This window comes from Limanda limanda, chromosome 10, assembly GCF_963576545.1.
Source record: "Limanda limanda chromosome 10, fLimLim1.1, whole genome shotgun sequence".
In the NCBI taxonomy this organism is placed as follows: domain Eukaryota; kingdom Metazoa; phylum Chordata; class Actinopteri; order Pleuronectiformes; family Pleuronectidae; genus Limanda; species Limanda limanda.
This window is the reverse complement of record NC_083645.1, coordinates 9,917,886-9,989,125: the sequence shown is the minus strand read 5'-3', so window position 1 is coordinate 9,989,125 and position 71,240 is coordinate 9,917,886. Positions and strand designations below refer to the sequence as shown.

Here is a 71,240-nt window from a genome sequence, read left to right as displayed (position 1 = left end):
GGTGGAAGTGGTTCTCTCTTTTAGCTCTGTTGGTTAATAACTACAGTGTCTGTTTGATGCTGTAGGGTCTGATGGGCTGTATAGGTTTCTTTTGCTAAAGGCAGCTGCTTCATACTGCTGAAAACCTCAAGAGCAGTGAGAGTGAACAGTAAAGTCAAGGACCAGGCAGCTAATTAATGAGCTGATTGTCACTACAAGGCCCAGGAGCTACCGACTCAGATGCTTCTTCTTCTTTTTTCAATAATATTATAGCAGGTGATTATCAGTTATCTGCTTTAGGTTTGATTGGGAAACCCCAGTTAGAAAATCAATACTTAAAGTATTTAGTATTGATGGAGCTTTAATACAACCTAGTAGTTAAGGCCAATTTATGCCTCTCCGTTATTTCTATTACGGACAGATAAGACCGCCCTATCCGTCGTGAAACGTCCTCTCCGAGCGCCTCCGACAGCTTTTCGTTCTAAGAAACGATTACATCAGCATCTTGACACGCTGGGTGTCACTTTATTTAGATCTGTTAGTTGCCATGGTTCAGTGTGTGGGACGCAAGCTAACATGTCAACAGAGACACGTGGACTTCTTCTTCCCAAATGGGGTAGGCTTCTCTGAGCTCGTCTTCCGTTGCGCCACCTATGGGTTTGGCGGGGAATTGTTTTTAGACGGATAGTCATCGGAGAAGTAAAAATCAAAAAGACACTTTGTCTCCCGCTGAGACCTCTCCGAGAAATGGATACGTAGAAGTATATAAGAGCCTTTAGAATCCTCATTACACGTCTGCATTGAATGCTGGTTTCTTAAGGTATGAACAAATTTTTTTAGTGCTGTAAGAGCCTTCACGTCACTCATCTCATCTCTTCAACCTTACATCTATCAGCCTCTAGCCTCCTCTCTCATCCATCCAAGAATTCCACGTTCCTTCCCACATCCTCCCCTATCATTTTATGGCCACCACCCGATGCTCTATGTTTGTTTCTTTCCTATTTTTCCCCTTCTTCTCTAAATCTCTTCGCCTCTGTCTTGAACTCAATTTCTCCTTATCTCCCTCTCTCCATCAACAAGAATAAGCATTTTCAATGTTCTCAGTGTTCATCTCCATGGGAGGGACTGGAAAATGGAAATGTCATGTGCCTGCGGTGATTTCCTGTCATGTAGGAAATGGATTTGCCGCAGGACTGCCCCTGAGAGAGACGGAGATAAATCTCTCCTAAATGACAGTGACGTCTGCCTTGTCCAGAAGGAGCGAGTATGAATCAACGTGGCCTAGAATCTAAGCCCCCTGCACTAGACCATGCTCTAAGCCAGCTGTCGTATCTCTGAGTGATTGCTGGGTCTACTTGTGGAGTGTCTTTCTGAAGAGGCAGTCGACATAAACGTGTAATTTATCAAACCTTTGTTTCAAGCCAACAGAGCCTGTGAGTAGATCCACTCACAGGCTCTGTTGGCTTGATCCTGAGGCTTTTCCTGCGGTAAATCCTAAGTCAGTTATTCTTTTTTTTTTTACTCTCTTATCTTTGAGCAGACTTTTGGATAAAGCAGTTTAAATCCCTCCTCGCCTCTGAACTTGCTGATCTCAAAGCAGTCGACTGTCTTATCACCATCCTCTACGTTTCAACATCCTCCTACACTTTCTCTGATAGTCAAGTTTTGTTTAAGCGTGTTTATCTGTTTTCTAAATAATTAAAAATATCTCTAATGGGATATTAGGTGTCTGGTCTCTCAAGAACTATGTATCCACTAAAGTATAATTAAAATGCTTTAAAGGTAGTGTTCGTATAGCATGACACAGCATTCTGTGTGGGACTGGGAGCATAAACCTTTAGGAATACAAACAACTGCACGCGGTACATTAGGAAAGTACCTTATTAAAAGTACAGACCCTAGGGGGATTAGAAACAACACAACAAAATAAAAGCTGAAGGGAACGTCTGGCTCATACGCCCCCAGGCTATTTGTATTGGATCAGTGCTCTGTGCTCGAACCAATGAGCATTCACACTAGGTCTTATATTGCTAGAAGTCTTCAGTTTTGAACTTCACTTCTGAACTAATACAGGCACAAAGATCTATAGTGAATACTCAAGAGGTTCAAATATCATTACCAGCATCGGAAATTCTCCTAATACTGCAGAAAATGCCAGGTCGGGCATTGTTGAGTGTAATGTACCGATCTGGTGCCACATCTTTAAGTCTTCAAAGAGCAGAGTGCTGGTCGCCTATTTATTCAATGTTTATAAATGTTGAATGCATCACGTGTCCAAATCCCACACCGCACTTCCCTGTGCCATTTACGATGCAAACGCCTAGCGTGAAGCTTATAAGATGAACAGGTCACATTTCCGCATACATTCAGACAGTTGTGGAATGAGTAGGTAAATCATGTGTCATCAATCTATCAGCAACAGCAAAATATTTAAATAGAAAATATGTATTCTTCACATAATCAAGTTTTATCCATTGCACACACACACTAAAGATAATAACAAAGCTGAACTCCCAACGATGATTTGATTCTGAATATTGAGTATTAAACAGGAAAATCGGCCCAGCAACACCACAGTTGAGGAAAATTGAGAATAAATTAAAGAAAGGTCACTGCATGTTTTGACCCTAAATCCCTGTGTGCACTATGAATTCTATTCTTCTTCAGTGATAAGACATACATGTACATTAGTCTGTCTAAGATGATTTTTTCCTTTTAGTCCTATTAGGGCAACTCTTAGCAGTCAGAGCCACACCACTAATATTTTGGAGTCATTAGAAGAGCAGCTGCTTTGCCACTTCCCCATGAGGACCTGGGGATTTGGAACGGAGCCCAGAGAGGGTGAAAATTAAATGATCCAGTGTGAAATAATCTGTTTACTCCCTCGATGTTAACATCTAATTTTCCTTCTTCACACAGCTGCTTCTTGAAATGGTTGGGAGGCTCAAACTTTTGTATCCCCACAAATTGGAAAACCTCATGTGTGGCGGGGCATACCGTCTGCAAGTAGCTACAGTTAAGTTGTTTTTTTTCCAGCTTTGTGGCCAAAGGTGTGAGATCATTTTCCTGAGCAAACTGACACTGGAAATTGCTGTATAATTCCACCTGAAACAGTCATTAACTCTTTGATCTAAAATATAGCTGGCAGGGCAGAGGAAATTTGCATGACTTTAACAGACTGTTACAGTTACTCTCGAGATAATAACACCCACGAACATATCTGCCTCAAATCCCGTCTTTATCAAAGCAACAACGATCTTTTTATCCTCAGGGATAAACTCTTACATTCTGAAGTAGGCAAATATTGTGTTGATACAATAATAATATGGATTTAACGCTGTATTACATTAATCCACATCGGATTTAGGTTTTCTGTCTGCACGCTTGGGGGAAGAAAAACCGTAAGAGCCACTCTCTCCTGGCCACGGAGCTCCTGACTGCTCTTCCTTCAGGTCCAGCCAGAATGTTATTAGGGCTGTCAGTGGCTGGCAGAGAAGACTGAAAGCTACTTGTCATTTTTTTTTACCTTCCACTAGCTGTGGGACTTCGCTACCCCCTTAGCTATCACACTTGCTATTCACCTGGGAATGTGAGGCACTGCTGCACCAATTAGAGCTCGCGATTTTTCATTTCAATCAGACAATCTCAATTTCCGTCAAGAGTTAAAGGTGGAAGAAGGGATTTTACGTTTGCAAGGAAATGCTTTTTAAATGCATTTGTACCTTTTTTAAATTACACGGCACTAGTGGGACGTGGGCAGGAGAAAACATCGGGGCTGTGATATAATGTGGAGGATAATCTCTAGAGGTGCTGTGCTATGCTGGAGCACACCCACGATGCCGTGTGCTGGTAAATTGTGGTTCGCTTCGATGGTTGTGAGACAAATGCTTCTGCTTAAGCAAGTTTACATACATCAGTAAACTTTAATTAAACGCACAATGACAAGAGTGACCTTATGAATAGTTTCATCATGTAGAGAAAATTACATAGCAGTCAGCTGAATATCTAGCTTAGACGTAGGCTAGATGATACCATGTAGAAGTCTGCATACCAGCATCAACAATACAGGTCAATGAACAAAACTGCTGACGTCCGTTCCTCAAGTAAAGTTATGTTTTTGTTTCCGTTTTGGCCCACTTCCAGCTCACTTCCTGTTTTATTTTGTAACTTACCCTGTTCATCTCGACTAGATAAAAAAAAGTGATTTTATTCTCTGTGCAGCTCAAGGGCTACTGGCAGCTAACAGCTGTTTTTAACATGGAGTGTTTCCTTGTGTGTTACAATCGTTGTGAATCCTCACACACTCTGAAAGTCAATATGACAACTATGTCTTGAATGATGAATATTCAGTTTTATCACATTGGAAAAAAAGGGCCACACAGGACACAGGTTTTCTGTCTTGTCTCTTTTTCCTCTTGGTTCCAGTTGTGATTATGACCATCTTTTCTCATGACCTCTTCCAGTTGAAGATACAACCCATTGTAAAAGGAGTTTGACCGTCGACATTCTGGGAAAATGCTTTTTTCTAGTCTCGTGATTCTCAACCTGGCGGTCTTAACCCCCACAGGGGTCACAAGATAGTTTCTGGGGGTTGCCAGATTGTCGTGGAGATGAGAAACACTGGTCTAGTGAAGAGCTGGAGAAGATCTGACCCACTCTTACTTCTGCAAGGTTAAAATAAAGCTACCATGAGATAACAGTGTGGTATTTAACTTCTCATGTAATTCTTATTAAAAAAGAAAATCATTGTTTTTCCTGAAATGGCACACCTCTGCTTGAAAGGCAAAAACAACCTTACTGTAGTTTACTGCTGAACATTTCCAAAGCTTCATGCCTCCTCTGAACCTCTTTTCTTAAACCCTCCTGTCTGACACCTTCTCTCTGTGTCCCTTTTTCCTTCTCTCAGTGTATCCATCTTTATCGGTCAGTCGTTCTTCAATAAGTGCTCCACTCTATCTAGCAGCTGAGGTGTGAATCCATTAAGCAGGCTTGCAGTTCCCTAAGATCTCCTGGTAAGGTGGTAAAAGACGGGTCAAGGGGATAAGTCCACGTTAACACTCCCAGTTTGTGCAGCAAAGCAGTGCAACTGAATTCCCTGTGATTCTCATGGTCATTACATTATGTTTCAATCGCTATTCAAAGCATTTGCATCGGCAACGACCTCTCACTCCTGTGCAATTTTTGGGCTGTATTCTGTTTTTCATGGCACCTCCTGCCTTCGTCACATCAGTGTGCTGACCCATGGTCCCTCCCTCCAGAATTACCCTGTCTCCCTGGAGCAAGTCCTGTCCCCTTCGCCTCCCCTGCTTGAAATTCAGAGGAGTGAAGTGTCAGGAGTGGTTATCGTCTGGCTCAGGGTGACATCTCATTTAATTCCACAGGAGGGAGGAGACGGACAGGGAATACGTTCCATGTTTTACCAGAATTGTTTTTTTTTAACCATTTTCTTTATTTTAGAGAAAACCTTGATTGTCTTACACTGTTTTCAGACATGAGTTTGCCTTTCACATATGAGAACAAAAGCTGGGGATTGTCTGGGTTTGACGCGTTAAAAAAAACAGAAACATATTTGGAACACTAAAACGAGGGGTGGCCGCCAGGTCGAGCATACAGGAGGCAGTAGAGGATGTATAAATTCTGCTGCTGAAATCACAGAGTTTAAAGAATATGGGAGAAGAAGCTACTGATCAGCAGCAATGTTTATCTTCCTTCAGAATAAAAGAAACAAAAATGAAACACAATTTTGCGTCTGCTGCATGTTAGAAACGTCATCATCACTCCCACTTGCTCGCTGGTAACTTTTTCCAGAAATGCTGCTGTGTTTTCAAATGGGATATTTTCCGACATATCTCACAGTCTGGAAGCTGCTTCAAAGATGAATGTGTGGCAACTGTGTTCAACAGATATTTATGGGTCAGTTGTGCATCCTTTTTTATTTCTTTACTGAGTGTAAATAAAAAGGATTATTTTGTGCAGATATTCCTATTCACTTTCTTGAAGAGAGCAGATGAATAGCACATTCTGACGGACAGGGAACAGAAGGAGACAGCCTGCACGGCTCAGATAAGTGGAGGTGACCAAAATCCTCATATGATTACTGAAAAGTTTGTGTGGCTTTAAGGCCTGAGCTGCATTAGGAATAATTATAAGAAGAAGAAAAATAATACATCTAAAATACATACACATATATACTGTATATACACACACATATATATACATATACACATAAACATCTCAAATAAAAAAAAAGTAATAGTAATAAAATTAATAAAATAAAAATAAAATACCTTTTTAGAACATAGTATTTACCTCTGTGAAGAGTGTGTGCATGTGTGTGCTCGGAAGTGGAAGGTGTCTAAACAGAACCACTGTACTGTCAAATTAAGGATTTTTCCTGCAGCAGTTCTAAGACCCAACTAATTTTCATGGTCCAGTGGAGACTTCTGCACCCACATACATACGCACACACATGTGCATACATGCTTGCATGCACACACATACTATTCCTCCTATTGCCACAGGGCTAAAGACACACCAATTACTTCGCGCCAGTTGATTTAACAAGGAACTGGAGAAAAGCCCAGTGGGAAGATGAAGGATCTGAGCCTGCAGAAGGAATAATTAGGCGCACAGTTGTTTCTTGGATGTGTGATGACTTCTGAGGCAATTTCAGCTAAATATCCAATTATTGTATAATGGGATTTAAAACTCACATAATAAACGTTGTGGCTTAAATGCTCGTTATTGCCACAATTAGTTTTCCATTATGATTAATCAATGCACACGTGAAGCCACGAACAAATTAGTTTTCTCTTAATAGTCCTTCCCTGCCAGCTTGCTGAATAGGTACATTCGAGGTCATACCGATGGTGTAATCTTCTCGCTATTGAACAAAATGCTAGCCTTTGAGGGAAAAACCTAGAAAACCCTATTTTCTAATTGAAAGCTATTCATAATGTATTCCAAAGCTCCATATCTTTTTTCAGCAAATGGAACCCTGTTTAAATTTTCAGTGAATTTTTATAAAATGTTTCTGACACCAATTGTCACCCTGCAAATGAGAAATGATGAGGGAGGATTTTGTACAGTTTTGACAAATATCATATTAATAAACAACATGCAGGACATTCTGTATGCAGATGATACAGTACCACAGAATGATAGCTAATTATACAATATACTGTAATACCTAAAAGAGCAGTGGAGTCCTGGAGGAGGATTTGCATCTTGGGATAATATTTTCTGTTTTAATGGTTATCAATTCGAAAGTAAATTAATTTATTCCTGCCCTGGGAACCACCAAGTAGTCACACTTCGATGGCTTTCTCAATACAAATGATCTTCTGTATCCCTTGTTTTCTTTTTCTTTTCCCCCCATCCATCTCTCTTACACCTTCTTGGACCCTCGTGAATAATTCTTTCTCCAACACCCACACTTGTTATTCCTCCAGCCTCCTCTGCCTCCCTCTGTTCTAATTTCCCTCATCGTTTGCTTCGTCCAAACCCTCAGAGCGGAAGACAGCCCACCTATGTTGTATTGTTCTCTCCGTGTTCTCTTGGGTCTCATGTATATGGAAATGAGTATGGGACCAGGTATGTGCATGTGGGGATGATAATTCAGGGTACACTTTACATGTGATGTGGACATGTAAAGTGTGTGCCTGCAATTTCTTCTGATGCAAGCTATTTCGGCCAAAGAGAGTCTCTGGATGTTGAGATAATTAAGCATAACATCAGTCGCTATACCTGCAGAGTCAAATCCTGCATCTCCATTTGACAAAGTTAGGTTCAATGAGTTATTCGTACATAAAGAAATTGCACCATAGCACCAAATAATAGCAACACAATATCCCTTGGAAATTGTGTTGTGTTCATAGACCCACTAAGTGACCATTGTCAAAGGAGTAGAGTCCTCCAGGGGATTGATTTTCTTTGGTGTTCAGTCATGCATAAAAAAAACTCACTTTACTCGGACAAAGCAGGTAATTAATTCACCATCGATTCTCCCTTTGACCTGCAAAGATCAGCTTAGTAATGAAAAATCTGATGGACATGCAATAAAAAAGCGGTTGGTGGCTTGTATCTCCATTAGCAGACCTACAGGATTTTATTGTGGTACCTTTCTGACGCAGTGCAACAGTTCATTAAGTCCATGATGTCAGAGGTCAACACTCACACAAATGCACCACTGCTCATGTGTGTGCTCCACCGGACGGCTGTGATAACTGTGACTGCTGTAAATGTAAAACTGAGATTTCTTTCAGTGACCACTAGATGGACTCTTTGCTTTTTGGATACTTGTTCCTGCTCATGTTTCACCTGGTCAGGTTGCTACTCCCCCAAGGAAAGGCAAGACGGATCTTCTGTACCCAAGTTGTCTTAAAAGATTTGGAGCATTTTGCGTCATTCTTTGTTGGGACTTTTATAACTTGGGGATTGGACATTCACTCTGAAAAAAACTCACATGCTGAAGGCGGTCACCCAGGCCGGTACGTTATTCCAAGGTTGAGGGTCTAGCACATTTCCCAAACCACACTACATTACAGTTGGGGCCATTAATACACTAAAAAGTTGGCTTTCCTGCTGCTATAAAAATCAAGGAATACAGGAAGTTCTCCAAGGCAGTTGTCCACAGCACAAGCAACATGGGCTCATGAGACACATAGGGGGGGCAAGAGGCAGTTGTAAGAGGAGATGAACTAAACTCATGAACCGCATCACCATCAAAACAAGAATCCAGTGCACGCCCAGCTGGTGTTCCTGATATTTGTGTACATTCGTTGAGGTCAAACATGCTGGGCTGCACGTGGAAATCCGCACAGGGGGCGTTTACATTTACATCTCACACACCACAGCAGATCAGCAGGGAGGACATTGAGTATTAACTTATGTTGTCAAGATGCTTTCTTAGTAACCTAGTACCAGGATCCCAGAGACTTTTTACAGCTGCCTTGACTGGATCTACCGAGCACCAGCATATTTCGTCTTCATGTTTTTTTTGAGTTGAGACATTTTTTAATTGTGATTGAAACAAAACTAAAATCCATATTGCTACTAATCTCAGGACTTTTTTAGTTATTAAAGTTTGCAGCTCATTTTTTGTATACATTATGTTTGTTCAGTGTCCGTTTTGACCTAATTGTCGGCAGGGGGAAATGTGACTTGCAGCCAGGTGAAACTCAGGAGACAGACTTGATTGATCATCCTACGCTTTTAACAGTTTGCCACCTGGTTGGTCCTCATACGGGTTCATAAAGTCCTGTCAATCTGTATCCACTGCATCAGACTCGGATCCCTATACAATGCTGCTGTTCTTTTGCCAGTTGAGCTGAACTGTGGGCAAATGTCTCATACCTGAAACAAGACCTGCACATATGAACCAAACTACTTAAAGGGTCAGTGCGTAGAATTTAGTGACATTTAGGGGTGAAGTTGCAAGTTGCAGCTGAATAGGGTTACCCTCCCCTTCCAAACATGCAAGGACTCATGGTAGCCTTGAGATGTAATACAAACTCAAAAGGTGTCAAAAACATGGCGGCCTCCGTGGAGAGGACCCACTCCAGGTATAAATATGAAGTACTCAAATATAAAGGGGCCCATTCTAAAGTAAAGAAAACAACAATTCCTACAATTTAGATAAAACACACAAGGGAAACCATCGCTAGGATTGTATTTCATATTCAATTTATGCCAATAGATCCCTTTCACCTAAATCTCACACACTGAACCTTTGAGCATCAAAGATGTATTTATCTTAATGACTCTTTGTGCAAGACTCCAAATAGCAACCGGAAAATCCCCAACAGCACCTATCTAACCAGTGGAGTGAGGACCCTTGTTTTTGTCCATGGAGTCAGAGCAGTGTGTCACAACACGCAGGTTATGCGGGTTTGGAAGACGTTTCTGTCTCTTACATTTTTTCTACTGTTATTCATGTAGAGTATAAGTGACATGTAATCCATCAGAGGTAAACAACAACAGATTAAAGGCACAAAGGCGCCGTGCACTTTAAGGGGAGATGCATTGTGTCTGGCGATGGTAAATTGTGTAAAACAATACATCGCTCCCTCTTTTCCAATGTAAAAGCATCTATATCTCACTCCAGATGAGTGTGTGTGAGTAAGTTGCTCCTCTGCTTCTTTACAACATAATGGCGTGTCAGTGCTTTCAAATGATCTCTTGCATCCTTCGATTTCTCGCCGAGGCTGATGCTTCTGCTGCCTCAGTCTGTGCCAATACATCTTCTGTGTGTGTGAGTGTGCAGCATTTACACCTAAAGCAAAGTACAACTACACTAATAAATCTGTTTTTATGAGGGTTTTGTGAGTCTATACATAAACATGTCTCGATGAGTAAGATGAGACTGAGTTCACTAAATATTAATAGACCATATGACCGCCCACTTTTAGAACGACTCTAGTTTTGCTCTAGTTCATTTTCCATTAATTTTCTTTCTTTCTTTCTGTTTTTTCCAAATAATCATTATAAATATTAAGTGCTATAAGTTTGAGTTCCAGGCTGACTAGCAATGAGATGAATAATGATCAAAACATATTTGATTCAGGGCAAATAAAAAAAATATTGGGAAACGGAAAAAGGGTAAAGTTATAAGAATGTGTGTACACAATTATTTCAAGTGTAAAAGAACTACACATCCCATAAACCATTGAGAATGATCCCTTTCCAACGACCTCATCTTTAATTCAACCTTGTTGTGGTGTTTTCACCCCCTTGGCATGGTAAAAAGGGAAATCATGGCTGCTCTGTGGTAAACGTAATGTAACGTTAAATGATCCATATTAGCTGACATGATATTCGAAGTTGTGGTAAACATTTCCATGGTAACAGACATTGCAAATGCACCTGAGGATTGTGGGTTGTTTTGTATTTATCTCCATGACATCATAAGTATAACATGTATTTCATGAAACGCAGTTGATATCATACAGACGTGTGGCTTCTACAGGAGCATATAACATCTTCTCACAATCTCCTAGCTTATGGTAAGTCTACCTTGGATGTTTACAATATTACGGCTGATAATCAAACTCTCGGTTCAGAAGATTTATAAGAATTTTAGTTATGGAACAACACTGTTGAGCTGTAAATGTCCTGGTTAGTTGTATCATAAACATAACTGCATTGTGCTGTGTCTGACTGCCTGACATTTTTATGTGCAACACAATCATGATCATTTACGCAAATACAATGACAAACGAACTGAATAGGCTTGTGTAAACAAAAAAAACATTGAAAACAGTGATTTTTGTGTAACAGGTCCAACTCCACCGCTTTGCATAATCATCCAGCGATGCGTGATCCGGTGTAACCATTCCATGAGAAACTTTCTTTCAGTTCCAAATCAGCTTCTATTAAAATATGCAAACAGCCATTTGTATGCTGCCTGAGGTAGAATTGAAGCAGCCTCGATGACTGAAGGTTAATCGTCGCATTTCCAGACAGAAACTTGAGCCGATTCTATTTTTCTTGCTTTCATTTTTGGGGCTTCAGTTTGCTGTTAAGTAATTTATCATCAAAGTGAACACCGTTCAGATTGTCAGTACTGCTGTCTGATCCACTTTCAGACCTGGTCAATGGAAATAAATGTGAGTCTCCTCCATACAGAGTGAGTTAGTGCACACACTGCCCTGCATGCAAAAATACAGCCTCATAAAGTCTGTGGGATTCAGCTGGCATCTGGAAGACGTTGATGTAATCCGGCAGGCTTCAATCTAATAAAATCATTTCATTCATGGGTTCATCCAGGAGGAATGATATTAGATAAAACTCCCTGGGAATAACATATATCTCCGCTTTTCTGTTACCAGGATTTCCATGAGAAAATCTGAGCCTGAGACTCCACCTTTGAGCGCTTCACTTCCACTCGAATAACTGACACCAAACTAGCTGAGGACATCAAAATGGATCACATAAAGACAAATACAGCCAGTGGCGAATTTGTTTTCAGCGGCTGCTTGTAAGAACTGCCAACATGTGTTAGCTTTTGGTCATCGCTGAGAAAGCAGGTGCTCTTATAATTCACAGAAACTGTTCCAAGAGCCTAAGTCAACCACCAAAATGGTAGGAAAAGGAGGACATAACTCATTTAAAGTGTACGTAGCATTTAATGATGGTTCATATGTTAACAGGTCTGGGCGGATTCGAATTTGAATTGGATAAAATAGTGGGTAATGGTCAGGTCTAGTACGGACCTTCGCAGGTGCAGGTTTGCAGAAATGGACCCGTGCAGGACTCTGACCAAGGTGATTTATAAGAAAAGAGTCGACAGCGAAATGTAGACAGAAGTCTTCAACAGAAATGTAAACCTACAGGTGGCGCTGGAGGAGAAGTCAGGGGTTCCATGATCCATCCTCTGGTGACTATGACATTTTTAAAAATAATTTTTATAAAGTAAAAGTTGATAGGATTCATCCTCTGGGGATCATGGCGATATAACCGACTGATATTAACATCGTCATGGCCACACTGCTACCAGTTCTAAAGAAATGACTTTATTCTCTCAATAACATCTTCACTGACACAGAGTAACACCTCTGACCTACTTCAGTGCTCCATATAAGCTGTTCTAAATAATCATTTGTCAGTAAACGGGAAAATGCAAAACATAAAACAAGTAAAGAGAGGGGTTTACAAAACAATTGGTTTCCGACGTAAAGACACGTTATACCCCCCTTCTTACTCTTCCTTCTTCTCCCTCCCTCACTGCAAAGCCCTCTTCATATCGCCATGTTTACTGCATGTTGACATGGAAATATTTTAGGGTGCAATAGCAATGATTCATATATACACACACTCTCGCTGTGCCTTGTGTTTGTCTTTAAACTTCACTTTTCTCCAAATCGTGTATATAAGCCATGTTGGGAAAGTGGGAGATCACTCACTGCCGTATTGTCTGGACTGTGGGACACTGGGATTCTCTGCATTGAACAAAGGACTGGAGACATTTGTACCTGTACCTGGAGAGATTTGATGAGATGTGGTGCTAAGTGGGACGTTTCTCTTTGGACAATGGCAGCTCGACATTCGTGATGGAAGCGTAGGGGAGCGTCTGAATATATGGGGATTGTGGAGAAGTATTTTGTTTAGCAGTTTTTATAGGATCAATAGCTTCTTGATTGGACAGCTGCTAGTTCAACAATCTGGCAATTTTCAAAGTAAGAGCATTTCATGTGTGTTTAACAGCCAGCGTAGCTGAGGGGAAATGTACCAATTTTGGCTTTTTCCACTGACCTTTACAGGACACACCAAAAAAAATGAAAAGGTTGTTCAATGACTTCTAAACCAAGAGTAAGGTGTTTCACTTTTTCATCACCTCCATGCGTGTGTCTGGATGTTTATACAATAACAGCATGCTGGGGATGCGGCGCTGAAGCACTGGGCATGACGACATGTCTCCAGGCTTGAAGTTCTCTGCTGCCGTTTACTAAACAGTCTTGATAGGACATGACTGTTTTAGTAAATACAGAAGGCGCGTGTGTGTGTTTGTGTATGTGTGTGTTTTGGGTTGATTTGGTACCAGAACAGTTAGCTCTCCGTTCAGGGAGCTGTTATCCAAAGAGTGAGGGATTGCTCTCCGATCACTTTTAGAGGAATCAACTGGAACAGATTTACAAACGTCTTTATCCGACACACAGCGAGGTGTGACATCAATTTTTTTTCTTCTTACAGAGATATAATCAGTTAAAAACACAGATATCCCTCATGCACAACGAGCTCTGATATAGTCGTTCCCTGTCTGGGTTTATATTACAAACATCATACCCTTTTACGCCCTGCACCAACGCGTACGCACACGCACACATAAACGAACATGTATGTGTGTGTGTGTGTGTGTGTGTGTGTGTGTGTGTGTGTGTGTGTGTGTGTGTGTGTGTGTGTGTGTGTGTGTGTGTGTGTGTGTGTGTGTGTTTTTGAGTGTGTGGGCGCATTCTGTTAGTCCGACAGGTGTGTGGAAGACTGCCACGAGCCAGGCAGCAGGTGGAGATGAGGATTTATAGATTTTAATTGTATCACCCTGTTGAGCAATAATTCCACTGCCCGAGGCAAGGAAGGTCTATAGCTACAGTAACATGTGATTGATGGAAGCTGTTCTGGCCTCCCTTCAGTCATATAGACACTGTTGTGCTCCACGCTTCATGGATATTAGCTTTCACTAGAATGCTTTTCGAGTGCTTTAAAAGGGAAACTGGTAGCAGGTAAGATCGTATAGACAAGAGCGTGAAAAAATAATTCCTAGGTTGAAGAAAAGATACATTACCTTGATTTTCTATCAAGTTTAACAATGTGTGTAATCAGTGGACAAGGTAACCATCTACATGAAGGATAGATCTGCTGCAGAGAAACCGACACACAGACTAAGGGAAGTTCCCGAAACATAGAAGTGTGCGTTGTGTTGTGAGATACAAGAAAAGCAAATTGACTTTGGTTTCAAGGAGTCGGTAAAGTAAATCCCTCAGGTTTTTTTCCACGTCTTATCTCCATCTGGATTACAGCCTTCTCCCCCCTCCCAACACCTTGTCATCCCCGTTCGTTGCGTGATAGCAGTTACAAATTTGCATCCATCTGAAACTGTCTGAATAAGAGAGCAGAAGGTGATATCTGCTGTTAATGAAGACAAAAGCCCTGTGATGTTTTTGTTGGCAGATAAACTCCAGGATCGACAGAGGCCAGAGGCCACCCCTGCTTTTAATATCAAATTGTTCACCTGCTTAAGAGTCTCAATACAGAAACTGTAAAAGACTGGTAAATTGCTGTGTTCACATTTCATAGTACCTAGTACTTCCTCTTTTGTCTCCCCTCTTCAAAGTAATCTCCCCTTTTTTTTCTTCCCCTGATCCCCTCTGCAAGTTTCATATCTGAGGCTAAATATATCATATTTGCGTATGAGTTTGGCACAGACATAATGACCTGTATTAGCTCTGAGATTTGTGGCACAGTTTGAGACAGGACACTATAATCAGACATGTCTGCAAGTCTGGCACGGCTAATAAAGCAGGACTTACCATCCATTCAACCTCATCAATGGCTTTGAGATCAGTTATGCAAATTTAGACAGGTTGGCCCCCTAATCTCCAACTAGTACACTTTTTATTTTCTACCAGGATGTCAGATTCCACTTGGTCTGGCTCTTAGTTTGCTTACTTACTTAGTTTCTGTTTTCTTTCTTTCCCCCTTTCTGTTTTTTTCTTCCTATCGTCCCCACTCTCTGTGTTTAGTGTAAATGGCTGCCATGCTGCCCTTGTTTCAGGGTAAATAAAGGCCTAAGGCTGACACCAATCCAATCATATTTATTTCAATAACATGCCCAGGATAACTGAAGAACTGAGTGAAAGGAAACCTGCAGAAAAGGGTAAAGGGGGGGGAGGGGGGCGGGTGCGCAACTTTTGTAAGAAATGCATAACTAATGATGTAAAAGTTTTCAATATGGAAAAATGATAAATAAAGTTGTAAAAAAAAAAAAGAAAAGGGTAAAGTCACCGTTGACAAACGTTGGTTATTCAAGAAGCCAAAGTAACTAAAGAACTAAACTAAAGCTTGGTGGTTGATGACACACACAGTGCAATAACTGTACATAGACATGGGCAATCACTTATTCACACAAACTCCAGACTGTACAATATGTTACTACAGTTGCAAAGGATGTCACACTGCATCCTTGAATGTACTATATAGCATCTGTATATAGTTTTAGTTTTATATTGTTTTTTTATTATACTATTGTACTATTGAGCTGATCTGTTTCTTCTCGTGCAACACCTTTCATTGTACCCTTAATTAACTTGCACATGACAAATAAAACTGAATAAATATACCAAATATGTATTGATAAGATAAATTCGGGTGTTAAAGCAGCAGTCAAGTCAGAATGAGGTAAACAAGAGGATAAATAAATATTAAAAGGCAATAGGATACAAATTTTAAATAAAAAAATTATAAAAAGATGCTTAGTATGTAAATTATATACATCTTCTCACTGTAGGAGTTTGTATGAAATGTTATAAGTAAAGGGCAGTGGCACAGGATAATTGTAGGAGCAAGTAAGAATCTGTTTTTCACAAAACAATTTTGTACACTAAAGTGTGAAAAGTTATCTTCTGTTAATAATGGTGCAAATAAGTAAACTGACATGAGCAATATAGTATTATATATTTTCATTCTGGCCTGTAGTGTCTGGCCTCAGGTCCTATAACACTTCCAGACTCCTTTATCTTCTATCCAAGTTAAAAGCGGACATAAAGAGAACTTAAACGAGTGCAATAGTAACCCACTGTGGAATGTTATCATGATGGTACTGTAATCATATACCTATCTGTTTTGAAACCCTTTGTTTTATTTTATTTATTGCTCGTAATTTCATATTAATGTATTAGACTGTAATGCGTCTTCTTGTGTGTATGTTAAGTTCTGTATCTGCATGATGACCATAAAGACATTGAAACGGATAACAGACCACATGGATACATTCAAATATACTGTACTGATTCTTGTTTTTTAAAGTGCACCTGAAATTTACATAACTCTCCAAGTCTGCTTTTACAAATTAATATTATAATTCACATTGAACTTATACTGCATATTACTTTCCATATTTTCCTTCTATAACCCTTTTTACGATACATTTGTACAATACACACGTTTCTCTGTGCATAAGACAATAAAGCTATTTATTTCGGCTGAATTCACTCCTGTTGGTTGAGCTGAATAATGTTTGAACTTGATGCATAGTTTGGACTCTCCGCTGTCACATAACCATGTAATGGTGAAACTCATCGAGTAATTATGAATCAACATATTGTGAGTCATGCTCGATCCCTGTGTTTATTCAGCACTCATTTCGCACTTCAGCATCTTTACAGCCTTTTTATTTTTTACAGTTGGTCCCTTCGCATAAATAAAGCCGCCTGCATCTAGTCAGCTCTATCTGTGTGCAGATCGTGTGACAGAGACGGAGCTCTGTGTTGAGCCTAGCCGAGAGAGAGAGGGAAAGCCTCTATGGGAATGTGGATTTTCACTGTTGAGCAGAACCAGTTAACTATCAATCACACACGGATCAGGTTTCAGCGACACGCAGGATCTGCGCTGCTGGTCATCGCTTCTCTAGCAGGACTGTTTTCTGTCAGTAAGAACTTATTGTCTGTAACTGTATCTCTCTAGGAGGGTGGGGGGCTGGTTGAGATATATCTTAGAGGAGCATCTGCTCCTGTTTACTTATTAATACTTAATATATAATGAGGCATACAAAAACGCAAAAGTTGACCTCTAAAAGATTTTATTCATAGTAAAAACATAAAATGAACAGTATACATAAACAATGCATTTTGTACACCAAGAAAACAACAATACAAATGTATAACGTTACACAACACATAAACATATTTACACTTACTTGTATATCAAACAAGACTGTAAGTTCATGGGATAGTTGAACTAAGCAGTCAAACTAACTTGTATTTCACCTTCTTATATTTCCCACTACAAAACATGTCGTAGACAATGGTGTAATTTAACTACTCCTCTAAATGTGCTGCCTGAGCATTGTATGTGAGATAGCATCAGAGAATCCCAGATAACAGTGTGGAAGGGCCTGGTGTCAGCAGATCAGATCTGGAATCTGTTAATAATGAGTCAGATCTGATAGAGAGCGCCTCTGGATTGAATAAAAGCTGACTGAGGATCTGATAGAAAGGCTGAGTGCGGTTTCAGGGAGTGACGCTCGTTGCTTCGCCGACGCTGACTCAGCTGTTCCTGTGAGAATCAAAGTCTTTTTACTCCGGTGTCACACGCTGTTGTGTTCTCAACTGTCGCAGTCAGCGCAAACATACTCTGTGTGTCTGTTTGTGTGTGTGTGTGTGTATTGTCTTTGACTGCTCTAAAAAACACAAGTAACCAGACCGATACACTTTCCCATTGAGTGTCTTTTACAAACAAACTTTCCCCCCTCTCAATTGTCTTATCAAACTTCTGTGCCCTCACGGTGGTAGATGATCCCTGACGAGCCCAGCATAGGGTAGAAATGCCCATTGGAGCTGTTGTACTGGCTGAGGATGGGGCTCGTGTACCCTAAGGAGGAGTGGGTGGGTGAGGAGGAGAGCACAGGGGGAGCAGACACTTGCGGTACCCACTCTGAGCCGACCGAGTTGGGGGAGTAGGTGCTGAAGCTTCCTGGTTGTGTGGGTCTAAGAGGCCCATCTAAAGGCAGGTTAATCTGCAGCGGCCTGCTCAACCCGTCACCTCCCACCTCATTGGCTGCACTGGAGGTCACTCCAGACATCTCAGACAGGAAGCTGCTCAGACACGGTGCGGGACCCGATGATGAAGGGGACGGGATCCTGTCCGGTGAGGGGGAGATGTTCAGGGCAGGGTTACCAGAAAGCTTTGGGCTTCCCCTCTCACTGTCGCCTGACTCTGGAGCCCCCGAGCTGCCTTCACCTCCAGGGAGGAGGTCAGACTTTCTCTTCCTCTTGCGGCGGAAGTTTCCGTTGTCAAACATCTTTTCACAGTTTGGGTCGAGCGTCCAGTAGTTGCCCTTTCCTGTGATATCAAGGAGGAGAGTTGTGAGATTCAGTTAAGATTTTAAAACTGGGCAAACAGGAAACATCACACCATGACAATTACAGCAATAGAATCACACAGCATTTGAAATGAAGTGAATTAATCATATCAGTCAATTTCTGTTTGAGAGAATTATTTAAAACATCGTAATAAATGAAAAAAGGACGTTTGAATTGTAAAGTATTACCTGGATCATCCTCGTCCCGGGGCACTTTTTTGAAGCAGTCGTTGAGTGACAGGTTGTGTCTGATGGAGTTCTGCCAGCCCGCTTTACTCTTGTTGTAGAAAGGGAAATTGTCGGCGACATACTGGTAAATCTGACTCAGTGTCAGTCTCCTGTCGGGCGCTCCGTGGATGGCCATGGCGATGAGAGCGGAGTAGGAGTACGGGGGCCTGACCAGCTTCATCAGGTCCTCCTGTGAGGGCAGAGAGAACCAGCTCAGCTCCCCTCCTGGGCCCCCAGCTCCCACCGGACCCAGGTAAGGCCTCTGCATGCCGTAGTGCTGGGGCACAAAGGGGGGGCCGGGGTTACCGGACGGGCCGGCGGTGGCCAGGTACGGCGGCGTGTTGATCCCGGAGCCGTTGAACCAGAGGTAAGGGTTCGGGGTGGAGGTGGCGTAGTCGCTCAGGTCGTAGGAGGTCGGCGTAGTGCGCTGAGGGCTCGGCAGGGAAGGAGGAGGGTAGTAGCAGTCGCTGTACATGCTGAGCTCCGGGGGCTCCTGTCCCAGGCTGGGGAACTGAGGGCCACATCGAGGGGGAGACTGGCCCTGGGCGTCAAATGAAGACATGGTCAAGTTCTTTCTCACCCGTCAGCCGCAGTTGTTCTTCCTTTTCAATATCAAACTTGATTGTGTGGCCCCTGAGAGTTCCTTGTTCAGTCCTCTGTGAGTATTTGAATGTGAGTTGATCCAAGTAAAGCTTCCCAGTGATAGACTTATCTCCCCCAGCCCTTGCCTGTCTGTTTGCCCTTGGTTTATGTCAAGATGTCACCTGTCACACCGGCTTTATCTGTTTCCCAGGAAACGCCCCATCTCTTTTGATTGGCTGCTCTCTCAGGTGAGCTCTCTCATTTTTCCCCCTGTGTCAGCTTCTTCAGTCACTCCACAGGTTTTTTTCCGCCACAAAGAAATTATTTTACACATCATGCTGTTACGCAAACATTATTCAGTTCTATAATACATACTTTTTTTTAAATAATAAAAATAAAAATTGGAATGACACTGAAATATAATTATATTTGTTTGGTTTATTGAGATTGGATACTAATTACTAGTCGGCGTACTGTAAATGGAAGCTGTAGGTTTGTACTTTTTCCAAAGGAAAATAAAAGAGCATAGTTGAATTGCTTTTTTCCCTTTTGCATGTCAGCCCGGCTATAATGGAGATACAGATTAGTCTCCATATAGATGAGCAACCTGTCTTTCCTTCTTTTATTTACCTAGTTAAACAATAATGATAAATTAACAATTATTATTTTTTATCAAGTATTGATCATCTTTGTCTTTTTATCTAGACATAGTTATAGAGATATTATTGTCACCTCTTTATGGCAGGAGAAATATGACAGAAGGAAACCTGAGTGCAGTAGGAACAGAATTGTCACTACACAATTCAGTATCACTGGGTAAAATATTTATTAATACTTAGGCAAAGTAAATGTAGTCTCTGTAGATGTAGGGGACTTTTATATATGTTAGATAATATTTTTGCAGAACTCCACATGTTAGCTGATAACAAATAATACATTGTTATCATAATATTATTGCCAATACAGTGTTTCTTACCTCTAAATAGTCCCGGTTGCGAGTGGATGGATTCCTACAGTTGCGTGGAAATCACGACACACTACTTCCGGTTACAGTTGAACTAGAGAACGCGCAACACGCAGGTGATATTCCTCAACTTCTCGCTCCACAGATTTTACCGTTTCTCTGAAGAAAAGCCTTGTAACGTAAGTTTGGATGATCTTTAGAATGAAATAACAAAGTGTCGCCTCCCTAGCTGTTCATACAAACTCCAGCCAGTACACGGGGATGCAGTTGTTCTTATTGGTTCAACGTTAAATCGTTTGAACTCCGAAGTTTAGATTAGCTTCCACTGCTAGCCCCCAATGCTAAGAGACTGCTGCCCTCACACGTCACCGTCCGCTACGCAGCGGCGCTGTCAGCTAGCGTCGATTAGCTCGTTAGCAGTGTGTTTAATGGACTGACAGCTTGATACAAAATAAAACATGTCGGCTTGTAATTCAGATGGCCGACTCATCCCCCGAGCGTCCTCAGGCGGAGCAGGACGACGTGTTGGAGCTCAACAAGGATCTAGAGAATATGACGGAATGCGTTGAGAACATGTCAGGTGAGTGTCGGTGTAACCCTCCGCGTCGTGTCACGGGGATTCAACGTGTGTTTGACGGGTCTTCTTCGCCTTGCTGTCGTCCACCTGCAGTGCAGCTGACCTGGATGGCCTACGACCTGGTGGCCCTGCGGACCAGCCCCGAGATGGGGACCCTGCTCCGGGGGCTGGAGGAGGCGTACCACCGCTGCAGAGCCGCCGTGGGTGGAGCCCGGAGCCGGGAGCCAGATCCGGAGGACCCGGTTGATCCCTCTCAGATCTGATGTGGTGTCCAGCTCACTGCTGCACTGAGACAAAGGGAGCAAAGCTGTCAAAGCAAGATTGGATTCAACTGTTATTGTGTTTTGTTCAAGTAAATATTGTAATTGTTGTTACGATCTTATTGTTAAGGGGCAAGCAGGAAGTTACACGTAACTGCTTCTGACTACATTCAAATAATATTTTAAAAACATGTTTTATTCAGTAATGTACACTGTAGTAATTTGATTTACAAACAGTTGATGTTAAAATGGCACCTTTGTTTTGTAAGTAACTAAGTCATTTGATTCATGCCCCTTGTTAAAGGAAATAAATAAAAACATAAAATTACGACTGTGGACTGTTGTTTTTTTAGATAGACCTCTATTAATACCTTAATTTCTCTTTATTGTATATTTGACTCTTAATTTGAATGTTGGACCTTTTTAATTCAGTTTATTGTAATTGCGTTTTTACCTGTTTTGTTCTTGTGTGATTTATTTTTCAGATGGAAAACACGGAGAAGACCAGAGAACAAGCTCCCACCTCCGCCTGCATCGATCTGGAAATCATACTGAAAGGGCTGGACTCCATGTCTAACTGTATGAATCAACTGGCATGTATGTATAAACTGTTTTATCCCCATCCACGCCCTTTATAACATAGTCAGTCAGGTGACCGTGATGATTTACAAATATGCAAAGCGTATGATGTTATCCCAGATCTGAAACTTGATAGCCAAAAGTGAGTTATTGTACAGCTGCGCAGCTTAGCCTTTTCTTGGAGATGTCAGTGGCGCGGACGTACATGATGCTACACGATGTCTGTCAGATCGCACCCTGCTGATGGCTAGATAGGAGTAACTGTAGGATTTAACACACGTTGCTTTCCATCATGCCATTTGATGTGAGGTGTGATGTTGCAACTTCTTTTTTTCTTTTTTTTTGCCATGGGGGACAGATGTGGGCAAAGAGGCAGAGCAATCTTCTTATTGTGTTGTCATAATTATAACTGTGCACTCACTTTGAACTCACAGGCTGGAGACAAACATCAGAGCTTCGTCCAAAATACAACTTTTTAAATGGAAGGATTAGTGTTACTGTGACACTTCATGATTTGTCTCTTCTTCACAGTTTACTGTCTTGGCAGTTTTTACAAAAGAGATACTCCCTCTCACTTGTAATGAGACAGAACAATACAAGAGACTCTCTGACAGATGCCAGTGTATCTGTTGCTGCTTGTTTCCCTTTCAGTTAGTTTGCTGGATGAAACTGACATATCACTTTTGGATACAGAAGCATAATTGATGGTTTCAGGGAAATAATATACATTACCAATATCACAATGATGTATTGTGTTTCAGTCACACATTTTTTCTCTCTGAAATTACTGAAGAAATTACTTCAGAGGAACGCAGAATACTTAATTCAATTGATTTATCCTTTATTTAAGTCAGACATATAATCTGGCGTATGTACAGTAACAATATAGGTCCGATTGAGATGCATACCTCTTCTACCAAGAAATGGTCAGTAAATATAGGTTTCTTGTTGTAAAGTATAAGCCGAGACGGATAAAATAAACAACATGATAGAACACAACAAAAGATTCAAACACAGAACAATTACAGAAACGAACATGAATCAATGGCTAAAATGAAGTAGCACTTGTTTCTTTCCGGCTTTTTGCTGTTGAGTGCTGTATTCAGTGATAAGGAGCCTTATATATTTTGCAATGTACCATTTGGGCATTTGAGAAGTGACAGCATGTAAAACATGATATTTGGTTTTCCGCCTACAGTGAAAACCCAGCTGAAGCAGTGCGATCTGATCGTTTGTGTTGGCTCCCCTGACCAGCTGTCTTGTCTGAAAAATCCAAGCGTTACCGAAGCAGCGGCCGCCAGCTTGACCTGAAACTGAAGCATGAAGCACAGAGGTAATGTTGCGTGTCAGGAGGACATAGTTTCACAGATCATACAGATCATCACCCGCTTAAAAAGCCTTTCTTTTTCTCTAGTTCTATTTACCAAAAAATACCCCAAACAACAACAACCTTTTATAATTTTGAAATTTTGTAGGATATTCTTAAAAAGGTTTCTGAACAGGGCAAATTTTTGCATGTGCACAAATTAGCAAACGGAAACACTACAACACACAAACACCCACATTAGGGCTGGTGCTGGTCAGAGTCCCGCAGGGTGCAGCACACTACATTGGCTCTGCGCTTCAGAGATCCGGTCTGTGGCATCAATGAGCAGCAGCGGTGTGTGTGTGTGTGTGTGTGTGCGTGTGCGTGCGGGTGTGTGATGGGTAATCATCTCCTGCACCCCAGGGAAACTGCAGCACAGCATACAAAAAGAGATGACAGGGACCTAATGACGCAGCGCAGCAAGTCCGCATCAGACCCTCTTCGAGGCCATTTCACAACATTTGAACTTTAAAGTTTACTTTGAACTCACTGGCATTTTCCACTCATTCTAACAATTTAGTTGCACTCATCGTACATTTTTCACATTATATTTTTGTTGTTGAGGCCAGTGCCAGAGGAGTGGGATTCTCTTGGTTATGGATTTTTATGTTGTAAACCTTGACTTCAGGGGGATTTTAGTAGAGCCTTTAGAGTTAACCACAAATGTCCTGTCCCAAAGGCAGATACACATTCACACACACACACGCACACATACACACAATCAATCAGTTGTGGTCCCAACAGCACATTTGTGTGTGTGTGTGTGTAGGTTTGTGATTCTGCTGCAGAAGAAGGATGAGTTATGTGAGACTGTGGGAGGCAGCTCCTGACCTTGTTCAACTCTCTGAAAGCAACTCCAGCTTGATGTCTGCTCACCTCTCCAACTGTAACCCAAACCCTGGATGCAGCATAAATCATTCATAGTAAGCACTAAAACAACTCCAAGGTTGTTTTTCTGTTGGAAGAAAGTGTAGAAATGTGTTTTTAAAAGTTGCTAGTGTTGTATAAGAAATGTGACTCAGATATTCTTTGTTACTCAGCCCAGGGAATAAAACGCCATCTCCTGATTTCTCACACAGCCGAGAAAAGGGCTCGTCTATGTCTCTGTAAAACGTCGCCATCTGCTGTTTCCTTTGTGCATTTTCTTAACATGTGATTGCACAGTCAAGTTCACCCTTAACAATCCTGTATACTCTTCTGTAAGCAAACTATACATAGAAATTGGGGCTTGATTGTGATTGTGCTTTTGATTGTCACCTGGTTTTGGTCCTGATATTTAATTGTTCACCAAAGCAGGTTGTGTTTGCACTGCAGAGGGTGGGATGAGTTTATTTGATCAGGGAGCAGACAGATGAATAACTAAAATACAGCAATATTGAAAACTTTAAAAAGATATTAACAAACTTGCATATTTGCATTAGCCAGGATGCATTGCTTGCTTGAGTCATAAATTGTTTAAATGACATGTGCTGGGTTTGGAGGGCCTTGTTTGACCTATTAGCCTTGACAGTGCTGCCCTCTTGTGGATACCATGGAGTGTGTGAAACAGAAATGTGGTTATATAGAGACAAGATTTAGCTGTTTATCTGTTTTCAAACACAACATTATTAGTAGCAACTACTTAAGTTTAAAGGGTCTTTCTTCTTTTAATGTTTTCGTCTGGTTGTCCAGGCTTCTTGCTCCTGTCAACATGCAGATGGAACTGACTGGCTGGTGTTAACGCAACCAAACCATATATCTGAGCTGAGAACAAATCCAAAGAGCTATATTACCTTCAGTACACAGTTTCTGCTAAAAAAAAGACAGATGTTCCTTCGTATGACTGCAGTTCTTTGTGCACACCACTGTGATTTCTTTCTGTTGCGTCTGGAGGGAAAGCTCTGAAGTCATTATCATTGATATTATTGTCCTCAGCACAAGTGATAAGGGGGTAGGCAACTATCATAGAATGCGGTTTGTTAATAATTAATTTTGTTGCATACAGAGTAATATTTAAGTTTAATTTGCAATTACAAAATGTGTTGTTTATAAAATTAAACGGCCAGTTTAATAATAGTTTGTAGCTTTTTACTTAGAAACTCCTAAACTTCTTCATCCGTTATAAATACTGTAATATACACAGTACAAAAATGTTGTCATGGCCAAAGTCTTTCAGTGGCGTCGTTGGATTTAAGTCTTCTTTGCTGTGTTGTGGAGACCTATGTGTTTTTCTGAACAAAATATACATGAATAAATATGAATATGTCCTATAGTTGTGGTTGATTTTGTTGATTTCGTGTTGGATCTCTGTGATTATTCTCGACCATTAAGAACATTAGATACAATTATTAAATATGACAGTACCACTCTGAGAGCCCTGTGTCTATTATACAAAACCGAAGACTAAAAACGACTTTGTCTGTAATGTCATGCATATGTTCACAATTAATCTTTATGCCTTCACAGACATTGGCTGTTTGGTTATTCAATATTTGTTGTTATAAAACTGTTTGGTATCAATGGTATAAACATATTTTTAGGTAGACTCACAAAGAACACATGGAGGTCACCCTCCTGTGTTTGCTGCATAATGCAGATTATAATATTATTTAAAAAATAGAAAACCACTGATATCATAGAATAACAAGTTTAAACATGTTTGAAGAAATAAGTTTAGATAGACTAACCATTAACGCCTCTTCTGTCTCCTTTCATCAGTACTTTGTCACAGCCTGGAAACTTAAGCTGGGGTCAAAAGATGTGAGACACTTAGAGAAGACATATTATACGGGACCGATTAAGAAGGATGTTTAAAAAGATTAAACCACAAAACTGGAATTTTATTGTCAGGGAGGCAATGTATTTTTCACCCTTGTCTGTGTGTTTGTTTTTTTGTTAGTTGATCTGTATGTATGTTTGTTTGTGTGTTTATAAGCAAGATTACACAAATACAATGGATTTCCCCGGATTTGGAATAATGTCAGAAAATAAACCAGTAAATTTCAGATTAGGGGGCAGATCAAGGAATGTTTTTTTTCAGTTTCTTTAATATTGTAAAATTGGCCGATTTTCTAAATTGTCACAGTTTTCCAAGGGAATAATTCATGGATCTTTATGGAAAAAAATCCGGCACATAAGGGAATTGGTATCTATGTGCGTGTGTAATTTTGTGCAATTTGATGGAATTCTAGCAGATTGTTGGGCTCCACTGAGTGACAGACATTCTAGTTAGATATGTCTTGATTTGAAACATCTTTTCTACTCACTGTCTTGTTTTAGTCAGCCAGACTTTGTGGATTCTATCGCATCACCTTGTCTTTAGAGGTCGTCTAAACTCTAGCTTTCTTTCATATAAAGAAAAAACTAAGGGTCTACTTGACAGCGGGACCTTTTTCGTTTTGCAGCAGGCTAAAAAAAAACTGTTCATTTTGAAGTCTTGACCATATCTTTATAAAAGCTAAGTTTAGAGCGACCTCTCTGCTCTGTACATAATAACACTTGTGTTGTGTTTTTTTGTTATGCACCTTGTGTGAAAAACTTAAGTAAAGTTTTAGTGCTCATCAAAAAACTTGAGATGCACTCTGCAAAGAATGTCTATCTAAACATGGTTTCCTTTCACATGGATATGCGACCACATGCACAAAGCTGTGATGGTTGTGTGGAGGCTGCTCTGCTGAGTCTACTACTTTTCCGAGTGTTGTTGTGATTTCAAACGCGCTTCTTATTCTAATTCGTAGAAGTAAGGCGACATTGGAGGCCGCGTCAGATCTTGTATCCCAGCCGCAGCCTGTCCCGTGTCAGGCCTCTTGGCATCTCACACCCAGGTGAGAGAGGAGGGGAGAGGGGAAGAGGGGATGATCAATCACGCTCAGATCCCCCCAAGACCCCCAGGCATGTCTGGGTGAATACATGACTCCTCCTGGGGGGTCCTTGTAGGCGATCATCCACCCTCCCACTGTTTTCCTCTTCTGTCCTGATTGGGAAACATACCCCCAATGGAAGACAACAATCCTGCCTCTGTAGTGGAGGCATGGACATTATGGGATCACTGTAAAGCCCCTTTAAGGTGTAAATAATCCTCAAACTCTGTAATATTGAACCACAGAACATTTTCTCAAATGTTGCCTAAAGAACTGTTACTGCTAATTTTTTAGCAGAAATTAACGACACAACAGATGCGGTCATGTCACTTGCATCCTATGGGGCCAATATGGAACCAATAATGTACCCAGTGGAGAGCAGAGATAAGGGGCGGAGCGGTGAGGGGCCTCCAGTGGAGCTAAACCTTCATTAACACACAGCAGGATAGCATGGGAAATACAGGACGTCCCCAGGAGCCAACAGACAAATGGAGAAGGATGAGAAGTGAGGGTCTGTGGGAGAGTGTTACCTGTTCCTTCAAAATACATTCACCCCTCTACTCATTGTTTATTAGGACTTTGGTGTGTTTCTTATACAGTTCATGTGTTTTGTTAAACGAGTGCTAGTGGGCTGATGTCAACCTTTAAAGACTACAAGCAGTATTGACCCAACTGGAGCTTCCTCGACCAAATTGTTGCTTTTATTCTTAGGGATGTGTTGACTCCAGATCTATAATGAAATGATAACAGTGGTTGTGTCGCGGTTGTTGTTGTTCGGTCGTTTGTTTATTTGTTAGCAGGATTAGGCAAAAACGACTAAATTGATTTCCACCAAAGTTGACTAGATGGGGGCCTGGGAAGAACCAATTACAATTTGGTGTGGATACTGATTCTTTCTTTAACTTTTTTATAACAAATAAATCGAAGACCGAGACAAAAATGTGTCGAATCGCTCGGCCTTTGCTGAGATATGAGCCATTCTATGCTGTAATTACACCAAAGGTTATATTTTTTTGCTGTACTGGATGGATTGTTGCAAAATGTTGCAGATGGATGTGGTGAAACAAATGAGGCACATTTAGGGAACTATTATCTGTGAGTGTGAAATTAAGTGCAGCTTTATTGAATATACTCTTGGGCCTTGGTGGATGTATGCACTCTGAGTCACTATGCCCGAACAGGACTTCTCTGACTTTATTGTTGCTTCAGTTCTCAATATGGTGTCTCCGGATGATGTATAATTTGGTCACCTAAATCACAAAGGTAATGTTTTCACCTGTGCCCTGTTTGTTTCTTACTTACTTATCGATTTCCATCAAACTTGGTGTATTTAGAGGATAGGCCAATTTTGGTGTGATGTGCATCAAGGGTTCGATCCAACAATATTATTTTCTCTTTTATTACTTTCTCTAGAACTCTGTTCTACGACAAATAAATTATATATGTTATGAGACTAATTATGTCTATATGAAAAGATAGATGTACTTTATTTATCCCAAATTGGGAAATTATTGAGCACAACAGGAGCTGCTGGAGCAGGCTCCATCATGGCGCCTTTGTTATACTATACAGACAAATACAGACAATATATATTTCTTTCTTTATATTTACTATTAGAACCAGACAATCATGTGGGATTGTTCTATGTTGGTAGAGGTATGTGATCTATAGAGCGCAATTATAGTTCATGCTGTAATCTCTCACTTTAGCTTGTTGTTTACTGCTTCCACAGTAACTGATCTGTAAAGACTGTGAATCAGCCTTGTAACCAGCCCCCGCCCCCCTTGTCTGTTAGACCCCCCCCCCCCCCCCCTCAAGGCATGGACCCCCTGATGAAGGCAATATCCATGCCATCACTCATTTAGCTGAGTCAGTGACAGATTTATGACACGTCCAGCTGAGAGTAAGATTTTTGGGAGATACAGGGGGTAGAGGGGATAGTAGGGGGGGAATGAATGGCTCCTTCAGACACAGATAGGCTGGTGGGCGGAGAGGAGGCTTCTCTCAAACCTAATTCCCTGCAAATTATAAGATTAGAAATCAACCCCATCCATGGAATGTGAGTCAGCCTGGTTTCCCTTGGATATACAGTGTAATAACTGAACTGTAAGACCCTGTTTTTTAGCTGTTTGGGCAGTTTTTCTTGTGACAGTTTGTCAATGTGTTTCCCCTTCTAGCTTTGATGTATTGTGATTAGCATTCGCCTGTGGGATGTGACTGTGTCTGCGGATTATCAGGCCAAATACCCTCCAACTGGAAGGTGGAAATACTTCCCCTAATTTGTCTTTCAAAGCTTCGCTGCTCTTTTGAATGAAATCAATACACATTGACATCAAAGTGGAGGTTGTGGATCAACCCCTGGATCAACACCTTGGGGAAGGTGTGAAATGCAGCATGTTTATCCATGTAATCCTCTGCTAAGTGTATTCAGTCCATTCTTATTCTAACAGACGAGTTGTGTGCATGTGGGATTTATTAAGCAAAATAAATCCTTTCGACTGGAATAAAACTTGGCACTCAGGACTCTTGATTTAGATTTTTTTTATTTATTTATACAAAGTGTTCATAAATACAAACTCAAGTCTTTATACAAGTGGGCATGAAAAGCAGGATAGAAAAAGTGCAAACAGAGGTTAAACAACTGTAACGTATAAAACGCATTCATAGGATTAGTGTTTTGTTCATTTGGGTCCACGGTGTCTCCGTCTGAAGCCGTGTCCGTCCCCAGCCTCCCTCCGGGCGCACACATGCTTCACCATGACCTGGGAGCAGTCCTCACAGTTCACCTTGCAGCACCAGTGGAACTTGCAGTTGCAGCTGCTCACCACCTCCGTGCGCCTCTCCTCCACCCGCAGTCCGCACTCATGGCACAACCTGCGGCAGCTCCTCCTCTCCCACTGGGTCAGGCCGTCCCCGTGCTGCAGGCACTCCCGGCCCTCGGTGCCGTACAGGCCCAGGCTCACGTTCCTCCTGCAGTAGTCCGGGGAGTCCTCCAGGTAGATGAGCTCCGTCTTGTCGATGCTGCCGAACGCCTCCACGATGGCCCCGCGGCTGTCCGCGCTGTTGCCGGCCCTGATGCGCTTCTTGTCGATGTCCAGCTTCTGGGCCTGTTTGTGCTTCATCTTCAAGTAGTTGCCGGTCTCTCTGAAATCTGACAGCTGCGTCCAGCAGGTTTGGACGCTGCAGCTCTCGGACATGCCATGGCACCTGCAGATGCGCTTCATTGTTGCCTTTACAGCCTGTGGGAAATCAGAGACAGCAGAAAATGTCAAACTGTGCAGTGTCAGATGAGTGATTGTGGTGTTTGTGTGTGTGTGTGTGTGTGTAAGTGTAACTCACCAGTCGTCCGGCCTCGTTGTTGTGCAGGTTGACAGCAGCTCTGGAGTCCTGCCCTGTCTCCTGCGCATCCACGTACTGTTTGGAAACCCTCTCCCCGAAATCCACGTTATCACTGCAGCCACCCCACAACCAGCCACGACCACCTGCACACACACAATAATATAACTGGAAATCAAATCACCAACTTAAAAACCCATAGAACATAGCACAAACTGAAATCATTTAATGAATCATATTTAATAATATGGGCTTAAATTCTCACCAATTTTTCCGTTCTTTGACACATCACAGCCACAGTTGTCCAGGTCTCCCAGGCTGCAGTTCCTGGTCAGAGTGTACATGACCCCCGCTGCACTGATGGCTTGGATGAAGGAAGTCTCTCTGGTGGCTGTCAGAGAGGGGAAATTAACATATTTATCCAATGAAGGTCAAAGAAATGTTAAATTTTAATTAATTAGATTACCATAAAAAAATAGTAAAAACTGTAGCTGTCTGAAAAATACACACATTTCTAATGGTCGTATTGTGTAATTAATGTGATGCAGATCTGTAATATACCGAAATTTCATATGCATGGACCCGTACTCAGCCAATATTAGTGTTTCCATAACATACTGTACTACTAAACATGTGTCCTTTGTATTATCCAAACAATAAGACACGTTTTACGCACGATTATTTCGTTTTTCCCTTCAACTTACTGACTTGCAAACATAGCTCACTAATCCACCTTCCATATTTTCTGGAAATGAATTTTCTCCACCTACCGCGTCTCAGGCCCTTGAGCTGCGTGGCGCTGTCCGGACAGTTCCACTTATCCCACGCAAACTGCTGCTTGCACTCCTCGATCCCGCTCAGGGCGCCCACCTGCACGCTCCTGGCGTAGTTCAGATATGCCTGCAGGGGAGGCAGTGACCGGTTACATTTTTCGATCGAAACACATTTAGAATTGTTATCCTCAACCTTTCAGCGTAATATCAATTCTCTATTTACCTTAGGCCCCGTCATAAGAAAGTTACTGGCCACCCTGAGACGATGGAGATAAAGGATAAAGAGGATCAGCGCATATTCAACTGGAAACAACATTTATAAAAGATGCAAGCAAATAGAAAGTATCTTACCAAGTGTGTCCTGGACAGATTTTGCATAAAAGAGCCAGCAGCCAAAGTAAGAATTGCACCATTTTCATCTGTTGGCCCCTCAACAGCAGAGAGATCCAGTTATTTTCACCCTGTACTGAGAAACTTTCTCTCTTAATGAATGAAGGACATATGGGACTCTTGTGCTTTCCCACTCTTGGTCCGAGGAAGCTGATTGGCTGACGGGTTCAGGAAACGCCTTTATGCGCACTTCAAAGGGGGGCATTAAAGGGGACAGTTTATCTTCTACCCCTGTAGGATATGGCACCAGGGCACTAATACACAAATAACGGAATCACTGAAAAACCAGACGGAGTCAAACATATTACAAAAATATTTATTTCATTTTAAGTACATAGCCCTCTAAAATATTAGAAGTTTTAGACATCACAAAAGACAAACGCAACAAATCCGAGAATTGACCCCCAAGCACCAACATAAACCAGTGAGCCCGCGTGGAAGTGTTTCTGTAATGATACATAATTTGATTTATAAACAGGATCAATTCAGTATAGATAAAGTGCATTAAAAGGCTTCAGCAATGTGATAGCTGAAAATAACATTATCATAAATCTGTACAAAGCTTATTGGTGTCAATAATGTCGTGGGAGCTGTAAAGTGATGAGCATATTGACTCAGAAGTCTCTGTAACGAGTGGCGATCACTGCCTGCGCCCACGGTCCCTGCGCCTTGTGTTATTGTGGGGTTTCCTCCCGCTTTCTTTACGCGCACAGTAATATTTGGTGACAGTTTGCGTGCATTTCTCGCACCTCACCGTGCAGCACCAGTGGAACTTGCAGTTGCAGCTGCTGACGACCTCGATGCGCTTCTCCACCACCCGCAGGCCGCATTTGTAGCAGAGCCGGCGGCAGCTCTTCCTCTCCCACTGGGACATGTTCTTGTTACCCTTCAGACACTCCCGGCCCTCGGTGCCCTGGAAGCCCATGCTCCTGTTCTTGACGCAGTAGTCCGGGGAATCCTCCTGGTAGATGAGCTCCGTGCGTGGGATTCCGCGGAAACCGTGCGTGATGGCTCCCCGGTTGTCCGCGCTGTTGCCGGCCCTCGCGGGCTTCTTGTCCATCTCCAGTTTCTTTGCGTTCTCGTGCTTCATCTTCAGATAGTTCCCCACCTCTCTGAAGTCGGCCAGCTGCATCCAGCAGGTCTGGATGCTGCAGCTCCCGGACACACCGTGGCACTTACAGGCTCTTCTCATTGTGCTTTTGACCGCCTGCAGAGATAGTGAGGGAAGAGAATGTGGTTATCAAACTTGCACATCATTTCTTGTCTTTCCTAAACTCGTGCCTAAATGTTGATAACATGATATTTATTATATCGCTATAACAAACAATTAAACGTTTCCTCCTTATTATACATCATTAATTAAATTAATGTAAAGTTAAAGAAACTCCAGTAACAGTAACATGTTATATCTTACCAGTCTGCCTGCCTCGTTGTTATGCAGGTTGACTGCTGCCCGCGAGTCATGCCCGTCTTCCAGCGCGTCCACGAACTGTTTGGAGATCTTCTCTCCAAACGCTGCGTTATCACTGCAGCCTCCCCAAATCCACCCTCTTCCTCCTGGTGAACAGAAATACTCAGTGTTATTCAATTCAAACAAATAATGAGTTACATAATTATTTCTAACAGTAATCAGACCCAGCTTGGAATTACCTGTCTGTCCAATTCTGGAGTCATCGCAGCCACAGTTGTCAAAATCCCCCATGCTGCAGTTCTTGGTGAGTGTGTACATCACTCCGGCCGAGCTGATGGCATGGACAAAAGACGTCTCCCTTGTGGCTGCAACAGTTGACAAAGAAAGCAAACCCAGATGTTACACATTGCTGTCAAATCATATTTGTTGCCATAAATAGCTGCTCATAAACTGTGCGTAAAAGGCGCATAAACTGTGCGTAAAGGCATTTTTGGAGACGAGTTCTATAATCATATTTGAGTATCTTGGCTGTTTTGTCTGTATATTTCAGCAGATAATCTAACTTAATGTTCTCTTCTCCATGGAGGGTTAGAGCGCTGAGTTCCAGCACGGTCTCTGCATTGAAGGATATGCTTCACGCCAGAGCGCATCAGCCGAGCTGCGCGATGTTGGAATTCAACTCATCACCGCACCACCCTTCAGCACTATATGTTATGCACATGATACAGATATACAGATAAAAATGTCTTACCACTTCTGAGGCCGTTGAGTGTGGATAATTGGAGCGTGCTTTCTGGGCAGTTCCACCTCTCCAAGGCGAACTGGTGTTTGCACTCTTGTATTCCACTCTGCGCACCCACCTGCACACTTCTGGCGTAGGTCAGAAAAGCCTTGAGAGAGAGAGAGAGAGCAGTTGGTTGTTAGTTGTTGTATAAAAATATGCATCTACATTTGCAAAGCACCTGATATTTGAGTTGGATATTATAAGGACACAACGTGCCAAAAAAGAAAAAAAGGACAGGGATGTATTTACCTTTGGTCCAGTCATGAGGAAATTATTCACCGTCCTATAAAGGGAAAAGAAAACATTCAGGTTTATCCCAAGTCACAAGGGCCATCAGAAAACACACACACTACACTGTAGTATTTTGAATTAAATCTTCCAAAAGAAAACCACATACCAAGCTAATGCGAACTGAAAGTGACAGCAAATGCACAGAACCACAGCTGTGAGGAGATAGAAAGGTCCCATAGCAGCTGTATTCCAAGCGGAGGCCTGCAGGCTCGTATCCAAGATGTGAATATGCCAAGAGAGAAGAAGGCAACTGAAGCTGTAGCCGGACCCCACGCTGATGATATTTATATGGCCTTGCCCCTTTGACTGACAGATTTGTCTTGCAGGTAACGTTTCACTGTGAAAAAAACGCCAACGTCGACATTGATTGCTGCGTCCTATAGACAAATAGGAGCCGTCGGTGCATAAGTGCACTTCAAAGAAATTACGCAGACGGTTTAACAGCCCCTCATTCATTCATTCGCCCATTCATTCACCTGTCGTTCCCAGGCTTTAAGCCTTATACATTTTCCCCATGAATGGAAACCTATATCCAGTAGATGAGTATATTAATGATGCAGTCATAAGAGCATATAGGAAAAATACAACATCTCCTCAATCATTTAATTGTAAGGTTATTAAGGGCAAACACCACTGTGTCTCTGAAAATATATCACCAAACACTGGACACACGATATTATACTATTTTAATAAGGTATATTGGGAAATTAGCCTCGAATTAATTGTTGTGAGAGGATATGATGATTTTCAGTGAAGCTGGCTTTTGCACAGAGGCCACAGACACTGCACAACTCTGACTTCTCCAAACGGTCCCGCGCATTGCGCGTTCTGGCGCACTGAATACAGCACTGAGCCCTCATGTGTAGCTGGGAACGTTTGGGAAATGGCACCAGCGTCCCGGGGGGAAAGACGGTGACTGAGAAGCCATAAAGTCTTTCAGCGCCTGACAGTATATAGTCATGTAAATATTCCCTCACACATCGGCGACATTGGCGTCGTTGTGATAATAGGATAATAGATGTTTCCCCCAAGAAACAACATGGTGCGAAAACAGTCTGGAATTTACAAGAGCATAAACACATAAGAGCTTTAATGTTTCTGCCATTAAACAGTAAGTTAGTTTATTGGTGCGCTGTAAAATGATTGTGCACGACGGGGTTTGACTTGCTGACTTGACAACAAGAAGAGATGGGTTTTCATATCGATCATGTGCGTAAAAGAAATCCAGGATCATCCAGCGTTTAATTATGCTGATTATGTCATCATCACGGGGTCATCATGACAGTTTCAGCCATATACTATGATTTGCGACAATAGTGATTAACATTTCAGCTTTTTATTAAATGGCTTACATTAGTCAAATCCCCCATTTAGCCACTCAAAATCCCTGAACACAACAATTCCACTCAGCGCCGTGGACAATAGGCGGACGACTGGGCGAGGTCCGCGGTGAAGTGGAGGTGAGGATAATCCCCACTAATTACATATCACCCATATTCACTCTGCAGCATGAGTGAAACCTAGAGCCCCTCATCACCTGGCCGAGAAATAATACGGAGCGATTAAAAATCAATCTGGGACGCTTCATAATTTGTCCCTGAGTGACTATTTTAAATGGGTTAAATGAGCTAATAACGTGCAAACAATGGCGATTTGCAGCTGGGCGTGTTTCTGCACTGGGCTGCTAAATATCGAAACTTTCACCAAGTGGGCTGTTAGAGAAATAGGTTTATTTTCACATCGTTAATTCCAAGATGATCACGAAAAAATGGCTCAACTGCGAAAATAATAATTAAATTTAAATCGCATTGTCATCATTTAAAAATCAGTACTGATAATGAAATCGCTCCATGTGGATTTTTACCTAAATTCCACTTTCCATGATGTGAATTCCAGCACAGCCTCAACCCTGACAGTCCTGTCGTCGAGGGTCAGGCCCTTTTGTGAGTTACAATAACATGAGGTTAAACATGCAGGTTAATTAAATTGTTGTAACAGACATTTCGGACACGTCGAGGTGCGCTGATGCGTGATTTATGGCAGCGCGGAGTGAGAGAAATGGAGCAGTAAAGGCGCAGGAGGTGACAGTTTTGACAGAGTGGAGGGAGGGTGGCAGGTCTGGTGACGCCAGTCAGTCACACCAGCAGCTAGCGAGGTGGAGATTCAGTAGAGTGATCTGTGGGAGTTGGATTTAAAATAAATGGATAAACTGTAATAAACAAGTTAAAAACGACATTTTATTGTATTATCAGTATTTATTATTTTATCTCTGTATTTTTGACTGTAAAAGTTTATTAAGCACAGTGATATCTGTTATTTATTATTCCATGGCGGTGTAGCTTTTTTTCGGTGGTAGTTTTGTTTAATATTTTATTTTGACATAATTGTTACAATAGAGTTATTGACGATGGCTAGGGAAAGGCTACAATGGAGACTGCTTTCACTACTGGTTAATCCGCAGTTCTCCATTCACATGTAATTGATTAATAGGTCAACATGATGTCAGAAAATAGTGAAAATTCCAGTAGCTCATGAGCCCTATGTGACATCTTTAGATTGCCTGTCATGTCCAAACCAGTTCAACACTTAAAGCTACTTTATTTACAGAAATAATCAGAAATATTAAATACGACACCACCGTACCTTTGGACTTTTTACTTGAAAATGACCCAAGTGATTATCAAAAGATCAAATAATAAATCATAGTTATCATTCCAGCTCCAATGCAAAATGAAAACCAACGAGGTAAGCTAGCTTGATTATTAGCTGCCTGATTATTAGAGAAGATGGAACTACGTTTCATAATGGTTTTGAGTAATTGAAACATGCATTGTACAGCTATGTAGTTCATTTATTAAAGTGTGGGATTAGTTCTCTGTTTATATGCATACATTTAAGTGTATGATTTTAGCCAATCCTCATAGAGCTAATTATTATTTTATTTATCATGATTATTATTACTGTTAAGGTATAAAAAGTATGTAGTGAAGCCTTGATCTTAAACCATTATAAAATATGGAACCTGCTTGTGTTTTAAACTTCTCCTTACAAATCTGGTGAAAAGTTAAAAGTGATGACGTCTAGGGCTTTACACGTGTGTAGTAGACAGTCTACATGAATCAACACAATTTTTTTATTTAATCTGTGGCTCGCTCGATTTGTGTGTGTGTGTGTGTGTGTGTGTCTGTGTGTGTGTTTGTGGGGGGGTTGGTGGGTGTGTCTGTCTGTGTGTGTGTCTGTGGGTGTGTCTATGTGGGTGTGGGTGGGTGGGTGGGTGTGTCTGTCTGTCTGTCTGTCTGTCTGTCTGTCTGTCTGTCTGTCTGTCTGTCTGTCTGTCTGTCTGTCTGTCTGTCTGTCTGTCTGTCGGTCTGTCTGTCTGTCTGTCTGTCTGTCTGTCGGTCTGTCTGTCTGTCTGTCTGTCTGTCTGTCTGTCTGTCTGTCTGTCTGTCTGTCTGTCGGTCTGTCGGTCGGTCGGTCGGTCGGTCGGTCGGTCGGTCGGTCGGTCGGTCGGTCGGTCGGTCGGTCGGTCGGTCGGTCGGTCGGTCGGTCGGTCGGTCGGTCGGTCGGTCGGTCGGTCGGTCGGTCGGTCGGTCGGTCGGTCGGTCGGTCGGTCGGTCGGTCGGTCGGTCGGTCGGTCGGTCGGTCGGTCGGTCGGTCGGTCGGTCGGTCGGTCGGTCGGTCGGTCGGTCGGTCGGTCTGTCTGTCTGTCTGTCTGTCTGTCTGTCTGTCTGTCTGTCTGTCTGTCTGTCTGTCTGTCTGTCTGTCTGTCTGTCTGTCTGTCTGTCTGTCTGTCTGTCTGTCTGTCTGTCTGTCTGTCTGTCTGTCTGTCTGTCTGTCTGTCTGTCTGTCTGTCTGTCTGTCTGTCTGTCTGTCTGTCTGTCTGTCTGTCTGTCTGTCTGTCTGTCTGTCTGTCTGTCTGTCTGTCTGTCTGTCTGTCTGTCTGTCTGTCTGTCTGTCTGTCTGTCTGTCTGTCTGTCTGTCTGTCTGTCTGTCTGTCTGTCTGTCTGTCTGTCTGTCTGTCTGTCTGTCTGTCTGTCTGTCTGTCTGTCTGTCTGTCTGTCTGTCTGTCTGTCTGTCTGTCTGTCTGTCTGTCTGTCTGTCTGTCTGTCTGTCTGTCTGTCTGTCTGTCTGTCTGTCTGTCTGTCTGTCTGTCTGTCTGTCTGTCTGTCTGTCTGTCTGTCTGTCTGTCTGTCTGTCTGTCTGTCTGTCTGTCTGTCTGTCTGTCTGTCTGTCTGTCTGTCTGTCTGTCTGTCTGTCTGTCTGTCTGTCTGTCTGTCTGTCTGTCTGTCTGTCTGTCTGTCTGTCTGTCTGTCTGTCTGTCTGTCTGTCTGTCTGTCTGTCTGTCTGTCTGTCTGTCTGTCTGTCTGTCTGTCTGTCTGTCTGTCTGTCTGTCTGTCTGTCTGTCTGTCTGTCTGTCTGTCTGTCTGTCTGTCTGTCTGTCTGTCTGTCTGTCTGTCTGTCTGTCTGTCTGTCTGTCTGTCTGTCTGTCTGTCTGTCTGTCTGTCTGTCTGTCTGTCTGTCTGTCTGTCTGTCTGTCTGTCTGTCTGTCTGTCTGTCTGTCTGTCTGTCTGTCTGTCTGTCTGTCTGTCTGTCTGTCTGTCTGTCTGTCTGTCTGTCTGTCTGTCTGTCTGTCTGTCTGTCTGTCTGTCTGTCTGTCTGTCTGTCTGTCTGTCTGTCTGTCTGTCTGTCTGTCTGTCTGTCTGTCTGTCTGTCTGTCTGTCTGTCTGTCTGTCTGTCTGTCTGTCTGTCTGTCTGTCTGTCTGTCTGTCTGTCTGTCTGTCTGTCTGTCTGTCTGTCTGTCTGTCTGTCTGTCTGTCTGTCTGTCTGTCTGTCTGTCTGTCTGTCTGTCTGTCTGTCTGTCTGTCTGTCTGTCTGTCTGTCTGTCTGTCTGTCTGTCTGTCTGTCTGTCTGTCTGTCTGTCTGTCTGTCTGTCTGTCTGTCTGTCTGTCTGTCTGTCTGTCTGTCTGTCTGTCTGTCTGTCTGTCTGTCTGTCTGTCTGTCTGTCTGTCTGTCTGTCTGTCTGTCTGTCTGTCTGTCTGTCTGTCTGTCTGTCTGTCTGTCTGTCTGTCTGTCTGTCTGTCTGTCTGTCTGTCTGTCTGTCTGTCTGTCTGTCTGTCTGTCTGTCTGTCTGTCTGTCTGTCTGTCTGTCTGTCTGTCTGTCTGTCTGTCTGTCTGTCTGTCTGTCTGTCTGTCTGTCTGTCTGTCTGTCTGTCTGTCTGTCTGTCTGTCTGTCTGTCTGTCTGTCTGTCTGTCTGTCTGTCTGTCTGTCTGTCTGTCTGTCTGTCTGTCTGTCTGTCTGTCTGTCTGTCTGTCTGTCTGTCTGTCTGTCTGTCTGTCTGTCTGTCTGTCTGTCTGTCTGTCTGTCTGTCTGTCTGTCTGTCTGTCTGTCTGTCTGTCTGTCTGTCTGTCTGTCTGTCTGTCTGTCTGTCTGTCTGTCTGTCTGTCTGTCTGTCTGTCTGTCTGTCTGTCTGTCTGTCTGTCTGTCTGTCTGTCTGTCTGTCTGTCTGTCTGTCTGTCTGTCTGTCTGTCTGTCTGTCTGTCTGTCTGTCTGTCTGTCTGTCTGTCTGTCTGTCTGTCTGTCTGTCTGTCTGTCTGTCTGTCTGTCTGTCTGTCTGTCTGTCTGTCTGTCTGTCTGTCTGTCTGTCTGTCTGTCTGTCTGTCTGTCTGTCTGTCTGTCTGTCTGTCTGTCTGTCTGTCTGTCTGTCTGTCTGTCTGTCTGTCTGTCTGTCTGTCTGGGTGGGTGGGTGGGTGGGTGGGTGGGTGGGTCTCTGTGTGTGGGTGTGTGTATTATAGGGTCTGCCTTTTGCACATCAGAGACATATAGGACACAGAGAAATACACAGGACCGACTGGTTCCACGTCTTCATATTTATTTCATAAAGAAAAGTAAAAAGTTTGTTAAGAAAACATCCCACATGATTAAACTCCGATTGCTCCCATGTGTGCAGATCCCCACCCCCCACCTCAGCCTGGATGCCGGCCTTACTATCCCTCTCTTTCTGTGCTACATTACACACCACCTCCTATTTTGGCAATTTGGGGAGACGTGTTAGCTGTAGGCTAACGGCACAAGACAAGCACCCAGGCTCAAGCTTTTTTTTCAGCTGAGTAGCAAGAGAGCCCCCTTGTGAGGGTGCCATATACCATTACAGCACCCCAGGGAGCTCCACAGCACCCATCAATTTTTTTCTGAAGACAAAGTAAAGTGATTGAAATACTGTGATAATCAAAACAAAGTGCTTTTTCGCTGTGGCATCTCAGCGTTCTTTTCTTCTTGTGCTCAGAAGTCAAGGTGTGGCATCGCCTTTCCTCTCTTGCTCGATGGCTGAAAGAGACAAGAAGAGGATAGTGTTGGTCAGCAGACACATGTTCAGTGAAAATGTTTGGAGGGGGGGAGGGAGGGAGGGAGGGAGGGAGGGAGAGGGGGAGGGGATGCTGATTTCTGGGTTGCTGCAAAATCAGCAACGTGCTGATGTTGCAGCAATGTGGCGTCTTTTTCGCTGCTCTGCTTGCTGAGCATGTGGTCTTTTGGGCGGCGCGGGAAGTGATGAGGAGCTACAGAAAATAGTCACAGGATTAAAAATCATTCATAAATGCAGGAGGGACACTCACTCTCTTTGGTGGGCAGAGGGTTTTTCTCTTTTGTCTCCGTCTTCTTCAGCTTTGCCTTGTCGAAACGGGCGATCTCGGTCAGATCAGGCTTGTCAGACATTTTGGCTGCAAAAGATGAGAATGATACCTGAGCACATGGGTTTGACCTTTCCTGTCAGACATCTGTCTGATAATGCAGCATGAAATAACAAAGGAGTGTATAAATCTGTGTTAGATTTGGGCTGTCGAATGCTAAGGTGATCAAAAGAGCTGTCAGAAATCGAGATGGCTCTGACTGATTTCTCCAATGATCTTCTTCAAGCAGCTGCACTTAAAGGGAGTGGCTACGACCTGAGCAGCTCAGACACGTCCACATGGCTGCCTGTGAGTGGTGGCTGCCTCCCACACAATCTGCATCTTTGCTACAAAATGGCTATGCAGCTAACATGTGCTTATTTCTATCAGGCTGTCGCTTTATTCTTTTGTCTTTACTTTTCCCTCTCTGTGAGAATGAAGTCTTTGTCTCTCTCTCTCTCTCTTTCTCTTCCTCCACCTTCTCTCTTCCTCTCCTTCTCCCTCTGCATCCACCCCTGCAGCCTCCTGGATGGGGGCGATGCTCCACTGGCTCCTCTGCAGTCATAATCCTGACCTAGCCTCAGGTCTTTTACTTGTCTGTCTTGCACAGTCTGGGCCGGTCACGCCTGTTTGAACCAAAGAGGCTGCTGTGCAAATGGGAGAAACCCTCACTAGCCTGCAGCCGGTCATTTGCAAACCAAGCAGCTGTAAAATCATTCTCACCAGTTTGAATTTAAAAAGGGGCCTAATAAAATCAGTTTGACATAGAAAATAGTCACGCTGGGCTCACGGCCAGATTTCTTAGGTTTTCATTTTCTTGGAAAGAGGCATGGCGAATCTTTGCTCGATTACCCTGAGCAGCAAATGGTGCCTGCTGTGCATCCACCTCCTCCAAGCTTTGACATGAACAACACTAGACAGAATCTGATCTTTCTTAATTCACAGATAAACCTATTCATCTAAACATCTGCTCAATTGTTTCTTTATCACAACCATCATCATCATCAGCAGCATTCGTCTTTCAAAACATTCTACTGCTGTCATCAGCAGTCAGTTTCTCCTCATCCAGCCACACCCCAATCCTTTGTCTGACTCCCAGAAAAACACAGTCCAGAGACAGACACACACACACCCACAGATGAATGACAGACCGAAGCACGGATGAGTCTTTCTTACCGGTGTTCCACAAAGCCAGTGGGCTAAAAATCCACCAGGAGAGGAGAGCGAGCAGGGAGGGATAGAGCCGCAGAGATGGAGAAGGGAGAGCGATGCGGAAGCTGAGTGAATCTGCCGGTGTGTGCACGCCTGCCTGCATCCAGGGTGTGGGTATAAGAGGGAGGGAGGGGGAGGCAGAGAGAGAGAGAGATGGTAGAGAGAGAATTACTGAGAGCTTGGTCAGCCTTCCTCCCTGTCATCAATATTAATATTCTCAGGGGAAGAGACTAGAGGGATGGAGCCCCAGATAGGAAACAGCTGTGCTGTGTAGATCATCTCATTTAGATTATGTTAAATTATTCAGGTAATAGATTGTTATCATTATCATATAGTGTTTTCGCTGAGTAGGCATAAACAGCATGAGATGGCAGAAAAAGACGATTTTGCCCATTTGTGACGTGAACAAGAATCCGCATACACTGTGAATCATGCTTGTCTATAGTCTTTGCATCCTGCTGAGTGTCAAAATGCAAGGTATGGTGTTAGTATGTGAAGTGTTGTGAGTATTTAATAGAGTCGCACAAATATAGCACTGCACAAGAGTGTCTTTATATATTATAAGGTTTATTTTTACCAGGACGAGCACATGGTATGGACCAATGCCACATACCACAGCTTTTATAGCCTGAGCTAGTTTGCAGTGTTCGTCCTTAAAAGGGCCTTCATACAGACAACACAAGACGAAAACACACACAAACACACAACAGCATGAAAACAATTAAACATGATGTTCAAACTTAATTATGTTAAGTTAAGTTAATCCTATTTGCTCTAAATTAATTTATTATGTGTATAGTTCTTCTATAACTCATGCTGAAAAGTCATGGGCATTTATGTAAACAAAGAAAGTGGCATGTTCATTCTTATAGAGTTTTATATTGCAGAAAGCTCTATTTATATTCGTAATGTTTTCTTTTTAATACGGAGCAATATATAGCACGGGCCGCTGTCGGATACCACAGCATTTATAGCACAAGCGGATGCTTCTCCTTAGAAGGGCTTTTTTAAATATACACAAAATTCAAATTTAACATTTTCACAAAACTGAACAAAACACAGTGACACACAAAATTGACAATGAGCTTAACATAATTAATTTTCAAGCAAAACATAGTAAAGATGAACTTCACTCAATCTCTCAAATGTGAATATTTTAGTCCCCTATGATAGTAAACTAATGTCTTGATATGACAAACCAAACACTCACAAATCAAATTGAGCTTTAGAAATTTGTATTGGGGATATTTTCTTCCTATTCTGGTGTTTTATTAATGAAACAGTTCATTTTGACAACAAATAATAATAAATAATAGAATAAATAATAAAATGTAATAAAGATTACCAAATAAAAGTAAATGTTAGTTGCAGCTCTATCAACACCTATTACAATATAATTGTTATATACACTGTCAGTAATAATTACACATTTATTATCATTATATAATTAACAGTTATTGCATTATATATTTTATTGTCAAATGTACACCTCACAATGAAATTCGTACCTTGCTGTAGTTAACATTGACAGAGAAATCAAAAATCAAAATCAAACACACAATAAAAGATTTAACAAATGAAGAATACAAACATTTGGCAGCATTTTAGCTGATAATAGTGTGTGTGACAGTGGTTTTAGCATTAATTTGTCACATACTGATCAAGTGGCTCTTGATTACATCAGACTCTAATAAAGCTGTGATGTGTGGAGCTCCTGGTCCGTCCCTGACATCATGAAGCCTGCTGCTCTTCCCTCTTTAGTCTTCCTCAGAGGGGCAGTTACAGGCTGCTGATGCCAACCCACTGAGGACATGCGTCTCATAGCAGACGGCTCATCTCAGAATAGAGATGATGAGTCAACATGACCTCAACCTCTGAAATGATCCAGTGAGCCAAGCGAGTGGGTGCCCATTAATCCCTGTGTTAATGTGTTGCTTCTGATTCCTGGATGACATGGGGTTTTACTGGACCACACCCAACGTCATGATGAGGTCAGTCATTCTTATGAGTGCTCTGCAAAGAAACCTGCATTGCCCCCTGCTGGCTGAAGGGTGGTACTGCTTTGTTGAGAAGCGGCCATTGAGCACGTGGGCCTCACAAACCAGATGAATAATCACAAGCTGCCTTGTTACACTTGAACTCGACAAAAGGTTCGCTAAATGCTACACACAACACCTAATCATCCGGGCTAACCTATATGTGTCGGCCCAGTGGAGCTAATTATATTTCACCGCTCTGCAAATCACTCACTGACTCAGCCTTTCAGACCTGTCCCCATTGAGCGGTTTGTTTCTTTGTAATGTTGTGGGCTTGTGGGGAGGAGGGGGATCTTTGACCTTCTCTAAATTTCAGCCGAGCCCTCCTATTAACCTTTCTGTTGGGAATGTTAGCATATCTGAGGCCTGGAGAGGAGAAAGGTCACACTCAGCAGCCAAATGACCTGTCGGAAAAAATCGTACGGCCTGCTGCTTGTCAGCGGATGGCAATCGACCAGTAAACCTTTTCCTGGGATCAAGTATCTGTGCTGTTTGACAGTGTGGGGAGTAGCAGTGGTGTCAGGAACAACCACGCACTGAGGCACTGTCAGCTGCAGGATGGCAGCACTAGTCATTAAATGTTGTGGAGGCTTTGTTGGTGCACAGTAAAGACTCATGCTCAAATGTGTTGTAAACACTGGATGGCAGCACAGGACTATTTTACTTCTTATGGTTGAGCGCCGCAATGAGGTGAACAGTCTCTAAGTGACCACCAGGGTGAGCTCATTCCCCAGTATATCATCATACCTGCCTGTAACAGCTTGAATCCTAATGTCATGTTGCTGTATTTCAAATAAACTGGGCAAAGAGATCCAGATATTGTTGTTTCAAGTAATGACATTTTTTTTTATTCACATGGAAACTAAACATGCAGTGTCCTACTTGCACTGCACTCGGGTCTCTGATCTGTTGGCATGTTTTCTCTATACTTTTAATCATGTTAAAAGGTTACAGAGGATGAGGATTTTCTTTCTATAAAGTGACTAAATAGGTTCACACCATGTTTAGTATTCAGGTGCAGGTCTCTGTGGGGTTTGTGTTTAAGGCACATTGGCCAGTGTGGAGGATTAATTGTATAGTTTGACATTTTGGGAGATGTGCTTTAATAGGTTAATTTATAAATGTATGGATTTATTGCCAGGTGCTTTGTTGAGCCCAGGAGGAGTCACAATCGTGTTCATGATTTAGGATCTTGTGTTTAATTAATAATGTGTCCTATTCAGTGTAACCTACACTATCACCTTGATGTTATTAGTCTATTATTGCATGTTATTGTCAACATGGATCACTTGGATTTTACATGGTTCTTACTTTTGAAAATGGTCAGCTTTTTCCCTATACATGGATAAACATATTGTATATGTGGACGCTTAATTTATAGAAAAACAAACTCTCAAGAAATAGCCAATTAAATTACTGCCACGACTCCCCTTTTCAAAATCTAGATAATATGTCAGTTCTTTGTCTTCGGAGGATTTTGTGACCTTTTGGACAGAGGCAGGCTCTTCTTGTTTCCAGTCTTTATGATATATGCTGAGCTAATCTGCTAAATATCTGCAGCTTCATAGTGTTCACATATGGGAGTTGTGTATCAGTGTTTCCATTTCACTCACTGGTCAAGGAAGCGACTGCAGACAAAATGTCAAACTATTCCTTCAACAATCAATTCTCCTCTTTCTTTAATTTGTGCAAAGGAGGGTGTCAACCCTTTCCGTTTGTTTGTTAGTTTCTAAACAAGGTTATGCAAAAACTACTGGATGGGATACCACGATGGTGTGCATCAGGGGGCGGATCCAGGGCTATTTGTCACTTTCTTTCACATTGCGAGGTAGGGCGTTTTCCCACATTTTTGTTTATTTCTCAGAGAATAATTCATGGATCCTGATGAAAGAATCTGACTGATATTTATCAATGTGGGCAATTGGGTGCAGGTCCAAATAAAAATCTAGATCTAGTGAATTTAAATGTGGTTTAATTAATGGACTGTTGGGCCATGGTGGAGATATGTGCTGTTCTAGTTTCCCTCCTCGGATACAGAGCGTTTGCTGTGCTCTATAAGGGAAACTCGTGAATCGTTAACAGGCTTAGACACATCTCAATGCTCACTTTCCATCAGCTTACGTTATTTTCCATTATCCAAATTGACAGAAGATGAGTTAAAGTGTTTGCACTGGAGTACGCTACGAGACATTGTTATTCCAAAAGTCGAACTTGTGGCTGAAGTGTAATTACCCACCACATTCACACAAATTAAATCCTGCCCGGCACTTTTAATCAGCCTTAAACCAACAGAATAGAAGACGTCTAACTCTGATATGCAGAAAGAATCTGACTGATATTTATCAATGTGGGCAATTGGGTGCAGGTCCAAATAAAAATCTAGATCTAGTGAATTTAAATGTGGTTTAATTAAGGGACTGTTGGGCCATGGTGGAGATATGTGCTGTTCTAGTTTCCCTCCTCGGATACAGAGCGTTTGCTGTGCTCTATAAGGGAAACTCGTGAATCGTTAACAGCCTTAGACACATCTCAATGCTCACTTTCCATCAGCTTACGTTATTTTCCATTATCCAAATTGACAGAAGATGAGTTAAAGTGTTTGCACTGGAGTACGCTACGAGACATTGTTATTCCAAAAGTCGAACTTGTGGCTGAAGTGTAATTACCCACCACATTCACACAAATTAAATCCTGCCCGGCACTTTTAATCAGCCTTAAACCAACAGAATAGAAGACGTCTAACTCTGATATGCAGCGGCCTGAGATAATGTGTCTTTTGACTTTGTCACTTATAGTAAGACGCTGACTTATCTCTCAAATAAATCTGATTAGTCTGTATTCACGGGATAATTAGCTGTTCAAAAACATGGAGCAGACGAACAGTGGAGTCTGTTTTTAGGAGAGTTGCCTTAAACCAGTAGAAAAGAAGAAGGCTAACTTCTCCCCCTGTGTAAGATGGGTTAGGAAAGTGCACAAGACCAGATAAGAACACTTCCTCCGTTCAGGATCTCTCCACGACTAATGATGCAGTGTTTGATTGGTGTCCCCCGTGTTCTGTCAGCAGGCCAATGAGCAGCAAGTATCTCGGCGTGGAGGAGTTATCTCACCTAGCCAGCTGGAGGACAGTGACAGAGATGAAAAGAGGAGGACAGAAGCGGCGGAGAGGGAGGAGAGGAGATGGAGACTGAGATGAGGGACGAGGAAGCGGGAGAGAGAGAGGGAGAGATAGATGAAAGATTAGAGCGCTGCTATAAATACAAAACACGTTTGTGATGCATCTTATCAGGTATCAGAGAGTAATGTGTGTGTGTGTGTGTGTTTAGGGCTTTGTTTGCGAATCTCAACACATCAGAGTAAATATCCTCCATACATCTTCTCTCAACAGCATCCCTCTCTCCTTCCTCTGGTGTTTTTTACTCTTTCTCTCAGGGATGAATTGACATACATTAAGCTCGTGCACAAGTGAGGGCCTGAAAGGATTATGCAAATGATCAATCCTTTAAATCCCTGCTTCTTTTAATTAAATGAGCAAACGAAGGGCAAGACAAACATATTCTCTCGTTTGTTCAAACCAAACCCAAAAGCAGTATGAAAAGTGATCTCTTGCCTTGAGGAGAACAAAACTGAGTGTAGTAAGTTGTTACAGTAAGAAGTTAGTAAAAAAAGTGTTGAGGATGGGTTCAAATGATGTCCCTAAGTTTAAGGCAGTGCATGTTGCAGTGTAGGTCAGTCCAGCCTAAATTAGTGTAGTTTAATTTATTTCACACAACTTGTGTTTTACAAATATCTGCTCGGTCTGCCACTAACAGTTCATTTCATCACAGATTAGCCTCTTAATTTCTCAATTTGATCAGTGACATTTTAGGAATTTGGGGGAGAACACTGATCACATTTTCCAAAAGCACAAGGTGAAGTTTTAAATGTTATGTGATTATTGTTCATGAGATATTTCAAAAATGTCTTAATTCTCCCTTTCAATGTATGTCTGAATATCAGATTTTGGGTTATTTCCACCAAACTTCCCACAGTGTAGCAAGCTTGTCTCATTTGGTGCAGTCATGTTGGCAGACTGTAAATCCAACTCTCTGACATCTACAGGCCTGTCAGACACATAAGAGATAAATCCAAAAGTACAAGGACAAGCAAATGAGCAGTAGAGGGAGCTGAAATGGCAGAATTTAACAGCAGCTCATAACACAACAGCATGAGGAGCAGAACAGAATGACACACTTATCTAACACTGATCATCTGTATTACATAGTAATAAACATGTTGGCAATGGAAAAGAGGAGAATAGCTAGAAAGCAGCCCGTCACTCAGTAGGGCGCTAACTTCTGCTCACACCTGACAGTCCCTGAATGAAACCACATTTAAACCCACTAGATCCAGATTTTTATTTAGTAGCAGACAGACAAAAGACCCAAATGCATACAAAAAAACAACCTCCTTGGCGTAGGTAATAAATGATCACAGATATAGTAATAGATTACCACGAGTGTCAAGGAAGTAAGGTGGGCACATGTGGAGCAGGTCTGGCGGTTTTTGAGCACATGGACACATCAAGTGCAGGGAAATACATAGTGGATGTCAAACACCTCTCCAGCTGTCGGCCCATAGCTTTTAAGTATCCTTCATTTGTCTTTCTCAGTGCTTTCCTAGTAGCCATCGCTCATTGTTGATAATGAGCCCGGGCCCATTGCTTTCCATTTTAAACAGTTGCAAACTTCAACATTTACATAGTAGTGTATGAAGTACAAATACACAATGAGAGATTCAGAGTTGGTTATGGTAACAGAGATGGGACTTTGGGGACGGTGGGATAGCGTTGCAGGCCAAACTAGCCGGGAGCTAGCACCGGCCAACACTTAACATTCAGCTTTAAAACGCTGTGCACAGCTTCTGCTTAATTCACCTGGGATCGTAAAAACCGCTCAGCACATGAATGTTTAATACCGTGTAACTTAAGTCTCGCTTGTGCGATACATTTTTTTAAACCTCCGGCCAAAGGCATGCTGCAGAAACATTATAAATCCACCCAAATGGCCATTAAAGTTTTAAGCAAAATTAACACAAGCCAGCTGCTTGTATCCACCTGGGTCCATTTGCAGTCGTCAAACAATGTGTCTTTGCTGTTTCCTGCCAGGACGGTGCCACAATCGACCGGCTTATAAATGCAGAACTTGTGTATCAGGACTTTTCTGCAGCAAATCTTTTTGTTTTGAGTATGTCTTTATCTCCTGTAGAGAAACACAAATGGGATAATGCTCAGCAGCTGATCGCCATCATGCTTTAACACATCACTGTCATCTTAAAGGTTCCCTCTACTCTCACCTCCGGGTAGCAGCCTGTGCTGAGGAATATTTAACATCCTCACACATTGCTATATATGCCACTATATATTATGTATATTACAATTTACATCTCTACAGTGTGAGGAGAGTGGGGGCCGGCCTCGTTCCACACATGCTCCTTTCTCCCTCCAAGCAATACCCTAGGTCAGGTTATAGATAAAGGACCAAGCAACAGAACATTGTAGTGTCTACGCGCATGGACTTTTATATCTAACTCAGATTCCCAGACAGAGATGCACCAACTCCAACTCTTTTGTGTATTTCACCAGTGGCAAGACATAAGGACAGAATGGGATTTTGGAATACATATTTTCCAAAATAAACAACCCAATAGGATGCCAACACCTACATGTAACATAGAGATTGACGGCAATTCTAGACTTTTATGGATGATGTTGGAATGAGTGACGCAGGGTGAGGGAGATATACTGGGATGCTGTGGGAGACATCTTCAGAATTGGGGTTGACAATTGCTCATGTCACTCTGTTAGCGTTTGTATTTTGTTCCACCTTGGACTCTTCTATGCATCAAGTCTACATTAAAATCTTCTGCATAAGACATCAGCTGCTGCCTGAGTTTTCCTTTCACCATCTTCCAGAGAACTTCCATAGCAGCGCGAGTCAAGTCTCACAATCTCTGCCATGCAACTGGTATTGACCGGTCTTCAAGCTCAATCAGTTTCCTTGTTATTTCGGCGACTGAGAGTTGTGATGACGCAGACACAAGCTGAGCCTTTGCTTTGAAGTCCTTCGTTACGCTCAAAGTACTTCATGCTTCTCTGCCGTACACCATCGATCTGTCAATGGCTAGCAATCATGCAGTCCTTCTTGAACTTATACAGTAAGAGGGCTATAAGTGGTTTACTGTAACTTTACATAAAGCCAGCGTGGGCTGTGTGAGTCATACTGGCTTTTCAAAAGCGAGGGCATCTGGTCATTTATAACTTGACTGTCTTAAACGTCCAGAGCGGTGAGCGAGAAAGCGCTACGTCTTCACGTCTCTGGAACAGGTCACGTTGGACAGAAATAGAACCAGGGAGGAGACTAATTGGAGACCTGACTTTATCATCCGAAGAGAAAATACATATTTATGCAAGAGTTATACATAGTGAGCCCGGGTAAAAATAAATAGAAAAAACACGGACTTATATAAAGCAGCGTTAGCAAGTGTTCTAGATAATTCACAGTTCATACACAGTGGTAGAATAACAGTGAAATAACACACAGGGAAAGTAAAGTAACACACATACTCACACACACTTTCAGCAGACACACACACACGCTCTCTGGGCTTCTGTCTTGTTCTCATCCTCAATTCAAAAGGAGCTGTGGATCAATAAGATGAGGCCTGGGTTCTTGTTACCTTGACAATGAGGAGTTGAATAAAGGATTCATGTGCGTGTGTGTGTTTGGATGTATTCAGGTTTGAAAGAACGAAAAAAACTAAAGAAGACACCACATGCAAACAATTCCACCTTGCTCATTCCCTCTTCTTTTTCAAAGAAAAATGTTCTTCTTTTTCTAGCGGCCTCCTGTCCACTCATGCGACCTGAGGAGTTGTCTGAATAGGTGGAATCGAGCCACGACAGTTAACCGAAGGTGAGTCTGTGGAAACGCGGGAGGCAGGCGACGGAGAACAGAGAGACGGAGCCTTTTATTATTCACCTTTTTCTGCAGCGGCGGCGGAAACAAAAACAAACCTGGTTTTGTTTTGCCGTTGCAGCTCCACACCGGGTGGATACAAGGTGACATCTGTTCAGGAATCCCTGCTCATACACCTGAAAGGCTTCGGCGCTCTCTCTTCTGAAATAGAGAGATTAAAAAAACAACTCCCTGTCACTGCTTTAGGATTAAAAAACATACACAACACCGTGTGTGTGCGTGCGTGCGTGCAGCTGCATCATTGTCGGCACAATGTGCTGCACGTTATCTCCACACAGCCACCTGTTTATATGAAGGGAGTCAACAAACATCATATGAATTCCAATAAGGCTCGCCCTCGGAGCACACGCACTTTATCGTCATGACGCTCGAGCTGCTCACTGTAATCTAAATCCGTTATTTGAAAGCTGTGTATGTGTGTGTGTGTGAGAGTGTAAGAGAGACAGGCGGAAGGTAGAAAGGTAGATTAATTCTGACAGTTTCAATAGTCTGAGGGTTATTTTGCAGAGTGGGGTTAAGATAACGGGTCTTTAGTATCAACGAGGGATTGATCGCAGAGTTAATTAGCCAGAACCGTGGTCATCACGAAACTGACAGCTGGACTAGAGGTTTGAGGGGACATGTTGAAAACGACGTCCTGACTTTCCAGACTTGTGCTTTTGCTTTTTCTCCAGGAAAATATATCATGTGCTGTCAAGGCCCAAAGTTTCAACATTCTTTTACTAACTAAAAACAAGAAGAAAAACTCTTCTGCAGCACTTGAAACATTTGAATATTCACCTCACATGCGGCTTCCATTTTCAGAGAGGAAATAAGACTTTTAAACTGGAAACGTGTTGAGAATTGAAGCTGCTAATCCCGAGGATTAATACAATTGAGTTTGCTGGATTTTGGTAATGCCCTGTTTCCTAAAGCTTTGCCCATTAGGCACCTGCTGCTGTCACACTCTGATGGCTTCACAGGAAATTGTCTGGTTTTAGGAGGGCGAGCGTATGCCAGGGCGTTTTGAACTGAAACACAGAGAAAAGAACTCTCACCCTCAACACACACACTTGCACAAAGACGGGGAAGTGCGATTTCTTTTTTTTGCCGTTCTTGTCCTTTTGGCTTCATGAGCCCAATTACCAGCTTCCCCTGTGTGTGTGTGTGTGCGTGTGTGTGTGCGTAAATGCGTCTCTACGTGTCTGCAGGCAGGTGAGTCAGCAGACCCTGACAGTCAGATTTCATGCACCATAGGCTGTGCCACAAAACACACACACTCTTTCTTGGAGTGATGGGGGGTTAGGGGGGGGTATGATTGGCCCACAGCTCCTCCGGGAAGCAAACATGATGATTTAGAGGAGCCAGTTGTGACGGAGCCACTGGCTGCTCATGAGCACTCCTCCTCACCTCACCTCCTTCAAGCAACTTGAGATAAAAACTGCAGATTCTGAACTGCTCGGTCGCTGACAATAGGAAAACACACTCGCCAGTTAGAACAGAGGGAGTCTCAGGTAAACACTTTCAGCAATTATGTGATATTACATTACATTACATTTAATTTAGCTGAAGCTTTTATCCAAAGCGACTTACAATAAGTGCATTCAACCCCGAGGGTACAAACCAAGAACAAGAATCAAGAAAGTACAATTTATTCAAAAATAAAGCAAAACTACAAAATGCTATAAGTAAGTGCCATTTAAGTGCTACTAAATTGTTAGTTTAAAAAATTGCTGGTAATTTTTTTATTTTATTCAAGGTATAGTCGGAAGAGGTATGATAGGTATATTAAGATAGAAAAAGTATTATGTTGCCATAGTTTCAACGAATGAGCAATGCATTAAATTCAAATTGAACCTCATCCCAAAGTACGTTGTAGAATTGAAGTGGTTCGGACAAATCTAACTGATATACTTTTTGTTATTTTGATTACACTTCTGTCAGATATTATTATTCATTCTCCATGATATGATGTTCAGTCCACACATTCTGAGGTGGTTTTGGTGTCACGATTTTTTTCCATTCATTATGTTCTTTTCTCTATTATTTGCATGAAGGAGTTTCCTAATTTTCTGATAGGGCAACAGGCAATGAAACATCAGAGTGACAGTGCATTTTACAGACAGGCCCCCATTAGAGTACAAGACACAGTCTGCTACACTTCATTTTAAAACTTTGGTGAGATCATTATTAATTAAAACATTTTTTGTCACTTAAAATGAAGTCTAAATTTTGAATAAAATAGAACAGCCCTGTGGAATCAGAGCGGTTTTAAAAAAAAAATTCTTTAAAGCCTGATATTTCACATGAATTTGACAATAGTTTTACACAGTTACTTCCTTTCAGATTGTTTAAAATTGTAAGATAAATTGTGTAAAATATCAATCACAGACACATGAAAATAACAGTAGTTGTAAAATGTTTTCATGTAGGTAGTGACACTGGCATACTTATTTGTTATTGGTAGATTTGAGGGGGGAATGGGAGTATTGGCGACTCTGATCTATAGTTGAGCGTTGGATTTGTCCACCTTGACACGGGTTTGTATACTGTTTGTATACTTTAATTCACTCAGTGCAGTGGTGGGATGGTCTGCACTGATTCATTGTGCCAGTGCATTTCAGTTTGAACTCACCACAGAGAGCTGTGGCTGTGGTGGAGATTGTTTTGTTACATGTGTAGTTAGGAGGATTGAAACAGGGCAGACCAAAGAGGGAATTGTTTGAGGCCCCGAGCTAACAGGGGCCCGGGAACAGCCGATAGTGTGAGTGCACAGCAATAACAGTTTTGTGAGAACCCCTTAAATTCTACAATTGCTGTTTAGTTGTCGACTACAACGCTTATATTTTCAATGGTCCTGGGATGGATGTGGAGGTTTGCACTTAAATTTGACTGTTTACTGTTATTTATGTGTGTGCACCGTATGAACTTTGAATCAAATTTTGATAATAATTGAATTGTTTCAAGATTGGACTGATTTTGTTTGGTATCATTTCTTTTCTTGGGGGTGGAATGGAGTGGACCGGGCTGCAGTTCTGTCTGAAACTGTGCAAGCCAGAGACAGATCTAACCGAGCCTGACCCAAACCCAAACATTTTGCCATGCATTCTGTTTTCTGTGTTCGAACCTGAGCCGAGCCCGATGTTCTCCCCTCTAACAGGCACATGCACTGTATAAGAAATCCCACTAGATGGCCCCGCCAACGTGACCGCACCCGACCCAAACACAAATATCATTTCATAATTTCAAAATGTTTGTGGGAAACTGACCCAACCCGTCAGGACCTGGGTCAAGTATCCACACTCTCGCCACACACCAACCAACGCGACTAGCGTTGGTTGGTATGTTGGTTTGATGTAGCCCCCCCACGTCCTTTTTGCCTTGGGTCCTCCTAGTCCTTTGAAACTTTCCTGTGTGTAAAAGACATAAATCTTAGAGAATGATTAGGAGACAGTACTGAGCCTTTTCCAACTTGCCTCATGTATTCAACCCGATTAATCTCTACTTGTAAGAGAAATCACAGGAAGTCCATGCTGACCAATCACAGCCCCCCCTCCAGCCTGAGTGGCCCTGTTGTGAAGCTACATTTTTGAGGAGGTTCACCAAGTCTGTATCCCCTAAAGCCAAAGCTTTAAACCTGCCTTATAGCTGCAGGTCTAAACAGCTGCTGCTGCCACTCTCCTCTCCCACAGGTGTTACAGGTGTAGAGCTTGTCTGATCAATGACTGAGCAGTTCCCTCTTGAGGAAACTCTGCAGGCTGCTAAATGTGGAACCTGTGCAGGAGTTAACTTCTGCAGGAAAAAAGCTTAAATACAAACGGCTGACCTTCGTCCTCTTAGGTCATCCTGGCGGAATAATTCAGTCTTAATGAAGACGAGTCATGGATCAAACCATGTTCACCCGTTTGGTGTCCTGCTTAAATAAATAAATCACGCGCCAGGCATTTGGTCTTATTGTGCACCGGGGAGAACAAAGCATCACCAAACACACATACAAATGTTCTGTGTCTGCAGCCGAGGAGGTGGAGAGCAGCGTAGAGGAGTTTTCCCTTTTCCCCAAACAGCCTCACTTGAGCACGTTCACACATGCACTTTTGCTCATTCCTTTGCACTTAAACCCATACGATGCATATTAATAGGCCGGAGAGAGTCTTTATCTCCGCATTCGTTTCCTCCATGACTCCCATGTTGCTCTAACACCAGAAATTACCATTCACTTTATTATATCCATAGTGATGCCTCTACTGACCCCGCTCTCATTTCTCCAGCCCCCCCGCTCCCCGCTCCCCCACTTAGGAAACCCCATCTCCATGTCCATCGCCTTCAGGGAGGACAAGGAATAATTACTATGCTGATACATGAACCTGTGGTGTTGCCATAACTAGTTAAACAGCTATTTCCATCTATCTCTACGTAGTGGAGCACAGAAGAAGCCTCTTATATGTGCATGTGTGGGTGATTGTGTGTGTGTGTGTGTGTGTGTGTGTGTGTGTGTGTGTGTGTGTGTGTGTGTGTGTGTGTGTGTGTGTGTGTGTGTGTGTGTGTGTGTGTGTGTGTGTGTGTGTGTGTACTGGAGTGTGACTTATAATGAGGCTGAAGTAAAACAGTGGTACATAGTGTTCTTGTCAAAGGTATAACGTTGATGACAGATGCTCTCACTATGATTTGTTGCGTTGACTCACTCCCATCTATCTGTCCGTCAGTCGGTCTCTCTCTCTGTCTGTCCGTCTCTGCGAATGTGCGTGGGGTTTATGTAGTTACATAAGAATCCACACAGATTCCTGGGATATGCGCTGTGTTCGTCTGTGCGAGCAAAGGAGCGAGGGAGTGTTACCATGACGATGGCATTAGAAACCAACCTCACATCAAACCTTGTGCATGCGTGTGTGCACTTGTGTGTACCTGTTGTGTTCTGGAGCGCCGTGCTTCGGCATTTGCTTCCATTACAGCAGAACCAGAGGGGTATATGGGCCTCTGGGTGCAGTGATAGAGGGGGAAAAAAAGAAGGAAGAGAGGGGAGGAAGGATGGATGGTGACATGGAGAGGAGAGATTTGCTGCTGGAGAAAGATGGAAATGACAGGATGGAGGGAAAATTAGGATGCAGAGGAAGTTTATTAGAGGCAGGGAGATACTGAGTGTGGACCCAGATGTTTCCAAATGGACCGTTGATAACCTCCCTTCCTCTCTCCCTCTCTTTCACGCCACTGAATGTCATTTAGCTCACACTGTGAGGAGCCTCTGCCAGAGCTACAAATGGAGTGTGTGTGTGTGTGTGTGTGTGTGTGTGTGTGTGTGTGTGTGTGTGTGTGTGTGCGTGCACGCATGTGACTGCTGGAATGTACTTGCATGTGAGTGTGAGCATATATGTGTCCTGACCTACTCTGATCAGATTAGCAGTGTTTTCTCTAGCCACAGTAGCCAGCGCTCCAGGGTGAGATTCCATGCTTGACCCACAGCGTGGCTCACCTCTCCACCCCCCCAGGTCTCCTGCACCCCCCCCCCCTTCCTCCTCTGACACACTGACTCACTCACAGGATCAATGTTTTCTTCACACCAGGACCATTTGCAGTGTGCTTATTTATGTAAATTAATTCACAAACATAATTTAGACAATAGAGATGTTTTCCAAGAAATAAAATGAAGTTTCCCCTCGAATAATGTTTGCAGTTCAGTTTAATATCATCCTTCAATACATTACCTTTACAATGCCCAGTCAAATGCATGCCAACATGGGTACCTTGGAGTTTACCTTGCTATTTGAATGCTGCAGCAAGCTATCTACTGACTGTTGGGACTGAAATGATTAGGAATGAACAGATGGAATAATCAGTATTGACACTGAAGCAGATTGGGGAGCGGCAATGACAGAAATCTCCATCTGAAGTGATTAGTCAATTAATCAATCGACAGACAAAAAACCAGTGACTGTTAAATATTATTTTATTCGATAATCAATCATCATCATCAATGTCATCATCATCATCAATTTCAGTATATTATCAGTAGAAAACAGTGATTTTGCCTCTTAAGCTCTGGTGTTTTTCCTGTTAGGGTCAGGGGTTAGGGTTAGAGTAATCCATGATGAAAATAATCATTGCAGCCCTGGAAACAAACATATTCAGGACAGTTTGTTTTGTCAGCGGTTCAATGCTTCCACTGTCAGTTACGTTGCTTTACTCATAGATGCCTCAATAATCTTTAGAAGCTCTAGCAACTTCTCCTGCACCCTTATTTTTTTTTCAATTTGACAAACACATTAACAAGGACACCAATATTCAGATGTTAACCTAATTGAGACAATATGAATAAGATACTGACATGCAAACAGCCTTTTCTGAGGACCTGAACCTGAATAAGGTCATACCCCGAATGAGCAATAATCAAATTAAGATATGTGGAGTATTCTGACCTCATTATGTATGAGGAGACCAGATTATGTAGACATATATGTGTCTTAATCACATTATAACGTCCTATTGGCGTTTTCACGGTCTTTTGGGACATTGACATACAACAGTTAACAACTGATTGACAACATATGCCCTGGGTTCAAGTGTAAACAATAACAAGGTGTTGAGGCCTTTTTATAAAATGTGAAAGAAAACACCAAGAAGCTGTTTCTGGCTGTGGTTTTAACGTGCTGACACGAACATTGGACTTATGATGTAATGGGCGTAATGTTGATATGAGTGCTATGTAACATGTAAATGGGAATATGCATGTTTATTTACCCTTTATATAAAAATATCTGAGTGCAACGCACAGTAATAGCACAAGGAGAGCAACTACCCTTAAAGTAAAAGAAGCAAACTCTTGAATAAAGATAGAAAAAAATATATAAATTCGATTATAAATATGAATGGATTTTCATATTAGCAGCACACGTAAATATCATTGCGTAATGTCTTATTCTTACTAAAGTCGATAGTCTGAATATTGCTGTCCATTTAAACCTAGTCAGGTAATTTAAAGGACATTCCAGATGCCAGAAGACAAATTGTAATGTCACAGGGATCATGTAATAAGGTTCAGTGAGAGGGCCTCTGGGACTCTATTGACTGAACAACAGGTGATCTTTTAAATGACTGATTTGCTGCTCAGTGTCACATGAGAGTTGTTGCGCTCACGTGGGAGTATTGTAACAGAGTCATCAGATCCACATGAATGAAGGTGCGAATTGTTGTGAAACCACGAGGGTGGAGATGTCAGAGGATCTTTTCCATGGCAAGACGGTTGCCTTCCAGGCTTCCTGGCAGAAATGCAACCTGATTATATATCGGCCAAACCAAAACTGATAAATAAAAATATACTGAAAATACTAAGTCAACACAGTCATCCGCTGCAACCTGCTCTGTGTGCAGAAGCCATCCTTGAAGGCAAATATCTTGAGCTACCATTTTCACGGCCAATTACCGCTGTATTATTTAAGCGATGGCTTGATGCTCCTTTTTCATGCTTAATCTCGCGGACTGAGATCAAGTGGTCGTGTGTGAAGAGAAGGAAAACACAAGTTATTGCTCTTGTTTGGAGTTTTGCTTGACTCCCACATGGATTCGCCCTGATCTCATCAACCAGCTGCTGTTTGCTTCAGTTTCCTACATGTGGGGGCAGAATGTTTACTTTCTAACTCGCTTGTGCTATTGGTGTTGAAACAAACATTTGATGTTGACCTCACTGAAATGCATCATGGGTAGAATTCAACAAAACGTAGCCCTGGTGATGATATATGTCATAACAAACCTCCTGTCATGTACCTTTCTTACTCTCTCGTTCAGGATTTTTCGGTTTACATGACATATGAACTGTACAGCACATGATGAAATCACTTGAATCGCCTGTATCATATATTGCAGATCGCAATGAAACTTTATTGATCATAGAAAATATGGCAATAATGTCAAATAATGCATTTTTTTAAATTGTTTACACGATTCCCAACCCTGTACATTGATCACTGTTATTCACCTACACACGTCTGCATGTTTGAAAATTCTCTTAGAGGCTCAGGTCTGTTTCGCTCCCCCCCATTCATCTCCTCTCTGCTGTATCTCCCACTGTTTCATCAGCTGTGTGTTTCCAGCTCTAATCGCTGCAGCCTCTTATCATTGCCATCCCGCAGACAACAGTTTTGAGACAAGGTTGACGAATCTATCAGCATTGACGATGTTTGATTGTGCAATTTACATGTGAGGGAAAACTCCAGTTGCTACGGCTTTGGCAATAATCTGGAAAAAATTGCTTTGACATAATGAGAGCTATGCGTCTGCTACATTAGAATAATTGGAAGTGGCCCAGCTGAGACAAAAGTGAGTCATTGAAAGATTAACAAAGAGAATGACAATGACAGATGAAAGGGAGAGAGTATGTGTTCTTACTTTTGTTTCCTCTTTGGGACTTTTTCCAGCCTAAACAATGAACATCTCAGGACCACTAGACCTTATTCATGAGGAGCAAAACCCGATCTCAATGAGGCAAAAGGTCATCTCTGAGCTCTTGGTTAAGTTTAGGTGTAAGATATGAATTGTGGTTAAGTTAAAGGTTCAGTGTGAAGAATTTAGTGACAACTAGTGGTGAAGTTGCATGTTACAGCTGAACACCCCTCACCTCAACCTCCCCTTCCAACCAGGAGAGAACCTATGGTAAACTTCAGTTTTCATAAAAACGGATGTTTAGTTTTTCCAGTTTGGAATACTGTAAAAATCATGGCAGCCTCCGTAGAGGGGACACGCTCCTGATGTAAATATAACGTTTAAACATTTAAACATAAAGGGCCCATTCTCGGGTAAAGAAAACAACAATTAGTACAATCTAGATGAAACACACAAGTGAAAGCATCACTAAGATTATTTATATTAAATTTCTGCCAATAGACCCCCTTCACCTTAATCCTACACACTGGATCTTTACGGTTAGGATCAGACACGAACTGGTTATACTGTAATAGAGGTCAGGCATAAGCTTTTGCTTAGGTTGTCCTTTTGGTTATGAATTGAACTCAATGCAAAGTCCTATTAAGGATAGCTGTGCAAACCTGTGTGGATGAGGTTGTGCCAAAGCGCTCGATGTGTCATTCAAGGTTTAGCGGTTTATCTTTGAGAGCAAGTGCAGCTGGCTCAGCGGACTTTGCTGCGGGTACGGCAGGTATCTGTGTGCACACCCGCTGAAGATGTGACAGCAGGTATCCAGTAGGGGGGAGAGATATGACACAGAGTCATTATGTGCAGTGCATAAAACATTTGCAGCAATAAGCTCCTCTTGTTATAGACAACACACACACACACACATGCACACTGAAACAGGAGCAGTGGGCTCTATGTGTAGATAGAATAGAACACGGATGTGTAAGGCTGCCCCGGTTATCTTCCTCCAGTCAATGCGCCACATGATGACTCCCTGAGAGGCTTGAAATTACGATCACGCTCATGTGAAGTCAAAGTATTTTGGATGAGCACATTCACCAGCACCAGCTTCTCTTTTTTCTTCCATCTCTCTCTTTTTTTGCACTGACATATGTTTACAAGCACCCAACACCGCACACACATATACATGTAATGCACACACACACACACACACACACACACACACACACACACACACACACACACACACACACACACACACACACACACACACACACACACACACACACACACAGGGCCATATGTTTGCAGCTGGCTGGATAAATCATCTTGACAGCTGAACACAGATTATGAGTCCCCGAGCTCTCTCTCCTCAAACCGGAGGATGGCATAAATCCCCCTGAGGCGAACAGGGTAGGAGGTGGCACTGGAGCCAGGAACAGAGGTGGAGGCAACAGCAAACACACATTCTTATTTTAAGAAACATCAAAGAGCCCGAATGATAAATCTGTAACGCTTAATGCATGAATCAGTTCGCATCCATACAGAGCCGCGGTGATGTAAAGCACCATCAGGAATGATGCGAGTCATGTCATTGCTTTTATAGATCAGCTCTCTATTAACAGCTGGTAGGAAATGCTTTGCGTCACAATCAGAAGAACAAGGTAACAGTCCTTGATTGAATTGAGAACCTTTCAACAATGGAGCTCAGCAGCGTGATTGTGGAGGAATAAATCCCATTCATTTTCTGAATAGAGATTTTGATTATCCGCCATTATTTTTCAATCATCCGAGGTAGAGCAACTAGATTGGGAAACAATGTCGGAAGCAACAAGTCCGACAATTTACATTCCTTTATTGATTGGTTTGACAATGCACGTTAATAACATTTCTGAAATATCACAGAGTTAGCCACAGAGGCTAATTTTCATCTGCAGGCATTAAAAGTGTGGACGTTAAGAATAAAAGCTGTGAAAAATAAAGAGGCATAAACAAGGCCTGCCTTACATAAAAGCAAGAGCAACAGCTGTTAAAATATACAGAAGGAACAATATATGACAACAATTAACAAACAGAAGTGAACACTTGCCACCGAGACATTGACAAGCAGAGCCACGGTGTTTTAAGAGAACATTGATTTAATTGTGAAGACAAGGATAAGCACTACACTCCCCACAATTCTCAGGTTCAATAGCAATGTTTCTTATTGATTGAGCTCCCGTAAGATGGAAATGTTTAGCACAACCGCAAAAATAATTTTTTCTACTATCGAATACGTTTACCACAGAGCAACCACGTAGTTTCTTCACTCTTGAACTAATGGTGTACAGTCGTCTACCTTTTGCCTTTTTTCCGTTTTCCAATCTTTTCTTTTGCCCAGAATCAAATCTTTTATGGTTGTTATTCATCTCGTAACTGGTCGGCCTCACTCTAGGTATTAAACTCTTTACATAAGGATTTTCTGAAACGTCAATGGAGAAAATGAATGGAAAAATGTACTTCAGGAACCAGAGCTGTTCTAAAAGTCGGCAGTCATTGTTATGCTCTATGGGCGTGTATTAAGTATATTGATCTCTGTATGTAGACTGATATCATTCATGCCTGGGTTCTTTTCTGTTTTAGAAGCACAGGACTCGTGATCTCTGTGCTGCACCGCTGTCACTGCTCTGCCTGCCTCCTCCAAACACCTCCTCCAAACTGACATCCCTGAATCACCTCTAATCCACTGCACTCAAACACTCCTCCTGTGGATGCGTCACTGTGGATGATGTGTTGAAACTAGGATTTAGGATTACTGTATAATAGCTGTTTTGTTGTGTGTCAGTAGTAGGGCTGTGACTAATGATTATTCTCTCTCTCTCTGGATGAATCATTTGGACGACAAATAAACTGTTTAAATATCAGAAAACACAAAGAAGGAAAGCAATGAGAGCCTCACATTTGAGAATCCGATCCATCATCTATTTGGCAGCTTTTGCTTGAAAAATCGATCATATTGAAGAAAAGAAAATTGTGATTTAATGAGGAAAAAAAGTTATACTTCAAGAAGGGGAACAGCAAGGAGAACAGCTTGCTTTAGTTTGCCCACCCCAAGATCCCAAATCTGGATTACTGCATTTGTTTCTTAAGTAATTACGAAACTCTTTTAAATAGCACGCAGATGTAAACACCCGACAACCAAAACCAAACATTTTCTTTCTTTTCAGAGTCCTGATACTACTGATAATGCTGCAAAGTTAAGACTAAAACTTAACAATAAGTGCCAAGTTCCTAATTTTAACGCATGCAACATGATATTCCTGTTAAATGACATGCTAAAATTATAATTTTATTCTTCTGACAAAAAGGGTTTACTCCCCTTAAATGGCCCTAATACTCTGTCCTAATAAATCAACTCATCATTACAGCGATAGTTATTCGTCATGTGCCCCTGCATTAAATCATAAAAGGATGGCGTATTAACAGATCATTAGCTTGACTTTAATAAGCCAACATTTCCCCCAAAAAGACTTAATGAAACAAAAAATCTCAACATATAAGTCACAGCTGAAATTTCTTCATTTACCAGGTCATTTACTTCACATGGTCTGTAATGAGCGAATGTATTTTATAAAAATAAACTAGAACAAAGACAAATTCTGATGATTGCTCTAATCTCAAGGTTCAAATTATCAGCCATATTAAAGCCTGCTTTTGTTCTCGGAGAGTCTCTCATTCTTGTGACCTGTCAAATCACATCACTCCAGTTGCACTGTCTGCTGTTATCTTATTTTAAAATGACACTTTACTGAATCTCCAGATAACACTTGATTTTATTTTTTCCAGACGATATGCAAATGTCAATTGCATCAGTCGAGCATCGGCTTCTTAATGTGTTGCTACATGTTTAGTTAACAGAGCTCAGATCTCCAAGCTAATTTACATCAGCCTCTATAAGAACTAATTGACCGAGACAAGAAAATCTTCTGCCTGATTGTGTCTTATTTTCACAATAATGAAAATCTCATCGAGGGAACGGCTGAATTTACTCAAAGCCTCGAACATCTTAACTTTACTTTTAGATGCAGAAACATGTCTTCAAAATAAGTTCAGGGGAGATGGTGGCACTTTTTTTCCCATCATCCTAATCCTGGACATACGCTGCGAGCACTTCACTCGAGAAACGCGCTGATAAGACTTCCTCATCTTTTCCTGGGAGAATAGCACAGCTAAGGCCCAAGGCTGACAAGAAGATGTTTAGCTAGAGGACATGTCCTGCTGCAAGAATGTAATTTCCCCTGGATGCCTGAGTGGTGGTCATGGTGGAGGATGAGTGAGGACACAGGGGCAGCATGTTAAAAGATACAGTGCAGTTGTGAGTACTCAAAGGTGTTTAAACTGTATTTTGGTGCAGGCCTCATCTTTTTGTGTCTTTATTGCCCCAGCCACTTCACACACAAATGGGTCATTTGCCTCGTTCCATAAACCGGAGAGGATTTTGATTCCAAAAGAACAACAACAGTACCGGCAGTAAATTCAGGTAGAATAAAAAAATTGGATCTAATAATTCTCTGGTCAGCAGGTCAGGAGTGGTAAATCATCCTGTCACAAATGGTAGCCGTCATGCACGTTGATAAGTGTGGGAGTGGTTCCAGGGGAGGCAGTGTGGCTCGCTGAATCAGCACGGCACTGACCTTCCCGCAGCAGGGTGACGACCAACGAGCCTCTGCCAACATGTGTATTCTGACAGTCTGACTGCATGGAGCCCATTCGAAACTCACTGGGAGCCAGTTCTGCCCGAAATGAGCACTCTATTATAAAAAGGTACAGGAAAACAGTCAGGGTTGTTGTTGTAAATTGCAGATAAAATGGAGTTTCAGGACTAACAGCAGTCTCCCATTGTCTGCTCGTCGCAGTGAGGTTGCCAGTTTTGGTAATATGGGCCATTTTGAAGTCACAACAGGAATAGTACAAGAGTTATCTAGACTGGCACACAGTAGAGCACATACCTTCGCCAAGGTCCAACAGTCCCCTTAAATTTAATCAAGCCTGCACCAATTTGCACCTACTCATAGATATCAGTCCTGATGTGCTCGACTTCTCATCCTGATCCTTGAATTATTCTCGGGGAAATTTGTGTTTTATTTCTTTTGTCTTTTCATCTTTGAGAAAGATTTATTTGATGTGTACTAGTTTTTCTATGTTCCAACCACTAATACGGAGGAGGTGGGATTTATGCCCTATACTGCAGCCAGCTAACACGTGGTGATCGAGATGCTTTGGCTTCAGGTTGGTGAGCCGTCATGTCGTACATCTTATGCATATAGGGTCTATACCAATTTTCATGTAAATCCGTTCTATTAATAATAAACTGGCTGACAGATCAACACAATTTATTTGCTTCGGTTTCCAGATCTTGGCACGAGGTCGACTCACTGTCACCCTGTCACGACTTACTAGGACCCATGAATAACAGTCAGTCATTGTAAATTTTGATCATGACACTCATTATTAAGAGTTATGATAAAAAGCACATCTTTGTGTTATTCATAACTTGCTATTGTTGTTGGAGCTAAGCACAGAGAGACTGGATTTATGTTTCCCCACAACAATAAATATGAAGCTGCTGGTGAGTAAATGAGTCTTTTTCGGTAGGAGGGGAGTGTAATTGAAAGTTAATCTAGTATCTACAGCAACATAAGTGCTGAATCACTTTTGGTACAACAGTGCAACAGGTAATGTAAGTGCCCTGATGTTTTTCCTTCCACCCCAGAACAAAGCCCCTCTGGCTCCAGTGTTTAACACACACACGGACACACACAAGCTGCGTGTGGGCAGCAGCATAACTTTCCTTGTCTTTATTAAGACCATTCAAATCTCCCATCTGCTCTCAGATCCTCTTCCCCCTCACTTCCCAAACCTCTTCAGCCGAGACCCTTTCCTCTTGGCCCATTGCATTTCATCATCTCGCCTATCCCTTCTGTCATAAGTGGCTATAGGCCTTTAACAAGACGCGGGAGGCCAGTGAAGCAAGCATGGTTAAACGCTTTCTGCCCCTCCACTTCCCGCTCTTGAGCGCAGTGGTGATGGAGTCTCATGTCTGGAAGCTTTATTTCCCTTGTGGGCACTCTAGCATATTGTGGGTCATTTGTAGCGCTTAGATGGCTGAGCTAGTGAGCAGATCTCAGCCTAAGCCCTCCACAGAGTGGAACCTCAGTCTCTGACTCAGTCTGTGAGCCCGCAGCCAACAAAGAGAGGGAGGTATGGCGGCGGCTGATGGGTTTTCTTCCACAGTGAAGAAGCCGTGTGGCGATCGGCTGTGGTGACTTCAGAAACTAAGGGGATGTAGAGTCCACTGACATGAAATGTTCTGTGTATCATGTGAACCGTACATATCTGTGCTTGTGGCAGTAGAGCACTTAGTCCTGACAACTTCGATGACTAAGAGGAAAGCCATTTTGCCTGTTGTAGCAAGAGAATACACAACAGACTGTTGGCTCATCCCCATCCTCCTTGATTAAAATGGTGATGAGCACAGATTACCAATCAAAATTTTAAGTGTAACAAGTAATTTGAATTTACATGTTCCCTGCATGTCTGCTTTATTCTGTCTTTCTCCCAGAGTTTAAAGACATGTTAAATTGATCATGTTGTTTCTATACGTCAGCCCTGTGATGGGTTGGTGGTCTGTCATCTAAACCCGCCTTTACCACAATGTCAGCTGGGATTAGCTTCTACCCCATGCAACCCTTATAGAGGGATGGCGGGCCTTCTCAATGCCTGGCTCTGGCGTGATCGTCATGACTACAGTAATCATAGTATCCTGCTCGGGACACACAACATAGCCGGCTTTCCTGTTAGCTGTCAATGCAATGCTAATAGCTTGGCTGCTACTGGGGCTGTCGCTGGAAAAGTTGAGCTTTGTCCAACTTTAACTGTACACAGCCCAGGCAAAGCAAAGCAATGCAACCGCAATGCAAGACGTCACCCCATTCAAAGTGAATGTGCAGTGTATCTACTGAACAGTTACGTATGAGTGCTGCATTAAAGGATAAGTGTTATGAATGATGGGTGGATTGATGGATAAGTAAGATGATCACCTCTGGCTGGTTATCTAATTAAGCTTTACCGACAAACACATTGTTTTATTCATTCCTTTTCACTGTTGCTCTAATAAGTTCAGGAGGGAAAGAAAGAAACTAGAAGCCAAACACTTTATATATGATTCACTGTGACTCCAGCCCCAGAGGCTGCTCCAGCTTGTTGAGACAACCACAGCTCGACAGCTCTGCGGTGCCTAATGATGATTGCTAAACGGTGCTTGGACAATAGGTTGTTGTGGTAAAAAGTTTAGTCAACGGTCAATCTGTTGTTCCCCAGGCAATTATGTTTGTAGTTCAAACACTGTAACTGCAGTGTTTCATCCAAATGAAGAGCTGATGTACAAACAATATCCGTAGACGCATCCAAATATCTGTTCAAACAGAAAATGGGCGACAAGACACAGATTATGAACAAAAACAGCAGATTAATCCACAGCATGAAAACAATTAACTGATAACATTTCAAAATCTGAGAAGGTTAATGGAGCATAATCTCCACTGTTGAAGGTGTGAAATCGTGCAAAAGGACAATTCTCTGTTGTCACATGTATATTTGGAGGCAATAGGCCCATTTGCAGAGAGAGACACAGAATGAGAGGGCCAGGCGAACCACTGCTTTTACATTAGTTTCTGAGCTACACAGTAATAAACCGGTGTCAGTAAACACGTGTCAGTATCACTTCAGACGTACCAGAGTGGCCCTGAAGAACAACTCGAGCGTAGCCTCTTGCCTGTGAAGCAGAAACTCGATGGAAGAGTCAGAAATCAAGATGGATGAACTTTGTGTATGAGTGAGAGCCTTGTTACCTTTAATACGTGACACAAGTGTTAAGTGGGGGCAAGTGAGATCTCTGTGGTGACAGTGTGGCTCTAGAGAAAAGTGCATAGACGACAGTCCTCACACAATATGTCAACTGGCATCAGCCTCATTGCTGAGCCTGGCTCTGTTCATTACTGTCAGAAGGAGTTTGTTTTGCTTTTCTTCTTTGAATGATTTGTGTGTAGGCGCGTTACTTTTGTTTTGTGTGTGCAGAGATGTGCATGAGTGGGCACAGAGCATGCATATGTGTGCATGTCTGTGTCACTGTACGCTGCAGTCCTGGCGGAGTTGCCCTGGGCACAGTGGGGTTTGTGTTCGAGCGGCACCTGCTCTGTGAGGCTGTTAGCTGCAGCCTTTCCTCTGTGATTTCAGCCACTCTCATTATCCGGCCCAGAGCTGCCTCCACACTGATTGAGCCAAAACCCCTAATGGAGGATAATGAGCCACCCAGTTTCCCCCCGCTGCCTGGCAGACATGGAGCAGGGACTGGGTAACCGGAGAGTCACGGTGCCGCAATCCCTGACAACCCGTCGATACAGAAGAAAAAAAAGAAGCAGAAAACAGAAAAGGAAAATGTGGATGATATGAGTTGTTTTTCATCCGTGTAAAGTGCTTTTATATGATGACTCTGGTTATGGGCATCTCACTTAGACCTCTTTGTCATAACACAACTTTTTTGCTCACCATAGTTACACAGTCTAGTGCAGGCATTGCTCTCCCAGAGATTGCTGCAGTAGCCCTCATTGTTGGCCACCGGATCTACGAGCATCCACACAGGACAACAGACATTTCTCATTAAACCCTGCTGTCGCTCGAGGCTAAATTGGAGCAAGTAATATCAAAGTGTCCCGCTGCCTCCTCTCCGATCCTCTGTTCAGATCTAACATCAGTCACAGGGTTGGCTGGACCTGCAGGTCTCAAAACGAGGCATCTGATCTGAAAGACTTAACTTGGCTTCTGATTAATGCAAAAAACGTTGCATAACATTGTATGTTATGTGAAGGGGGAGCTTGGAGAGTTTCATGGAGGGCAAGTGGAGTGCTGCTGGATGTGAGTGCAGAGGGAGGAAGGCAGAAAAGGGATGCAAACATTGTGGTTTTTGCAGTGTAGCTGCTTTAAAGATCTTACCCACAGGCTCGATGGGATCTGGCTCAAGGGGAAATTGGAGCATCATTCACAGTTCTCCTGATTGGCTGTCTAAAAACACAAAATAGATGGTCAAATGACAGCAGACCCTGTGGAAAAAACCCAACCCATGGAGAATGATAATAGAAAAGTCTGAAAACAACCGCATCTTCCTGTATTCTGATTTCCTCATGCTCTTATTTAGGCTGCGACAGACTTTAAACTCCCGTTCTGCAGCACAAAGCAGCAGGCGTCTCCTGGCAGGCGAGTCATTCTTTGTGTGTCGTGTCAGTTTGGTGTGAATAGGAGATAATTAGAAGCTGCATCCTTTTATGCCAGGGATCACTATAGAGACCCAACAAGTGGCAGCATGCACTTGCTGCTTTCAAACTGATCTGCCTTACTCACTTTTTTTGCCGCTGCCACTTTGGCTGAGTGGTATGTACGTCTTTGCGTGTGCGTGTGTGTGTGTGCGTGTGTGTGTGTGTGTGTGTGTGTGTGTGTGTGTGTGTGTGTGTCTGTGTGTATGTGTGTGTGTGAGTGAGTGAATGTTGTGCTGTGAAGAGGTTATTTGTGGCAGACTACTGTGGAGCCTTTGTTTCCCATGTCTCTTTGCTTCTGACAGAAGGAGGAAAGAACTCTAGCACACTGTGCTTTGATCACATACTGGAACAGCTTCATACAGATAGAGGGAGGGGGAGGCAGGGGAGTGATGGAGAAGCGGCGGGGGGAGAGCTATAGAGCAGAGGTGGAACAGACGAAGATAGTGGTGATGGAGCAAATGGAATGAGATGGTAGAAAAAGCTTCTGCGGCTAATAAAAACTCAAGAGTTTAGTGACTCTGAAATCACGGGATGGGGAACAAGAGGAGGTGTGAGGTAGAGTGACGATGTAAACTAGAGAGATAAGAAACTGAAAGTGCTCCAGCCTTGACACTGAGGTGCTGGAAACAGACCAACCATACAAAAAGTGTAAACACACCATTTTGGTTTGTTGTTAATGTGTGCAGCTCTTCTGTGTTTGCATCATGTCAGTCATAGTTTTCTAAAAGTAATGTGTTCACATTCTATTTACTGGTAAGATAAAAACCTTGAAGTGAATCAAATGTTCAAGAGGGTCCTTTACACAGAAACATACATCATAACAAAAATCACAGGTACACACTCAAACTCTCTTATAGCCTAACTCACACCCACTCATGAAAAAAATACTTAGGTATTCACATTTCCATGTTTGTGATTTTGGGATCTGCACAAAATCTCAGTCCCATAGACATGCCTGATTTCTCATCAAGATCCATTATTTTTCTTTGAGAAATCAACGCAAATATTGAAAAATCCCCTAAGGTGAAGACATTAAAAGATAATTCCTTGATCCGCCCTCTGATCCAGGTTTGCACCAAAGTTATTTGGGGTCTTATACCACATCCTTCCACCAAGTTTCGTGTTAATCCGCCCTGTAGGTTTGTGTAATCCTGCTAACTAACAAATAAACAAACACAATTGCAGACGAAAACATGGTAGAGTTTAGAGGCAGGAGCAGGTTGCTTGATGATGAATGAAAAGAGACTCGAGGAAAAGAGGTGAGAAATCCAAGAAAACTAAAAACTTTGTTCCAGTCCTGTGTAAACTGTTTTATCTATTACTTTAAACCATTTCAGAAAGTTTTTTCAATAATAATCAAATCCATTACTTTTAGGGGTTTTTACTATTTATATATTACACTGAGCTAAGTATTTTAACAATTTATCCACTACAGTTATTTTTATATTTCGAACATTTCATCAATTTTATTAGCTATCTGTTTAGATGTATCGGCTCATTTACAAACTATGTTTTAATTTTGGAAATGGACCGTATTTATATAACGCTTCTCTAGTCTAAATGACAACTGAAAGGACTTTATGGCATAAGGCATATTCACCCATCCTCATACAGTCACACTGTGCTGTCACGAACCACCAACCTTTCAAAAAGAACAGGCCGCAACCCTTGTACAGAGTTCAGGTATTACAGCTAACATATTGTTCAATTAAATCGTTGTCTTTCTTTTGTCCAATTAATTGCGCCATTCAAATATTTTCCATGTACTCCCTGACACCTGTAGAGGTACTCCCCCGCTTGTGCTTATCACTGCCTCATAAGACAAAAAATAAATCATGTACCATGTAGTCACTATTGGACCGTATCATTTGTCATTAGCTCTCATCAGGTAAAAACAATTAAACTCTTAATTGCTTGTCTGTTTCCAAATAGCATATTAAAAGAGACTATCATGACTTGTAGCCCTGCTGTCACCTTCATCCTCCAACCAAATTAAACAAAGACCTCTCAGAACATTATTATTATGTTTATTATTTTGTCGTTCTTTCACAAACCAACAAACAAGCCAAAGAGCACTTCAGCTATTATACAGACAGAACAAATTTAATAAAGTAGTCTGGCCTGCTTTTTTTTTTGAATGAAAGCTGTATTGTCTGAATTAATAGATCACTGGGTTCAAAGACAAATGTTTGCCCAAGCCCCCCCCCCCTTCAACCACCGCCATGTGTGTGTGTCAGGAGAAAGAAACTGAGAGGAGAGAGTACACGATAGGTATTAATGAATTATGTCTGCTTTCTCAGCAACATCCTGAAAGCTATTTTTCCTTCCTTTCCCTGTCGGCCATCTGTGCAAGGTTTGTTTTTCGCCGCCGACTCCTCTGCTTGAATTTAGCTGTGGGGTTATACAAACACAGCCAGCAGCTAATGAAATATGGTGATAGATGTCACAGCGCTTAGTCCAGACGCCTCTGCAGGCTTCCAGCTTTCAAGAAAGAAAACACGGCGTGTCACCACATCCACCTGAGGAGAATACGCAGAGGTTTAATATCTACAGTCCAGTTACAGCTCTGTCGAAACACACTCAGTCGTATTTGTATTATTTTACTACATGTGCGTTTAAAGACAACACGCAGTGACAGAAAGATCGGGACTGTTTCCTTCTCTCTGGACAATAATACTCTCTTTTAGAGGCAG

General features: G+C 42.3%; 5 protein-coding genes across 5 annotated transcripts; 1 reads left to right on the top strand and 4 right to left on the bottom strand.

The window, feature by feature from the left end:
• Positions 1-17,953: 17,953 nt before the first annotated feature.
• On the bottom strand, positions 17,954-19,340 carry foxi3b (forkhead box I3b). Its single transcript, XM_061080257.1, has 2 exons — positions 18,740-19,340; positions 17,954-18,531 (listed from the first exon to the last, which is right to left on the bottom strand). The coding sequence occupies exons 1-2, from the start codon at positions 19,338-19,340 to the stop codon at positions 17,954-17,956; spliced, it is 1,179 nt and encodes a 392-aa protein (XP_060936240.1).
• A 1,088-nt stretch (positions 19,341-20,428) lies between these two features.
• Positions 20,429-21,448, top strand: syce3 (synaptonemal complex central element protein 3). The gene is made up of 3 exons (XM_061080190.1): positions 20,429-20,503; positions 20,802-20,904; positions 20,995-21,448. The coding sequence occupies exons 2-3, from the start codon at positions 20,802-20,804 to the stop codon at positions 21,162-21,164; spliced, it is 273 nt and encodes a 90-aa protein (XP_060936173.1). The 5' UTR covers positions 20,429-20,503; the 3' UTR covers positions 21,165-21,448.
• An 8,178-nt stretch (positions 21,449-29,626) lies between these two features.
• LOC133012040 (protein Wnt-8-like) lies at positions 29,627-31,473 on the bottom strand. The gene is made up of 6 exons (XM_061080006.1): positions 31,406-31,473; positions 31,278-31,311; positions 31,052-31,181; positions 30,547-30,672; positions 30,285-30,427; positions 29,627-30,184 (listed from the first exon to the last, which is right to left on the bottom strand). Exons 1-6 carry the CDS (start codon positions 31,471-31,473, stop codon positions 29,627-29,629), a joined length of 1,059 nt encoding a protein of 352 aa, XP_060935989.1.
• A 611-nt stretch (positions 31,474-32,084) lies between these two features.
• Positions 32,085-34,107, bottom strand: LOC133012269 (protein Wnt-8a-like). Its single transcript, XM_061080246.1, has 6 exons — positions 34,037-34,107; positions 33,889-33,922; positions 33,607-33,745; positions 33,095-33,220; positions 32,859-33,001; positions 32,085-32,651 (listed from the first exon to the last, which is right to left on the bottom strand). The coding sequence occupies exons 1-6, from the start codon at positions 34,105-34,107 to the stop codon at positions 32,085-32,087; spliced, it is 1,080 nt and encodes a 359-aa protein (XP_060936229.1).
• Positions 34,108-40,217: 6,110 nt separating this feature from the next.
• On the bottom strand, positions 40,218-40,642 carry tmsb2 (thymosin beta 2). The gene is made up of 2 exons (XM_061080019.1): positions 40,543-40,642; positions 40,218-40,255 (listed from the first exon to the last, which is right to left on the bottom strand). The coding sequence occupies exons 1-2, from the start codon at positions 40,640-40,642 to the stop codon at positions 40,218-40,220; spliced, it is 138 nt and encodes a 45-aa protein (XP_060936002.1).
• Between the last annotated feature and the right edge of the window lie 30,598 nt (positions 40,643-71,240).

Bases quoted from the DNA above. Each gene is read 5' to 3' on its own strand.
- syce3 (XM_061080190.1), top strand. From the start codon at position 20,802: ATGGCCGACTCATCCCCCGAGCGTCCTCAGGCGGAGCAGGACGACGTG. The intron at 20,905-20,994 runs GTGAGTGTCGGT...GTCCACCTGCAG, and splicing joins ATGCGTTGAGAACATGTCAG to TGCAGCTGACCTGGATGGCC.
- tmsb2 (XM_061080019.1), bottom strand. From the start codon at position 40,642: ATGTCTGACAAGCCTGATCTGACCGAGATCGCCCGTTTCGACAAGGCA. The intron at 40,256-40,542 runs GTGAGTGTCCCT...TGTCTCTTTCAG, and splicing joins CCCTCTGCCCACCAAAGAGA to CCATCGAGCAAGAGAGGAAA.
- LOC133012040 (XM_061080006.1), bottom strand. From the start codon at position 31,473: ATGAAAATGGTGCAATTCTTACTTTGGCTGCTGGCTCTTTTATGCAAA. The intron at 31,312-31,405 runs GTAAGATACTTT...CCATCGTCTCAG, and splicing joins ATCTGTCCAGGACACACTTG to GGTGGCCAGTAACTTTCTTA. The intron at 30,185-30,284 runs GTGAGTTACACT...GATTTCCCACAG, and splicing joins ACAACGAGGCCGGACGACTG to GCTGTAAAGGCAACAATGAA.
- foxi3b (XM_061080257.1), bottom strand. From the start codon at position 19,340: ATGTCTTCATTTGACGCCCAGGGCCAGTCTCCCCCTCGATGTGGCCCT. The intron at 18,532-18,739 runs GTAATACTTTAC...TTGATATCACAG, and splicing joins CCGGGACGAGGATGATCCAG to GAAAGGGCAACTACTGGACG.
- LOC133012269 (XM_061080246.1), bottom strand. From the start codon at position 34,107: ATGGGACCTTTCTATCTCCTCACAGCTGTGGTTCTGTGCATTTGCTGT. The intron at 33,221-33,606 runs GTAAGACATTTT...CAACTGTTGCAG, and splicing joins ACTCAACGGCCTCAGAAGTG to CCACAAGGGAGACGTCTTTT. The intron at 32,652-32,858 runs GTAAGATATAAC...CTATCTCTGCAG, and splicing joins ACAACGAGGCAGGCAGACTG to GCGGTCAAAAGCACAATGAG.